The sequence below is a fragment of the Mesoplodon mirus genome (assembly GCF_964341445.2).
Source record: "Mesoplodon mirus genome assembly, chromosome: 2".
NCBI classification, from domain to species: domain Eukaryota; kingdom Metazoa; phylum Chordata; class Mammalia; order Artiodactyla; family Ziphiidae; genus Mesoplodon; species Mesoplodon mirus.
Genome location: NC_138977.1, coordinates 186107831 through 186179919, shown reverse-complemented (window position 1 = coordinate 186179919; position 72089 = coordinate 186107831).

The following is a 72089-nucleotide window of genomic DNA, read 5'->3' as shown; positions in this document are numbered from 1 at the left end:
ACCCTTTCCATCATTTCATTGTTCACCAGTTACGCACATAGCTTATTCAGCACCAAGACATTGTATGTTCTCAAGTCAATGGCCCGCATGAAGAAATAACCATTAGTAGCCATATAAGAGGGGAGAAAGTAACTTACCTCATTTCAACAATAAAACTGTCTTTTAAATAGGCCACAGTTTTCTCAGAAATATTTTTTAAGAAAGGTCCTAAATATTAACAAACCAAATCCAACAACACAAAAAAGGATCATACACCATGATCAAGTTGGATTTATTCCAAAATCACAAGGATAGTTCAACATATGCAAAATCAGTGTTATATACCACATCAACAAAAGACAAGAACCACATGATCATCTTAATAGATGCAGAAAAAGCATTTGATAAAATTCAACTTTCATTCATGATAAAAACTCTCACCAAACTGGGTAGAGAGGAAACATATCTCAACATAATAAAAGACATTTCTGACAAACCAACAGCCAACATAATACTCAATGGTGAAAAGCTGAGAGCCTTCCCACTAAATTCTGGAACAAGATAAAGTTGGACACTCTCACCACTTCTATTCAACATAGTATTGGAAGTCCTAGCCACAGCAATCAGACAAGAAATAAAAGGTATCCAACTTGGAAGGGAAGAGGTAAAAGTATCATTATATGGAGATGACATGATACTCTATAGAAAACCCTAAAGAGCCCACACAAAAACTATTAGAATTGATAAATGAATTCAGCAAGGTAGCAAGATACAAGATTAACATATAGAAATCTGTTGCATCTCTTAACACTAAAAATGACATATCAGAAAGTAAAAAAAAAAAAATCCATTTTAAAATTGCATCAAAAATAAAATAAAATACTTAGGAATAAACCTGTTCAAGAAGGTATAAGACTTATACACTGAGAAATTGATAAAGGAAACTGAAGATGATTCAAAGAAATGGAAAGATATCCTATGCTCTTGGATTGGAAGAACTAATATTGTTAAAATGGTCATACTACCCAAAGCAATCTACAGATTTAATGCAATCCCTATTAAATTACCCATGACATTTTTCACAAAACTAGAACAAATAATCCTAAATTTTATATGGATCCACAAAAGACCCAAAACTGCAAAAGTAATCCTGAAGAAAATGAACAAAGCTGGAAGCATGACACTCCCAAGACTTCAAACAATACTACAAAGCTACAGTAATCAAAACAGTGTGGTAATGGCACAAAAGAGGTGTATGGATCAATGGAACAGAACATAAAGCCCAGAAATAAACCCAAACACCTACAGTCCATTAATCTTCAACAAAGGAGGCAAGAATATACAATGGAGAAAAAACAGTCCCTTCAGCGAGTGGTGTTGGAAAACCTGGACAGCCACATGTAAATCAATGAAGTTAGAACACTTCCTTACTCCATACACAAAAATAAACTCAAATTGGCTTAAAGAGATAAATATAAGACATGACATTTTAAAACTCCTAGAAGAGAACATAGGCAAAACATTCTCTGACATAAATTATAGCAATGTTTTCTTAGATCAGTCTCCCAGAGCAATAGAAATAAAATCTAAAATTAACAAATGAGACCTAGTCAAACTTAAAAGCTTCTGCACAGAAAAGGAAACCATAACCAAAATGAAAAGACAACTTACAGAATGAGAGAAAATATTTGCAAATGATGCGACCAACAGGGATTAATTTCCAAAATATAAAAACAGCTCAAATATTGTAAATCAACTATACTGCAATAAAAAAGGAAATATCAAAAACAAAATTCTCTGGCTGCTAGAACAGTGCCTGACACACAGTAAGTGTTCTCTCTCTCTCTCTCTCTCTCTCTCTCTCTCTCTCTCTCTCTATATATATATATATATATATATATATATATATATATATATACATATTTTTTTTAAACTTAAGTGTACATTGATTGGTCCTATATATGGTTATTGTGATTTCATAATTGGTCATAAAGTTAAGAGATTCATTAGGGAAGATGTAAAATTTTCCTCAGAGAAAACTATGATAGGCAAAGGTTTGGTGAATTTTGAAGTCATCTGGAAAAATTTCTGGGGATTTGGATATTATGTTGTATAACTTTCTCTCTTACTAAATAGTTATTTTGGGGACTTTAATGTCTATGACTCCTAGTTTTAATATCTGCAAATGTCCTTGATTTTCCATATTACTCATTGTTATTTAGATCTGCTGACATAATAGATTGGCACTTTGCACAATAAAAAAAGATATGCAAATAAAAAAACAGCTCATACAACTAAATATAAAAATAAATAAATAACCCAATCAAAAAATGGGCAGAAGACCTAAATAAACACTTCTCCAAAGAAGACATGCAAATGGCCGACAGGCACATGAAAAGATGCTCAACACTGCTAAATATTAGAGAAATACAAATCAAAACTACAATGAGGTATCACCTCACATGGGTCAGAATGGCAATCATCAAAATATTTATAAATAATAAATGCTGGAGAGGGTATGGAGAAAAGGGAACCCTCCTACACTGTTGGTAGGAATGTAAATTGGTGCACCCACTATAGAAAACAGTATGGAGGTTCCTTAAAAAATGAAAAATAGAGTTACCATATGATCCTGCAATCCCACTCCTGGGTATATATCCAGAAAAGACAAAAACTCTAATTCGAAAAGATACATGCACCCCAATGTTCATAGCAGCACTATTTACAATAGCCAAGACATGGAGGCAACCTAAATGTCCATCAACAGATGAATGGATAAAGAAGATGTGGGGTGTGTGTGTGTGTGTGTGTGTGTGTATAATGGAGTATTACTCAACCATAAAAAAGAATGAAATATGGTCATTTGCAGCAACATGGGTGGACCTAGAGATTATCATACTAAGTGAAGTCAGACAGACAAAGACAAATATTATATGATATCACATATATGCAGTATCTTAAAAAATAATACAAATAAAATTATTTACAAAACAGAAATAGACTCACAGACATAGAAAACAAATTTATGGTTACCAAAAGGGAAAGGGGTTGGGGAGAGATAAATTAAGAGTATGGGATTAACAGATACACACTACTATATATAAAAAAGATAAACAACAAGGGTTCACTGTACAGCACAGGGAACCGTATTCAATATCTTATAATAACCTATAATGGAGAAGAACATGACAAAGAATATATATATTCTTTTGATGATACAGATAAACATATATATCTGAATCACTTTGCTGTACATCTGAAACTAACACAATATTGTAAATCAATTATGCTTCAATTAAAAAAATTTTTTTAATAAACAAAGGTCCTGAAAGAAAACAGTTGAGTAGGGAAAACTGCAGCATGAAAAACAGCTCTAAGAAAAAGTAAAATAATGTGTCAGTTCCCCTTCCCCACTAGTTTATTGGATTCTCTCCTTCAGTCCATATATTCTTTCTCCCAAGCTCCCCCCACCAAAAAGGCTCCTTATTACTTAAAATATAACCTTATTAATATGACAAACAAAATCCTCCAGCAAATGTCCTGACTACCTTCCTAGAGCCAGTTTTCTTGAGAAACACAAATTATTAGTCTAGTGGAGAAAAAAATGGGTGAACAAAAATTTTTTTAGCTCCCCTACCACAATGATAACATGACATTAAACCTGCTTGCCCTTTAATGTTCCACTCCTTACATCTTGAAATCACTCTACTACCATGTCCATGAGGAAAGACTACCATCTTTTAGGAGTCTCTATATTCAATATCTCTTCTAGAAATTAGTTCTCAACTCTCTAACCACTGTTTTCTCCAGTCCAATGTTTGTGTCCCCCAAAATTCATGTTAAATCCTAACACCTGGAACAAGAAGAATATGTTCTCTCACCACTTTAACTTAACCCAGAGAGGCTTACCTACTGCAATAATGCAAGAAGAACAAATAAAAGTTATAAGAATGGAAGAAAAAAAATGTGATGGTATTTGGAGGTGGGGCCTTTGGGAAGTGATTAGATCAAGAAGGCAGAGCTCTCATGAATGGGATTAGTCACGTTAAAAGAGACCAAGGAGGGGCTTCCCTGGTGGCGCAGTGGTTGAGAATCTGCCTGCTAATGCAGGGGACACGGGTTCGAGCCCTGGTCTGGGAAGATCCCACATGCCACGGAGCATCTAGGCCCGTGAGCCATGGCCACTGAGCCTGAGCTCTAGAGCCCGTGAGCCACAACTTCTGAGCCTGTGCATCCGAAGCCTGTGCTCCACAACAGGAGAGGCCACGATAGTGAGAGGCCTGCGCATCGTGATGAAGAGTGGCCCCCGCTTGCCACAACTAGAGAAAGCCCTCGCACAGAAACGAAGACCCAGGACAGCGCAAAATAAATAAATAAATTTAAAAAAAAAAAAAAAGAGACCAAGGAGAGCGTTCCCTCTCCTTCTGCAATGTGAGAGCATAGCAAAAAGATGGCTGTCCATGAAGCAGGAAGCAGGCCCTCACCAGGGAATCTACAGTTACCTTGATCTTGGACTTCTCAGTCTCCAGAACTATAAGGAATAAATTTCTGTTCTTCATAAGCCACCTAGTCTATGGCATTTTGTTACAGCAGGCCTGAACAGTCTAGGATATCCAGTGACAATAGAACCACTCATTTGTGAATCTTCAATCATAGTGCTTGTATTATTTTACTGCAATAATAAATTTATTCTGTTATATCTCCAACTAGATTATATACTCTTGAGGAAAAGTTTGTCTTACTCATTTTTCTATCCTAGAGTTTCACACATTATCTGGCATAGAGTTCCATAATTGTAGAATGAATTATACAAAAGGAAATGTAATGAAATGGTAATAATGAGCAAATAAATTTTCAACTTTTAAAAATATATTTTTTTAATCCATAAAGCTAAAAATACTTCCGAGGTCCTCTAGCTCTACACTTTTGTGTTACACATAAGAAATTTGAAGCCAAGAGAATTTACATGATTTGCTAATGGACTACCTAATTTTGGGATCTATTGCCATTAACTTTTATATCACCCTTTCAATTTGTCATTACATGTGGAAAATCATTAAAATGCTGTGGAAATGAAAATCCTTTGTCGCCTTTTTTAGAAATAAATATCTTCTCATCAAAAATAGTTTTTTGAGAGCTTACTAAGAGCAAGGTATTGAACTAATTCCTGAGAAGTAAATGAGAAAGTGTAATCCATTGTCCCTGAGCTTAGGGGAATTGTCATTACTGTAGCTGAATGAAAATTCCACTTTGACTTATATCTCTTTTCAGCCATTAAAATAGAACTAAAGAAGGCAACTTGGGTATTTCTTCTCATGACATCTTCGAATTGATTTCATCATGTTTACGTCTAATAAATGACATGGCTATTTATCATTGCATATTACAGAGAAAGGAAGGAAAGGAGGAGGGAAGGGAGTGAGGGAGGGAAGAAGGAAGGAAAGTAGGAAAAGGAAGAGAAAGAGTTCTTTTCTCCAAGTCTTAAAACAAAGACCTGGCATAAAAATTTTAATTTGGGGTGATTTTTCCTTGTTTTAATCTGTTAATTTTATATTATTTAATTTTATTATTCCCTTATCTCAACTTATTTATTTTTCTTTCAGAGCTAATGGGTGATTCTACCAACGCTATTAAAATCTGTGTACTTTTCCCCCTATTTAAAATTTTACAGTAAATATAATTACTTACTCTTATTGATGCTCACTGCTCTGTTGAAATAGCTCATTTATATGCATTTCCTCAAATGCTTTTCTTGCCTGAGATTTGGGGAACAACAACTAAGTTATATTAGTTTAAATCAACAGGTATTACTAAAACAATAACTACAGAATATATTGATGACAACCTTTCCTAAGAAACATAAGAACTATTTATGGCAACTAATCATCTCAGAGAGATAAGTCACTGGCTTCCATAACTTGAAAATTATAGAGGAAAGGGGATATAAAAGTAGTAGAATGGACTTGGAGAAGATCACTTAGTATACATGGTTAAAGTGAGAAGACTTTTTTTTCTTTTATACAGCAGGTTCTTATTAGTCATCAATTTTATACACATCAGTGTATATATGTCAATCCCAATCACCCAATTCATCACACCGCCACCCCACCGCTTTCTCCACTTGGTGTCCATACGTTTTTTCTCTACATCTGTGTTCAATTTCTGCCCTGAAAACCAGTTCATCTGTACCATTTTTCTAGGTTCCACATATATGTGTTAATATATGACATTTGTTTTTCTCTTTATGACTTACTTCACTCTGTATGACAGTCTCTAGATCCATCCACATCTAAATGAATGACCTAATTTCACTCCTTTTTATGGCTGAGTAATATTCCATTGTATATATGTACCACATCTTCTTTATCCATTCATCTGTTGATGGGCATTTAGGTTGCTTCCATGACTTGGCTATTGTAAATAGTACTGCAATGAACATTGAGATGCATGTGTCTTTTTAAATTATGGTTTTCTCTGGGTATATGCCCAGTAGTGGGGTTGCTGGATCATATGGTAATTCTATTTTTAGTTTTTTAAGGAACCTCCATACTGTTCTCCACAGTGGCTGTATCAATTTACATTCCCACCAACAGTGCAAGAGGGTTCCCTTTTCTCCACATCCTCTCCAGCATTTGTCATTTGTAGATTTTCTGATGAGGCCCATTCTAACTGGTGTGAGGTGATACCTCATTGTAGTTTTGATTTGCATTTCTCTAATAATTAGTGATGTTGAGAAGCTTTTCCTGTGCTTCTTGGCCATGTGTATGTCTTCTTTGGAGAAATGTCTATTTAGGTCTTCTGCCCATTTTTGGATTGAGTTGCTTGTTTTTTTAATATTGAGCTGCATGAGCTGTTTATATATTTTGGACATTAATCCTTTGTCCGTTGATTTGTTTGCAAATATTTTTCCCATTCTAAGGGTTGTCTTTTCATCTTGTTTATGGTTTCCTCTGCTGTGCAAAAGCTTTGAAGTTTCATTAGGTCCCATTTGTTTATTTTTGTTTTTATTCCATTCCTCTAGGAGGTGGATCAAAAAAGATCTTGCTGTGATTTATGTAAAAGTGTTCTTCCTATGTTTTCCTCTAAGAGTTTTATAGTGTCTGGTCTTACATTTAGGTATCGAATCCATTTTGAGTTTACTTTTGTGTATGGTGTTAGGGAGTGTTCTAATTTCATTCTTTTTTTTTTTTTTTTTTTTTTTTTGTGGTACATGGGCCTCTCACTGTTGTGGCCTCTCCCGCTGCAGAGCACAGACTCTGGATGCGCAGGCTCAGCGGCCATGGCTCACGGGCCCAGCCGCTTTGTGGCATGTGGGATCTTCCCAGACCGGGGCACGAACCTGCGTCCCCTGCATCGGCAGGCGGACTCTCAACCACTGTGCCACCAGGGAAGCCCCTAATTTCATTCTTTTACATGTAGCTGTCCAGTTCTCCCAGCACAACTTATTGAAGAGACTGTCTTTTCTCCATTGTATCTCCTTGCCTCCTTTGTCATAGATTAGTTGACCATAGGTATGTGGGTTTATCTCTGGGCTTTCTATCTTGTTCCATTGATCTATGTTTCTGTTTTTGTGCCAGTACCATATTGTATGTATTACTGTAGCTTTATAGTATAGTTTGAAGTCAGCGAGTCTGATTCCTCCAGCTCCGTTTTTTTCCCTCAAGACTGCTTTGGTTATTTGGGGTCTTTTGTGTCTCCATACAAACTTTAAGATTTTTTGTTCTAGTTCTGTAAAAAATGCCATTGGTACTTTGATAGGGATTGCACTGAATCTGTAGAGTGCTTTGGGTAGTATAGTCATTTTCACAATATTGATTCTTCCAATCCAAGAACATGGTATATCTTTCCAACTGTTTGTATCATCTTTCATTTCTTTCATCAGTGTCTTATAGTTTTCTTCATACAGGTCTTTTTTCTCCCTAGGTAGGTTTATTCCTAGGTATTTTATTCTTTTTGTTGCAATGGTAAATGGGAGTGTTTCCTTCATTTCTCTTTCAGATTTTTCAACATTAGTGTATAGGAATGCAAGAGATTTCTGTGATTTAATTTTGTATGCTTCAACTTTACCAAATTCATTGATTAGCTCTAGTAGTTTTCTGGTGGCATCTTTAGGATTCTCTATGTATAGGTTCATGTCATCTGCAAAGAGTGACAGTTTTACTTCTCCTTTTCCAATTTGTATTCCTTTTATTTATTTTCCTTCTCTGATTGCCATGGCTAGGACTTCCAAAACTATGTTGAATAATAATGGCAAGGGTGGACATCCTTGTCTTGTTCCTGATCTTAGAGGAAATGCTTTCAGTTTTTCAGCATTGAGAATGATGTTTGCTGTCAGTTAGTCATATATGGCCTTTATTATGTTGAGGTAGGTTCCCTCTATGCCTACTTTCTGGAGAGTTTTTATCATAAATCAGTGTTGAACTTTGTCAAAAGCTTTATCTGCATCTATTGAGATGATCATATGGTTTTTATTCTTCAATTTGTTAATATGGTATATCACATTGATTGATTTGCATATATTGAAGAATCCTTTCATCCCTGGGATAAATCCCACTTGGTCATGGTGTATGATCCTTTTAATGTGTTGTTGGATTCTGTTTGATAGTATTTTGTTGAGGATTTTTGCATCTATATTCATCAGTGATATTGGTCTGTAATTTTCTTTTTTTGTAGTATCTTTGTCTGGTTTTGGTATCAGAGTGATGGTGGCCTCACAGAATGAGTTTGGGAGCGTTCCTTCCTCTGCAATTTTTTGGAAGAGTTTGAGAGGGATGGGTGTTAGCTCTTTTCTAAATGTTTGATAGAATTCACCTGTGAAGCCATCTGGTCCTGGACTTTTGTTTGTTGGAAGATTTTTAAAACAGTTTCAATTTCATTACTTATGATTGGTCTGTTATATTTTCTATTTCTTCCTGGTTCAGTCTTGGAAGGTTATACCTTTCTAAGAATTTGTCCATTTCTTCCAGGTTGTCCATTTTATTGGCATAGAGTTGCTTGTAGTACTCTCTTAGGATGCTTTGTATTTCTGCGGTGTCTGTTGTAACTCTTCCTTTTTCATTTCTCATTTTGTTGATTTTTGTCCTCTCCCTCTTTTTCTTGATGAGTCTGGCTAATGCTTTATCAATTTTGTTTATCTTCTCAAAGAACCAGCTTTTAGTTTTATTGAGCTTTGCTACTGTTTTCTTTGTTTCTATTTCATTTATTTCTGCTCTGATCTTTATGATTTCTTTCCTTCTGCTAACTTTGGGTTTTGTTTGTCCTTTCTCTAGCTTCTTTAGGTGTAAGGTTAGATCATTTGAGATTTTTCTCGTTTCTTGAAGTAGGCTTGTATAGCTATAAACTTACCTCTTAGACCTGCTTTTGCTGCATCTCAGAGGTTTTGGATCATTGTGTCTTCATTGTCATTTTTCTCTAGGTATTTTTTGCTTTCCTCTTTGATTTCTTCAGTGATCTCTTGTTTATTTAGTAACGTATTGTTTAAGCTCCATGTGTTTGACGTCTTTTCCCTGTTATTCATTTCTAATCTCATAGCATTGTGGTCAGAAAAGATGCTTGATATGATTTCAATTTTCTTAAATTTACTGAGGCTTGATTTTGTGACCCAAGATGTGCTCTATTCTGGAGAATGTTCCATGTGCACTTGAGAAGAAAGTGTAATCTGCTGTTTTTGGATGCAATGTCCTATAAATATCAATTAAACCTCTCTGGTCTATTGTGTCATTTAAAGCTTCTGTTTCCTTATTTATTTTCATTTTGGATGATCTGTCCATTGGTGTAAGTGAGGTGTTAAAGTCCCCCACTATTACTGTGTTACTGTCGATTTCCTCTTTTATAGCTGTTAGCAGTAGCCTTATGTATTGAGGTGCTCCTATGTTGGGTGCATATATATTTATAGTTGTAATGTCTTCTTCTTGGTTTGATGCCTTGATCATTATGTAGTGTCCTTCCTTGTCTCTTGTAACATTCTTTATTTTAAACTCTATTTAATCTGATATGAGTATTGCTACTCCAGATTTCTTTTGATTTCCTTGCATAGAATATCTTTTTCCATTCCCTCCCTTTCAGTCTGAATGTGTCCCTAGTTTTGAAGTGGGTCTCTTGTAGACAGCATATATATGGGTGTTGTTTTTGTATCCATTCAGCAAGCCTGTGTCTTTTGGTTGGAGCATTTAATCCATTCACGTTTAGGGTTGTTATCGATATGTATGTTCCTATTACCATTTTCTCAATTGTTTTGGGTTTGTTTTTGTAGGCCCTTTTCTTCTCTTGTGTTTCCTACTTAGAGAAGCTCCTTTCACATTTGTTGTAGAGCTGGTTTGGTGGTTTTGAATTCTCTTAGCTTTTGCTTGACTGTAAAGCTTTTGATTTCTCCATCCAATTTGAACCATAACCTCACTGGGTAGAGTAATCTTGGTTGTAGGTTCTACCCTTTCATCACTTTAAGTATATCATGCCACTCCCTTCTGGCTTGTAGAGTTTCTGCTGAAAAATCAGCTGTTAACCTTACAGGAGTTCCCTTGTATGTTATTTGTTGTTTTTCCCTTGCTGCTTTCAATAATTTATCTGTGTCTTTATTTTTTGCCAATTTGATTATTATGTTTCTCAGCATGTTTTTCCTTGGGTTTATCCTGTATGGGACTGTCTGCATTTCTTGGACTTGGGTGGATATTTCCTTTCCCATGTTAGCGAAGTTTTTGACTATAATCTCTTCAAATATTTTCTCAGTTCCTTTTTCTCTCTTCTCCTTCTGGCAACCCTATAAAGCGAATGTTGTTGCATTTAATGTTGTCCCAGAGGTCTCTTAGTCTGTCTTCATTTCTTTTCATTCTTTTTTCTTTATTCTCTTCCACAGCAGTGAATTCCACCATTCTGTCTTCCATATTATTTATCCGTTCTTCTGCCTCAGTTATTCTGCTATTGATTCCTTCTAGTGTAGTTTTCATTACAGTTATTGTATTGTTCATCTCTGTTTGTTTGTTCTTTTATTCTTCTGGGTCTTTGTTAAGCATTTTTGCATCTTCTTGATCTTAGCCTCCATTCTTTTTCCGAGGTCCTGGATCATCTTCACTATCAGTATTCTGAATTCTTTTTCTGAGAGGTTGCCTATTGCCACTTCATTTAGTTGTTTTTCTGGGGTTTTATCTTGTTCATTCATCTGGTACATAGCCCTCTGCCTTTTCATCTTGTTTATCTTTTTGCGAATGTGGTTTTTGTGCCACAGGCTGCAGCACTGTAGTTCTTCTTGCTTCTGCTGTCTGCCTTCTGGTGGATGAGGCTATCTAAGAGACTTATGCAAGTTTCCTGATGGGAGGGACTGGTGGTGGGTAGAGCTGACTGTTGCTCTGGTGGGCAGAGCTCAGTAAAACTTTAATCCACTTGACTGTTGATGGGTGGGGCTGGGTTCCCTCCCTGTTGGTTGTTTGGCCTGAGGCAACCCAACACTGGAGCCTACCTGGGCTCTTTGGTGGGGCTACTGGCAGACTCTGGGTGGGCTTACGTCAAGGAGCACTTCCCACAACTTCTGCTGCCAGTGTCCTTGTCCCCACTGTGAGCCACAGCCATGCCCCACCTCTGCAGGAGACCCTCCAACACTAGCATGTAGGTCTGGTTCAGTCTCCCCTGGGCTCACTCTTTCTACCCCTGGGTCCCAATGTGCACACTACTTTGTGTGTGCCCTCCAAGAGTGGAGTCTCTGTTTCCCCCAGTTCTGTCAGAGTCCTGCAATCAAATCCCAGTAGCCTTCAAAGTCTGATTCTCTAGGAATTCCTCCTCCCATTACCAGACCCCCAGGTTGGGAAGCCTGACATGGAACTCAGAACCTTCACTCCAGTGGGTGAACTTCTATCATTTAAGTGTTCTCCATTCTCTGAGTTACCCACCTAGCAGTTATGGGATTGGGTTTTACTGTGATTGTGCCCCTCCTACCATCTCATTGTGGATTCTCCTTTGTCTTTGGATGTGGGGTATCTTTTTTTGGTGAGTTCCAGTGTCTTCCTGTTGATGATTGCCCAGCAGCTAGTTGTGATTCTGGTGTTCTCACAAGAGGGAGTGAGAGCATGTCCTTCTACACTGCCATCTTGGTTCCAATCTGAGAAGACATTTATAGATCTGTGTCTTCTGAAATTACTACATTAAAGTGCATTAAAATGCCATAATATTTTTTGCATTTTAGTGTGAAACATGAGAATGATTAAAATGAGAACTTTTAAACCATGTTCTCTTGAAATTACAAACATTTATTGTATTCAAAATAGGCCCTTTCTTTACCATATATTATGCACAAAATTAGTCCTTATGGAAATACTGAATGCCTGTGAACCACTGTCATCCTTTCTAACGGTATTCAAAACAGTTTAAAAGTTCCTTGGTCACAAAACATAGTTAAGAAACGTATAAGGTAATAAAAGAGGTACAACTAATGTCAATGAGAAATGGCACACTATTATTGTTCTGTATTATTCTCAAGTTTCCTCTTTCAAAACTGAAAGAACAACATTTTGGGAGGGAGGACACCAGTATGTGAAACAATAATGTTGCTGAATAATGTACTTCATTGACAGAAGCCTGTTACCATGGTAACACAACCACCTGAGACAGTGTTTGTTGTTTTGCTCTTTTGTCCATGAAACTACTTAAGATAAAATATGATGTTAAAATAAACAAACTAAGAAGATTATTTCCTAGAATCAGAGTTATGTATAATAGGTAATAACAGCATTTTTTACTTCATATTTTAAAAACTGTGTAAAAACATTACATTGACCCTGTGTGATCTTGGAGAAATAGCTTAAATGTTAGCAATTCATCTGCTCCAATTCTACGTGGGCACCAACTTTCTACAGGCATGAAACAGGTCAAGAAAACTGCCCAGAGAACATGATGCTCTTTTCAAAAGTGGTCAAGGAGCATGGAAAACAAAGTACATCCATAAGGGCAAAGCAAAGAGGTGCGGAGAGTAATGAACGGATGAGCTACTCCCAAGTAGCAGAACTGGGTCTCATCAAGAAACAGCCTCTGGACCCAGAGTAGGAAGACCTAGCAGCTGGATGTCATGATTACTAATGGACAAATGTCTGCTATACGGTTTTCATTTTCCCCTTTTTTAAGTGAATATGCCTCTTGTGATTACACTGCCCCAAACTAACTCATCCATCGGGTGTTATGTCATATTGATGAAGTTGTTCATAAGTCTCTGGATTAGGAAAAACACATTCTGATTTAAAGTACACCATAAAATACTCAACACTTAGCCTGATGCTCTGACTAGATGAGATTTTGTGGGGCCTTTGAAGGGAATGAATGTGTTTTGCACTTAGGAGGTGCATAATTTTGAACAGAGGAGAGACTATGGTAGATTGATGACATTAGTGTCATCAATTAACATCATCTCTATATCCATGCCCTTTTTCTATTCCCTTCCCTTTATGACTCTGAGATCAGCCTAAGACTTGTTTTGGCCAATAAGATGTTATCAAACATATCATAATCAGAGAATTGAAAAGTACATGAGCATTTCCAACTTGCTATTTTACACAGTAGTACTTGTTCTCTCTTAGTGTCTGCAATCACCACAAGAACAAGCAAGCCTGACAGAGGTATACAAGAGGGAAAATGCTGAGGTCGTTCTGGACAATCCGGCAGCCGGCAGACCCGAAAACATGTGAGAGAATATTGCCAAGACCAGTTAATCTCAGTCCAAATCAGCAGAAATATCAAGCTAACTAATATGTAAATTTGTGAGGGATAAAAATAGTAGTTGTTTTAAACAACTAAACCTTGGGGTAGTTTGTTAAATAGCCATAAGTAACTGATACATCTTCACAGGCATGATCTGGGACTAAGGGTCCAGATTCTGTGGTTGACCAAGATTATTTGTTAGACTTTAGCCAGTTTCTGTGGAGCTTTGTCAATCAATTCTTTTCTAGGAAGTTGCCCTTTAGGGAAACTGCTGACGGGCATATTAACCCTAACCTCTTAGTCCACTACCCTGATCACAAAATGTGTCCTGTAAGCAAAATACCACATTCAGTTATCTATCTCCTAAGAGCTATGAATTTGAAATGAAGTTGCCAAAGGAGAAACTAAACGTTTGTCAGCAGTGCCTGACAACTTTCCTCAGTATGCAGATCATTTCTCCTGAGAAATATGGGGTAAGACCATTTTTATGGACAGCCTAAAAAGCATACATTATCTAGTATGGAAAGTGTTGATAAGGCTGCCATTCACAGAAGCAGCATGAAGGTTGAGAAAAGTCTTTTGAGGACCTTTTAGATTTCTCTCAAGTATCCTCCAATGATCTGTATCATTCTGGAAGAAGAAAGTGCCAAATAATTTTTTCCAAAACCTTGCAATCTAAATCCACTGTTGGCAATCACTTTCATTTGCCAATACTACTACATGGTATATAGATCAAGTTTACTATGAAGTTTCACAAGAAGAGTAGGTATGTTAGCAGATGATGAAAGTATTCTCTCTCCCCTCACCCTTGTTGGCAGATCAGAGACAGATGAACAGAGAAAGACAGCAGCAAAGAATTTGGAATGACCTTAGCGGCAATTCTGGAGAAATCCAAGTACAAGACAGTGTGTACCTATTTCCAGCCTCCAATGAATGCAGTGTTCCCCTCTTACTAGGCAAGGATCTTCTTTGGAATATATCCATACGCTCTGTCCCATACCAAAAGAAGTCATCTTGATATGGACCAGTGATTTCCCTGTTACAATCACATTAATCGACCTTCATGTTCCTGATTGTAATACACTCATTTGTACTCATACCACAGTCAGAAAAGTCAGTATGGTACTTACATGGCATAATGTTTGGACCTGGAAATAAATTATCATATAAAACAAGACAAAGATAATGGGTATATCCCTAATGGGTTTATTCCATCTAGGGGGTCACCAAAAGTGCTTCTCATTACAGTAGGGCCTTTAGTCTTCATCTACTTCTCAGCACAGAGTGCAGCCCAATATCTGTCACAATAGGGGTGAAGCCAAGGTTCTGCTATGCCATATTACCATTATTTCTTAGCCACTAATCACAGCAGAGGATGGGCTTGTAATTTCCTAACCATGTAACTTAAAATCCTACGGACAAACTGTGAGGTGCCTTTTGCCAAGTCTGATTTCCAGCCAAGTCTGAATTCTTGGCACTGACCTAGAACGCAATAAGCATTCACACACTTACTTACTACTACTACTCCTGTCTCCATGAAATTTCACTGACAAATGCTGTTCCAGCACATTTAGTGTGTGTGTGCTCTCTTACCATTTCCCTTCATTTGTATGAGAATTATCAAGGCAAGATGTATATCTTGTCAGGCATCCACCATGGCTTTCTAGAAGTGGATTGAGAGTCCAGAGAACAATGACCAACTTTAAAGGAAGAAAAGTCCATTGGTACAAATTGGCCAGTCTTTAACATATGTGGTCACTGGATGCTCCCAAGAACCAGCCCAACTTATTCTCTAAAAACAGGAGACTCACAGCAGTAAGATCACCTGAAATATAATTCCTTGGTTGTGATTAACTACTGAAGGAAGTCCTACTGAAAAACTTGTACATGCAAGTGTTTCTGTGTGCACATGTACATACACACACACACACACACACCAGCATAGAGAGTGTTCATCCAATGATGACTAAAGGATGGGTACAATCAAACTGACTACTTTGTACCTAACATACTAACTGGAAGTCAGGGACAAGAAGGGATCCCCCAAATTATACAACTACCCTATGAGATTAGGATAATACAGTCATGACTCGGAAAACATAGTCTCTATGGTTTCATTATCTCACCACCTCTGCATTACCCTAAGTTATCCCACAATCCAAATGCTAAAAGAAAGGCAATGTCTCTCCAATGACAGACTCCCCTGCACATGAGTAGAGAAGGGTAACTCTTCTTACCACCCATACATACATCATCCAACAAACCAATGAAAGGACCTTCAATGCCCAAGAAACCCAACAACAGACATGCCTTCATGGGATTGATAACTTTTCTTTGTCCTTTACCACCTGCATAGTGAGAAAACAGACCAATCAAAACCAGATGTTTTCTTCCTTTTATTTCTTTCAATCTCTCAACATCTCTCTCTCTTCCTTGCTCTCCCTCCCACCCTCCCTCCCTCTCTCTTTTTTTCTCCTTCCTTCCTTCCCTCTCCTCCTCCCACACCTTTCAATTTTCTCCTCCTGAATGTGCTATATTCCAAATTGATAGGGGGTGTGTGGTTCTTGGCCTTCCATATTTGAGGTTTCTTCAAATGTCTGGTAATCTTTGGTTGCCTACTTTTATGGGAGTGGGTCAGTTAAAAATAGATCAGAGTTTCTGTGTCCATGGGTGGGATGTATTGATTGTGAGCTTTTCTGAAATATTCTGATTCACTGGGGAACCCCCATCTCAGTACTGAGTATTGTTAAGTCTTTTCATCTTGGGATGATGAGATACTCCCATGCAAAATTATTTTATTATCCTATCTGGATGATATAAGCTTTGCTTCCAGTTTTCTATAACTCAAATAAGTAAGGACATATGGTCTCCATATTCACTATATAAACTTTCACTGTATCACCACTTTCAATATGTAACCTGTACCTTCTATTTTGGTTTCTGTCCTTCAGTCTAGAGACTTTCTTTTTATGCTCTTCAGATAAATCTCAATAATAAATTGTGAGAACTCTGCCAAGATACGAGATGGCAGTCACTCAGGTTTCAGAGTAGTGAGAAGATATGGGTCCAAATGCTTTGTAAATAGACCTTAAACAATCCTTCTGTTATTAGCTCTACCTTCATCTATCTCTTACAGAGGTCCTGAATTCTACCAATTCCTGGGCCTTTGGGGGATTCTATGAGGTTCACAATTTGACTTCACTGATTGCCAGGTTAGGATTCAACTTTCTTGGACGTGCTAAATCAATCAAACCCATCACCTTCTTTCTCAATATCCAAATTTTTAGTGCTATTTTCTCTTCTCATGCTCTCTTTGTCATTGTCAAAATAAGCATCTTTAAAATCCTTTTCTCTCACTTGAGTGGGGTTTCGTGAGGGAAAAGGCATTAATGTGTCTGTTCAAACCACCATTTTAAACCAAAAATCTCAACTCTACTTTTCTTAGAAAAAAGTCCCACCACATTGGCAAAAATGTTCAGCGTCTTAAGCTCAGAGAAATGGTGTGGTTGCAGTCACACATTTCCCACAGTGCCAAGCTGGGACATCAAGAAATATAATCGTTTCAAAGATGCTCCTGCAAATCTCCCACAGAAATGCTATTCATTGGATCTATCTGCTAATCTGTAATGTTTCCCAGAAGCCCTAGTAAATGCAGAGTCTGTAGATCTTTTTATACCAGAAAGAGCACAGAGGGGAAAAGCTTCAATTACGGGAACAGTGATTAAATCCTGTGCCATACAAGATCACTATCTTAAAAATTGAAATTATGAGGCACCAGCTGTTGGCTCTAACTTTATTTCTCATAAATTCAAAAGTGTACATTAATATCCCTGCAATATAAAATGCTACAAGATACAGGACAGTACTGTCAGTGAATATATATGCAAACATTTTGAACATTTTTCATTCAATGCTAATAGTCACTTCCCATGAAGTACACTGACATGTTTCTTAAGTAACTTTATGTTGTGACCAATATGAATGTCTTAAAGTTATACATTTTAGGTGAATTTTAAATATTTTTAGTAGGATTTCTTACCACAGGATTGAAAAGTGAAACTGGGTTCTAGCTGTGTGATCTTTAAAATCCTGTTCAATTCCATCACATAGCAGTTATTTCAATGAAAAAATTTTTTTTCAAACCTTTTTCTGTAGCATTTAAACCAACATCTGTTTGAGCTTTCTAAAATCTCACTTTAAATTGATTCTTCTGATTTCTTGAAAACAGCAAACCACACTTTTCCAATGTCCAGTTCACAGGGGTCAGACCTCAAAATTATAAGTTTTTTCAGCTGCCAATAAGCATTAAGTCAGCAGAAGCCAAGTAATAAAGGTCAAGTATTAGAGGTATTAGTTTATTGAGTACTGTTTTCTGATAGGATCTATACTGGATCTACTATTTATGAAAATAGTAAATAACAAAAGTAAAAAGTATGTAAACACAACTTTCCCACAGTTTTAAGAAACTAAATGCAGTTGCTTTAGGACAAAATCTTCACAAACTGAAAACATCATCACATGAAAGATACTGTAATTATTCTTTATTAAGGTGGAATTACAATACAAGAATATGAACTACAACTATAAGAAATAAAGAACACACTTCAGTAGGATTCTATTAATTATCTTTAATGATTACAATAAATGTGATTCCACTTAAATTATAGGTAAATAAAATATTAGCAATTTGTATCTATAAATACTGTGATATTCTGATAAAGTCGTATGATATACAAGTTTAAAAAAAAGACTTTGCAAAAGTTTAACATCAATCTTACTGACTCTACCCCTGATCTAGATATTAATTATCACATATTCTATTTTGATCTGTTCTTTACTTTGAGTCTTTATTAGGGTTTTAATGTTGACATTTACTAAGGTTATCTTGAATGTGCACACAAGGGGTTCTGAATCAAAGACAGATTACTATTATTCACTTTAAAAGTAAATAATGACTGTGTATTTCCCAAAGCCCCAATTATTACCCCTAGGGCAATGAAAGCCAGGTCAGATATCCTACACATACCAATTTCAAAGTCTATATTACAGATGAGGAATGGAGAAAATTGGATTTTATCTGCTTATCTACAGGAGAAAGAAACACCACCTCCTCCTCCCTTCTTGAAGAAGGGAGAAAAACCTTTGCTTTTTGGATACTGGATGAAAAAGATCCTGAGATCTCACTATAAACTTTTGGGATGTAAATACATACTTCCAAGGACCAGATAAGCCCACTGTCTCTGCTTTTCTGATCTAGAGATGTCTCCAAAGTCCTGAGCCTTATCTTCCTTTGAAAAGTAAGCATATACTCTAGAGTTAGGAAAACTTGTCTGGAGTTCTCATACTATCTCTATAGTTGTAAATTAATTCCCCAATCTTGCTCTTAGACCAGCATCCCAAGATTTCAGCAAAATTTATCCAAAATGCCCTGACTCCACAGAAATGCAAAATATTTCCTCTGTATCCCACACTCTTGCTAGATCCAATTACTGGCACTATGAACTTTCTGTGAAGATTACCTCTAGGGTTTCCCATATAAGTGATAAACAGGCAGATATTACCCTTAGAAAATCCAGATATTATGTTTGATATATTTAGTCCATATCATTAACAAAAAGTTATTTTTAACCTTATAAGCAAAAGTAAATCATCTTATCTAATTTATCTTACAGGAGTTCCAGACTTCCAGACTTAACAAAAGAAATTTGTAAAGTAATGAATAATGTACTTAAGAGACCTTTTTAAACTTCCATCAACAGGTTTCCCTCACTTAACTCTGAATCAGCTAATTTCTTCCTTTTACATGAATTTGACAGTAATATGCCTTCTTTTTTCCACTTTTCTTATTACATTTAACTTATTTCTGAATTTGTCATAACTATGACACTTTCAAAACAGCTAACATTCTCTCTTTAATTAAGACTTGGGAAGATGGCGGAAGAGTAAGACGCGGAGATCACCTTCCTCCCCACAGATACACCAGAAATACAGCTACACATGGAAAAACTCCTACAGAACACCTACTGAACACTGACAGAAGACCTCAGACCTCCCAAAAGGCAAGAAACTCCCCACGTAAATGGGTAGGGCAAAGTGGAGAGATTCCCGCACAGAGGATCGGTGCCGACCGGCACTCACCAGCCCGAGAGGCTTGTCTGCTCGCCCGCTGGGGCCGGCGGTGGTGGAAGCTGAGGCTCGGGCTTCAGTCAGAGCGCAGGGAGAGGACTGGGGCTGGCGGCGAGAACTCAGCCTGAAGGGGGCTAATGCACTGCAGCTAGGCGGGAGGGAGTCCGGGAAAACGCGAGCTGCCGAAGAGGCAAGAGACTTTTTCTTCCCTCTTGGTTTCCTGGTGCGCGAGGAGAGAGGATTAAGAGCACTGCTTAAAGGAGCTCCACAGATGGGCGCAAGCCGCAGCTGAAAGCGTGGAGCCCAGAGACAGGCGTGAGACACTGGGGCTGCTGCTGCCACCGCCAAGAGGCCTGTGTGCGAGTGCAGGTCACTGTCCACACCCCCTTTCTGGGGAGTCTGTGCAGCCCATCACTGCCGGGGCCCCAGGATCCAGGGACGGCTTCCCTGGGAGAACGCACGGCGTGCCTCAGGATGGTGCAACGTCACACCGGCCTCTGCCGCTGCAGGCTCATCCCACATTCCGTGCCCCTCCCTCCCCCCTGGCGTGAGTGAGCCAGAGTCCCCGAAGAGGCTGCTCCTTTAACCCTATCCTGGCTGAGCGAAGAACACACACCCTCCGGCGACCTACACACAGAGGCGGGGCCAAATCCAAAGCTGAGACCCGGGAGCTGTGAGAACAAAGGAGAGAAAGGGAAATCTCTCCCAGCAGCCTCAGAAGCAGCGGATTAAAGTTCCACAATCAACTTGATGTACCCTGCATCTGTGGAATACATGAAGAGACAACAAATCATCCCAAATTGAGGAGACAGGAGTCAGTGCTGTGCCTCTGAGGTGGGAGAACCAACTTCAGGACACTGGTCCACAAGAGACTTCCCAGCTCCACATAATATCAAACGGCGAAAATCTTCCTGAGTTATCCATCTCAACACCAGCACCCAGCTTCACTCAACGACCAGCAAGCTACAGTGCTGGTCACCCTATGCCAAACAATGAGCAAGACAGGAACATGCCACCCATTAGCAGAGAGGCTGCCTAAAATCATAAAAAGTCCTCAGACACCCCAAAACACACCACCAGATGTGGACCTGCTCAACAGAAATATAAGATCCAGCCTCATCCACCATAACAAAGGCACTAGTCCCCTCCACCAGGAAGCCTACACAACCCACTAAACCAACCTTAGCCACTGGGGACAGACACCAAAAACAATGGGAACTACGAATCTGCAGCCTGCAAAAAGGAGACCCCAAACACAGTAACATAAGCAAAATGAGAAGACAGAAAAGCACACAGCAGGTGAAGGAGCAAGATAAAAACCCACCAGACCTAACAAATGAAGAGGTAATAGGCAGTCTACCTAAAAAAGAATTCAAAATAATGATAGTAAAGATGATCCAAGATTCTATTTTCAAGATCCAAAATCTTGGAAATAGAATAGACAAAATGCAAGAAACAGTTAACAAGGACCTAGAAGAACTAAAGATGAATCAAGCATCAATTAAAAACACAATAAATGAAATGAAAAATACTCTAGATGGGATCAATAGCAGAATAACTGAGGCAGAAGAACGGATAAGTGAGGTGGAAGATAAAATAGTGGAAATAACTGCTGCAGAGCAAAATAAAGAAAAAAGAATGAAAAGAACAGAGGACAGTCTCAGAGACGTCTGGGACATTAAATGCACCAACATTTGAATTATAGGGGTTCCAGAAGAAGAAGAGAAAAAGAAAGGGACTGAGAAAACATTTGAAGAGATTATAGTGGAAAACTTCCCTAATATGGGAAAGGAAATAGTTAATCAAGTCCAGGAGACACAGAGAGTCCCATACAGAATAAATCCAAGGAGAAATACGCCAAGACACATATTAATCAAACTCTCAAAAATTAAACACAAAGAAATCATATTAAAAGCAACAAGGGAAAAACAACAAATAACACACAAAGGAATCCCCATCAGGATAACAACTGATCTCTCAGCAGAAACTCTCCAAGCCAGAAGGGAGGGGCAGGACATAATTAAAGTGATGAAGGAGAAAAACCTGCAACCAAGATTACTCTACCCAGCAAGGATCTCATTCAGATTTGATGGAGAAATTAAAACGTTTACAGACAAGCAAAAGCTGAGAGAGTTCAGCACCACCAAACCAGCTTTACAACAAATGTTAAAGGAACTTCTCTAGGCAAGAAACACAACAGAAGGAATATACCTACAATAATGAAGTCAAAGCAATTAAGAAAATGGGAATAGGAACATACATATCGATAATTACCTTAAATGTAAATGGACTAAATGCTCCCACCAAAAGACACAGAGTGGCTGAATGGATACAAAAACAAGACCCATATATATGCTGTCTACAAGACACCCACTTCAGACCTAGAGACACATACATACTGAACGTAAGGGGACAGAAAAAGATATTCCATGCAAATGGAAATCAAATGAAAACTGGAGTAGCAATTCTCATATCAGACAAAATAGACTTTAAAATAAAGACTACTAGAAGAGACAAAGAAGGACACTACATAATGATCAAGGGATCGATCCAAGAAGAAGACACAACAATTGTAAATATTTATGCACCGAACATAGGAGCACCTCAATATATAAGGCAAATACTAACAGCCATAAAAGGAGAAATCGACAGTAACACACTCATAGTAGGGGACTTTAACACCCCACTTTCACCAATGGACAGATCATCCAAAATGAAAATAAATAAGGAAACACAAGCTTTAAATGATACATTAAACAAGATGGACTTAATTGATATTTATAGGACATTCCATCCAAAAACAAGAGAATACACATTTTTCTCAAGTGCTCATGGAACATTCTCCAGGATAGATCATATCTTGGGTCACAAATCAAGCCTTGGTAAATTTAAGAAAATTGAAATTGTATCAAGTATCTTTTCCGACCACAATGCTATGAGACTAGACATCAATTACAGGAAAAGATCTGTAAAAAATACAAACACATGGAGGCTAAACAATACACTACTTAATAACAAAGTGATCACTGAAGAAATCAAAGAGGAAATCAAAAAATACCTAGAAACAAATGACAGTGGAGACACAACGACCCAAAACTTATGGGATGCAGCAAAAGAAATTCTAAGGGGGAAGTTCATAGCAATACAATCCTACCTTAAGAAACAGGAAACAACTTGAATAAGCAACCTAACCTTGCACCTAAAGCAATTAGAGAAAGAAGAACAAAAACATCCCAAAGTTAGCAGAAGGAAAGAAATCATAAAAATCAGATCAGAAATAAATGAAAAAGAAATGAAGGATATGATAGCAAAGATCAATAAAATTAAAAGCTGGTTCTTTGAGAAGATAAATAAAATTGATAAATCATTAGCCAGACTCATCAAGAAAAAAAGGGAGAAGACTCAAATCAATAGAATTAAAAATGAAAAAGGAGAAGTAACAACTGACACTGCAGAAATACAAAAGATCATGAGAGATTACTACAAGCAACTCTATGCCAATAAAATGGACAAACAGGAAGAAATGGACAAATTCTTAGAAATGCACAACCTGCCAAGACTGAATCAGGAAGAAATAGAAAATATGAACAAACCAATCACAAGCACTGAAATTGAAACTGTGATAAAAAATCTTCCAACAAACAAAAGCCCAGGACCAGATGGCTTCACAGGCGAATTCTATCAAGCATTTAGAGAAGAGCTAACACCTATCCTTCTCAAACTCTTCCAAAATATAGCAGAGGGAGGAACATTCCCAAACTCATTCTACGAGGCCACCATCACCTTGATACCAAAACCAGACAAGGATGTCACAAAGAAAGAAAACTACAGGCCAATATCACTGATGAACATAGATGCAAACATCCTCAACAAAATACTAGCAAACAGAATCCAACAGCACATTAAAGGGATCATACATCATGATCAAGTGGGGTTTATTCCAGGAATGCAAGGATTCTTCAATATATGCAAATCAATCAATGTGATACACCATATTAACAAACTGAAGGAGAAAAACCATATGATCATCTCAATAGATGCAGAGAAATCTTTCGACAAAATTCAACACCCATTTATGATAAAATCCCTGCAGAAAGTAGGTATAGAGGGAACTTTCCTCAACATAATAAAGGCCATATATGACAAACCCACAGCCAGCATCGTCCTCAATGGTGAAAAACTGAAACCATTTCCACTAAGATCAGGAATAAGACAAGATTGCCCAATCTCACAACTCTTATCCAACCTAGTTTTGGAAGTTTTAGCCACAGCAATCAGAGAAGAAAAGGAAATAAAAGGAATCCAAATCAGAAAAGAAGAAGTAAAGCTGTCACTGTTTGCAGATGACATGATACTATACATAGAGAACCCTAAAGATGCTACCAGAAAACTACTAGAGCTAATCAATGAATTTGGTAAAGTAGCAGGATACAAAATTAATGCACAGAAATCTCTGGCATTCCTATATACTAATGATGAAAAATCCGAAAGTGAAATCAAGGAAACACTCCCATTTACCATTATAACAAAAAGAATAAAATATCTAGGAATAAACCTACCTAAGGAGACAAAAGACCTGTATGCAGAAAATTATAAGACACTGATGAAAGAAATTAAAGATGATACAAATAGACGGAGAGATGTACCATGTTCTTGGATTGGAAGAATCAATATTGTGAAAATGACTCTACTACCCAAAGCAATCTACAGATTCAATGCAATCCCTATCAAACTACCACAGGCATTTTTCACAGAACTAGAACAAAAAAATTCACAATTTGTATGGAAACACAAAAGGCCCCAAATAGCCAAAGCAATCTTGAGAATGAAAAATGGAGCTGGAGGAATCAGGCTCCCTGACTTTAGACTATACTACAAAGCTACAGTAATCATGACAGTATGGTACTGGCACAAAAACAGAAATATAGATCAATGGAACAGGATAGAGAGCTCAGAGATAAACCCACACACATATGGTCGCCTTATCTTTGATAAAGGAGGCAGGAATGTACAGTGGAGAAAGGACAGCCTCTTCAATAAGTGGTGCTGGGAAAACTGGACAGGGACACGTAAAAGTATGAGATTAAATCATTCCCTAACACCATACACAAAAATAAGCTCAAAATGGATTAAAGACCTAAATGTAAGGCCAGACACTATCAAACTCTTAGAAGAAAACATAGACAGAACACTCTATGACATAAATCACAGCAAGATCCTTTTGGACCCACCTCCTAGAGAAATGGAAATAAAGACAAAAATAAACACATGGGACCCAATGAAACTTAAAAGCTTTTGCTCAGCAAAGGAAACCATAAACAAGACCAAAAGACAACCCTCAGAATGGGAGAAAATATTTGCAAATGAAGCAACTGACAAAAGATTAATCTCCAAAATTTATAAGCAGCTCATGCAGCTCAATAGCAAAAAAACAAACAACCCAATCCAAAAATGGGCAGAAGACCTAAATAGACATTTCTCCACAGAAGATATACAGACTGCCAACAAACACATGAAAGGATGCTCAACATCTTTACTCATTAGAGAAAGGCAAATCAAAACTAAAATGAGATATCATCTCACACCAGTTAGAATGACCATCATCAAGAAATCTAGAAACAATAAATGCTGGAGAGGGTGTGGAAAAAAGGGAACACTCTTGCACTGCTGGTGGGAATGTGAATTGGTACAGCCACTATGGAGAAAGGTATGGAGGTTCCTTAAAAAACTACAAATAGAACTACCATATGACCCAGCAATCCCACTACTGGGCATATACCCTGAGAAAACCATAATTCAAAAATGGTCATGTACCAAAATGTTCATAGCAGCCCTATTTACCATAGCCAGGAGATGGAAACAACCTAAGTGTCCATAATCAGATGAATGGATAAAGAAGATGTGGCACATATATACAATGGAATATTACTCAGCCATAAAAAGAAATGAAATTGAGCTATTTGTAATGAGGTGGATGGACCTAGAGTCTGTCATACAGAGTGAAGTAAGTCAGAAGGAGAAAGACAAATACTGTATGCTGACACATATATATGGAATTTAAGGAAAAAAAAAGAACATAGGGGTAAGACAGGAATAAAGACACAGACCTACTAGAGAATGGACTTGAGGATATGGGGAGGGGGAATGGTAAGCTGTGACAAAGAGAAAGAGAGGCATGGACATATATATACTACCAAACGTAAGGTAGATAGCTAGTGGGAAGCAGCCGCATAGCACAGGGAGATCAGCTCTGTGCTTTGTGACCGCCTGGAGGGGTGGGATAGGGAGGGTGGGAGGGAGACACAAAAGGGAGGGGATATGGGAACATATGTATATGTATAACTGATTAAATTTGTTATAAAGCAGAAAAAAATGTAAAAAAAAAAGATTTGAAGGATTATTCTTGCTCTTTGTAGCAATTCATTTCATTATCTTTTTCAAATTTCTGTGTCTAAAAACTGTATTTCCTAAGCTTCATACAACCAAATTTGCATTTAAATACAATTCATTTTGCAGAAAAAGCCTTTTAAAAAGGTTTTTAAAAGCCTTTTAAAAAAGGTTTTTTCCTAATTTATTTTAATCCAACAATGTGTCAGTTGTCTACTAATATAAATTCATCAACATTATCAATAAATGTAGATTTTCAAGCATTAGCAGCCATCCTTAAGACTGGAGTCTTTCAGGGAGTCTTAATTCCTAATTCTCTGGTAACTAACTTTGTTTTTGTTTTTATTTCTTCCAAAATGTATTTATATTTACTCTTCAAGTATTATAACATTCCTTGTTCACAAGGCTGTATTTCACATGTCACATGAGTGAAAAGTAATTTCCAAAAACATTACTTCCCATAAAATTTCATAACAGGTATGTGCTGATCATTATTTAGAAAACATAAAATTTTACATTTTTCCCCAGTTAAGCTTGCCTGCAATGATCTTACACTAATAGTTAGTAGTAACTGAACTCACCAAAAATATGTCTTGGTTACTCAAGTTCAGGCAAACTGCATGTACTTTTAAACATCTGGATGTTGGTTTATTCCAGTCACTATAGACTCTACCTTGTATACGCTGACAGCACCAGCATATCCATACACAGTCCCTTTATGCTCAGTGTCCTTAAAACCTCTTGATTCTCTCTCATTTGTCTCTGCTCTTGTTTTTCTAGAACTCTAACACCAATAAAAGCTGTTGTACTGGCACTGTAAATTTGTTCAGATTTTTATTAGGTATTATCTTGTCAAGTATGCTAATAAAATCTGCAGCTTTATGATCAGCAGCAACTTTTATGCAACAAATTTCCAGGTAATTTACACCATGAAGCTTCTGAAATTTCTGCAGTCAGTATTTTGAGTATTTGTACTCACATTCAACATTCAGTCTTTATTGTCTATTCAAGTTTGTTTTGTGACCCGTACAGCAGTCAGTAGTTCAGATTCACTTCATAGTTGTTGAGTCTACTCATTCAACACACGACTGGAATCTTAATTGTTTTGATTTTGTTTTGATTTTTCCATAGGATCAGTTTTTTCCCTTTTTATATTAGTTTTCAGTTACCATTATCAGTGAGAAACTTCATCAACTGTTTTTCTAGTTCCTTAAGAGATAGGAAGTCATATTTCCCATATAGTATTCTGTAGTTAGACACTTCAGTTAGATATTCTATTTATAAAAGTCTTCCAAAAGACTTGAAATGATCACACTTGGGCAATAACACTATTTTATGCATTACCGATTATAACAAATGTTTCCTTTACTCTTTTTCACTGAAACACATGGTGGGAGCAGTAGGAGCACTAACACTTGCTTACTTGTTTACACTTCCCCACTGCAATCAAACTCAGTCACCAAAAACAAAAAGAAAGAAAGAAAGGTAATAAGATATCTGTGAACAGCAAAGAAAGAAATATAATTGTACATTCCAGTCCAATTATGTTGCCCACCTAATTTTAGTACCAAACATATGAGGGAAAAAAATGTACTATAGAGCTTTTCAGAGCTGTGGATTGTCTCCGTTTATTTATGAGGTAAGCATTATAATTATTATCTCCACTTTACAGAAGAATAAACCCATATAGAAAATTAAGCAAATTCCCATTGTCATGCATATAATATAGGCAGCAGAAACAAGCTTCTAACTCAGGCAGTCTGGACCCACAGAACTTATTCTTAACCTTTGCACTGGACTGACATCATCCCTCTAACCATTTGAACTTCTCTGTTTTCTCTTGTTGTTTCTTTATCATGTTCATTAAGTGGCTCATTTGTGGCCCAAGAAATTGACACTATTACTTTTCACTATACTCATGAAAGTGATTTTAGATATACCTATATATATATATATATATATATATTCAAGATATATATTCAAGATATATATATACATTCTATATATATATATTCAATATATATATTATATATATATATATATATATATATATATATAATATATATATATATATTCAAGACAGTACTGACAGATTACCGAGTATTTGTCATTTAGCCCGAAGAACACTCTGTTTGGACTTCAATTTCACTTAGGTACATAGATATATAAGTTCGATTCCCAAAGTTTTATATGCATGAAAGTATAAACACACTAGTTATAATAACATTGATACAAAGCAGTCCCATAATTAAAGCTTAGAATGGGAAAATAGGAAGGTTTTCTATTGCATGTTCTAAAAATCAAAAGGGAAAAGTAATATACTTGGGCTACAGCATAAGCATGCAATTTAGGTTCTACTTTTGTATAGCTGACAAGAACTTTCTGTGCCATTCCATTTCTTTCTACCCATAATTCTAATATACAAACAAATCTACATTCAAAAAACATATAAAATACTGTGCATACTTAGCCACCCAGTAACTCTCACCGATTTTAAATGTAATGCTTATGTATTTAGACTCTCTAAACATTTGGATTTCTAAGTCTTGTTTAAGAGTTTGTTGGGGGCTTCCCTGGTGGCGCAGTGGTTGAGAGTCCGCCTGCCGATGCAGGGGACACGGGTTCGTGCCCCGGTCCGGGAAGATCCCACATGCCCTGGAGCGGCTGGGCCCGTGAGCCATGGCCGCTGAGCCTGCGCACCCGGAGCCTGTGCTCCACAATGGGAGAGGCCACAACAGTGAGAGGCCCGCATACCGCAAAAAAAAAAAAAAAAAAAAAAAAAGAGTTTGTTGGTATGTTATTGATGGAAACATACTGTTTAAACTTCATACTCATGTATTTTACATATATGTTTTAGAAGATATTGCTTTCAACTACCATCAGTGAAAACCTTTTCCTACTGCAGAATGCCAGCATATAGATTGTTATGAAAAAACATGTTATGATGGAAAGTGCATTGAAATAGCATTGGGTTCTCACATTTGTATCCCTGATACTGCCACCAACTGGCTCTGTCAGCATTCTCCCTGAGTAACTTGGATAATAATACATGTAATTAATTTCATTTTATTAAAAAGAAAATGTGTTTGTAAAAAATGATAAGGCATGTGTTATGGTTCATAAATAACCCTCAACATTTAGAGAATATATAAAAGCATAAATTAAATAATTTTTAACAAAACAGAAGCCCCAGATAATCAATAGAAAATACAGTATAACATTTTTGTATACCTGTCTTAGTCTGCTCAGGCTGCCATAACAAAATACCATAGAAAGTATGCTTAAACAAAAGGAATTTATTTCTCACAGCTAGAGACTGAGAAGTATAAGACCAAAATGCTGGCTGATTAGGTTCCCTGGTGAGGGCTGTTTTTCTGGCTTACAGATGGTCACCTTCTCACTATGTCCTAACATGGCAGAAAGAGAGAGAGAGAGAGAGAAAGAGAGAGAGAGAGAGAAAGAGAGAGAGAGAGAGAGAGAGAGAGAGAGGAAGCAAGCTCTCTGATATCTCTCTTTTAAGCATACTAACCCCACCATGATATCCCCACCCTCTTGATCTCACCTCAACGTAATTACCTCCCAAAGGCCTAATCTCCAAGTATCATCACATTGGGGGTTAGGACTTCAACACATGAATTTTGGGGAACACACTTCTGTCCCTAGCATTCTGTCTCTGGCTGCCCCCACCCCAAAACTTCATGTGCTTCTCACATGCAAAACACATTCATTCCATCTGAACATCTGCAAAAGTTTTAACTCACTCCAGTATCAACTCTAAAGTCCAAAGTCCCATCTAAATAAAATCTGAGTCATATAAAATCAGTGTGACTTGAGGTATGATTTTCCCTGAGGCAAAATTTTTCTCCAGCTATAAACCTGTGATATCAGACAAGTTATGTGCTTCCTAAATACAATGGTGGGACAGGCATAAGACAGATATTTTATTCTAAAAGGGGGAAATAAAAAAGAAGGAAGGAATAACAGGTCCCAGGCAAGTCCAAAACCTAGGAAAGCAAATTCCATTAGATTTTAAGACTTGAGAATAATCCTCTTTGGTTCTATGCTCTGCCTTCCAGACCCACTGGGGCAGGGTTTGTACCCCAAAACTCTGCTAGGCAGGGGTCAAGCTCCCAAGCCTCGAGGTGGCCCCACCATGAAACTGAGGCAGTACCCCTCTACCCACACTTTGGTACCTAGGAGGTAGCCCCAGTGATCTCTGAACTGCCTTTTGAGTCATTTTCCCCTTGTCTTGAACAATACCACACTTTCACAGCTGTGTAGCTGTAGTATCTAAGAAGCCTGACAATCTTCCCTCATTTCATACTGTCTCCATCCACTTCAGTTCAAACTAACATTTCTGCTCACATAATCCCTTAATCTATTTATCAAGTGATAATCCCTTAGTGTTTTCTTCTAGACAGACTTTCTATTTTTTGCAATATGAACAGAATGAATATTTTCCAAAATATTTAGTTCTGGTTCCTTTTTGCTTAAAAATTCCTACTTCAACTAATTTCTTTCCTCTCACATTTTACTATAAGCAGTTAGGAGGAGCCAAACCATTCCTGCAAGGCTTTGCTTAGAAATCTCTTCAGCTAAATAACCAACTTCAACTTCCACAAAAAACTAGAACTAGAACTTGAACACAATTTGGCCAAGTTTGTTGCCAACTTAAGATAACTTAAGATAACCTTTCCTCATAGCATATTCCTCATAAACTTTCCAATAACACATTCCTCGTTTCTGAGATCTTACCAGAATCACCCTTAATAGCCATATTTCTAGCATGAACCTCAAAACTCTTCATTATCCAGTTCCAAAGTCACTCCCACATGTTTAGGTATCTGTTACAGCACCATCCCCACTTCTCAGTACTAAAATCTTTCTTCATCTTCTCGGTCTGCTGTAACAAAATACCATAGACAGGAAGGCTTAAACAAGAGGAATTTATTTCTCATAGTTCTGGAGGCTGGGAAGCCCAAGATCAAGGTGCTGGCCAATTCAGTTTCCCAGTGAGGGCTCTCTTTCTGGTTTGCTGATGGCTTTCTTCTTGCTGTGTCCTCACGTGGCAGAGAGACCTCTCTGAGGTCTTTTCTTATAAAGGCACTAACCCCATCCTGATGGCCCCACCCTCATGACCTCACCTAGACCTAATTTTATCTCAAAGGCCTCTTTCCAAATACCATCACTTTGAGGGAAAATTCATTCCATAGCAACGTCCATCCAGTCTTTATATGTTTTAAAACTTAATTTCACTTCATTAGCAACTTACATTTGCATTTGATTTTACACAGTACAGAGGTATAAAATTTCTAGAAAGTCAATCATGTTCCTCAACCCCTTTAATCCCACACCTCTCAGGTAACTAAAGTTGATAGGCTGAGGTGTTTTTTTATTCCATAGTTTTCCTATGTTTTTACAAACATATAAAATTATGTATACACTTACACAGAACTTTTAAAAAATGGAATATTTTACATATTTTTCTAAAACAGGCCCATTTTCTGTACATGTAGCTCTTCCTCATTCTTTTTAATAGATGAATTGTAATCCTTAGTGTGGATATAGTGAAATTTCTCAATCTTTCTCCATTTAATAGAATTTCAAATTGTTTTCAATGTGTTGCTACTGAAAGTCCTCATACACAATTAAAAAAATTTATGCACATATGTTTGCATTATAAGAGTATTTTAAACAAGTGAATATGCTTTATTCTTGTACTTTCATGTACTTAATCTTTTACCCAGTGATCAAGAGGCATATATCTCTGAAGTATAGGGTAACAGAATTGTTCAAACAAGAATGAATGGAGAGAGAATTAATATTCAGTTCTGATATCCAATATAAAACCTTTGAATCCTCATCAGGCAACAGACTTGACATTTAATTCCACTATATCCTCTCTTTACAGAGACAGAGGATTCTATTAGAGTATATTATCATATCCCCAGAATCTAAAGATGGAGAATATGAAATATAGAGATGGAAAGCTCTCCTCTTATGTCTCTTCTTTATTATAGAGAGAAGAGGGAAAAAAGAGGAAGAATAAGGTCAGATTCCAGAGCCCTTTTTCATCCTGGGGCTGAACTTCCAGGCATGTGGGCAGGCAGGGAGATTTATTCTCTAATTTACAGATAGGTATGGGATGAGCTAAAACATTGGGTCTAATGACACACTTGACTGGATTTAGCAGGGGAATCCTGCAAGCTTATAGGAAAGCCCCAAGTGTGGTCATTCCCCACCAAGGTGCTGGCACAACAGCCATAATAGAATGAGTGAAATGGAAGCACCATTCCTAATTCTCAATGGCCATACAGAGTAAGAGACTTGGAAGTGACCAAGTGTATCAGTAAATAATCTCGAAGGTATGGAGAGTCCTATGAGCTCTCAGAAGCCTGGAGTTAGTATAAAGAAGCCACTTTAAGATGAGAATCAATGCCTGAACCCCCCAAATGCCCTTTAATGAATGAATGGATAAATAAGCTGTGGTTCACATTTTAGCCCCTAAAGTTCTAATACTCTTCTCTGAATCACGTCTCTTACATCATCACCACGTTGTTAACACAATCTATGCTTACCCACTCTGCAGTAGCTGAAACTCCTTCTCTCTGCCTCTGTATTCTATTAAGACCACATCAATAGCAACATTCAGTGAATTAGCAAGAATCACTTTCATCCCTCACTCCAGTCCGCACAATATTTTACATGGCTGTGATTGAATGGCTCTGGCTGCCACTTCTTCCCACAGGATACAACTGATAGGCCTGACACTGACATTTTCCCTGCTTTTCCAGCTGTCTGACAGTGATAACACAGCAGCCTCATATCTGAACATAGAGCCACAAATCCACTCACTGGTGCTTGCTTCAGGAGGGGAAAAATCGCTTTACATCCCAAAGCCCAATAAAATCAGTTTCTCTTTCTTAATATAAAAGCTTTTTATTTATTGCTAGTAACCAGCAAGCATTGGGTTCTTGCTGGTTGAGACAGTTAACGTTTAGCATCCACACTTATTACACCAACAAAATTAAAGTACATTTTTAAAAGCATCAATTGCCAATTACCAAGACCTAACATATTAAAATAAAATGTCCTCTTAAAAAAGCATTGCCAGATAATCACAGTGTAACCTGCCTTCAGCACTGTATTGTCAAAGGTGCTCAAGTTCAATATGGTGATGTATTTAATTAGAAACAAATTATTTTTTCCAGAAGCTGGGCCAAAGATATATTACTAATTTTTCTCAACTGGAATTTTTGTACTTTCTAATTTCTCCCTTTATTTCTAAATTAAAAATTACTCAGGAAAAAAAGTTTATACTTTCTTTAAAATGAAATATCAGCATATTTTAAGGCTTAGGGATTATTGAATCAGTATTAAAATACTGAATACATAGAATATTGGATTGTATTTATAGGCCAATAAATAGCCAGAAATTGTCTGAACTATTGGTTTATTCCCAGTTGCTAACATAGGGGAAAATTTAATCCAAAACTCAGTAAATGTGAGGGTTTTTTGTTAAATCTTGTTTTCTAAATAAATAATTTCCTGAAAATCAAATTGATTATTTGAATGAACAAAGCTTAAGTTCTTACAATTTTTTAAATGCCAGTATTTGTAAAGGGAGTGTTAAAGCCACAAAATACATTACAGACAACTATAACAAATACTGTTTTTAATACCGGTCTGAGGCTCAGACCTCCTCTTCCCTATATTGCTTGTTATTTTTCCCTGGTTGCTGCTTGAGACACAGTGGAAACCTTTGCTTAAGAACCAGAGTCTCCTTTAATGAAGGAATCATAATATCTAAACCACCTTTTCTTTCAGAGTTCTGTGTTGCAGAATTTCTCTGAGAGCTTAAAACAGTCCAAAATGGGACCATTAGGCAAGAAAGGACAGTGATGCCTCCTCCATGCACTCCCACAGAGCAGGAAGCATCAGGACCCAGGGGTCTGTTAGAGGCTCAATATGTGCCTGGGACCGCAAAGCTCTCTTCTCCACCCTGGCACAGCTGGCAAGCTCAGGGCTGTCGGAAAAAAAATGTTTCCATTCAATTGTATACAATACACTGGTATACAATTTATAGGAAGTCAGCAGTGCCCCTGCCCCATTTGATCCTACACCTCTCAAAGCCACTGATACCAGACACTGCCTCCAGTGGTATGACGTGGATTCTTTTCAGCAGCAGTTTCACCTGACAGCAACACAGCTCTCCTGTTTTCTTCCTTCCAGTTTTCTCCAATGAAGGACACTTAAGTTGCATCAATATTATCTCACAGGTGATCTCTGAGAAGCTCTCACAGTAGGGTTGAGGGTGGGTAAAAGGGATTCCTGCTTATTTTCTACCTGTCAGCAGCAAGTGTCCAGCTAAGGGCTTGGCCAGGGATCCTTTTAGAAGCAAATAGTCATAAGGTGGCAGGCCTGAGGGCCTACACCAATGGAGTATTCGGAAGTGAAATACTGGAGTCAGGAGAGTATGGATGAGTATTTCTCTGGATGGCCTACTCCTAATAGGAAGAGGATGTTCTCCCAGAGTGAAGTTAAAAGTATGGAGTCATTGATTAGATCATTAAAACAAACAGTATCTTATTTCTATCCCAAGGCGGTACATGGGACATAAGGTTAGGATACCACCTCTGAACTCTACTTCCATCCCATAATAAAGATACTAGATAAATCTCTTGGCAGACAATTCACTGAAGAACAAATAGATGAACTAATTTTTTTAAAAATGCAAGTATACTAAAGTGAAAAAGAATATAGAGGCGGAATCAGAAAGACAAAGTTTAAAGCCCAGCTTTACTGACCACTCACGATGAGACTTGGGCAACTCAAGCTCCCTATAGCACAGGTCCTTGGTCAATAAAATTTGAATGTGAGTGACTACCTTGAAAAGTTTTTATAATGTTTAAATGAGATATTCAAGCTCTTAAAAATATATATATATTAGTCTTATCTCTTTTTCCAATCATACTGTGCCTTAAAATAATCAGCACACCATTTTGTTACATTGCGTAGTGACACAAAGCTATAGTCAGTAAGGAAAAGCAAAACAATGCTGATAGTACATTTATAATACCACTTAATAGAAGATGCTTAACAATCACCCAATAAATTTTAACAACAAAGTTGGAGCCAAAATTACTTGGATACACCTTCCACATTTACGAATTAAAAACATTACCTCTTTCCTTGGTCAAAATTCAATCACAATCTGAAGCAACACTGAACAGATTGAACTTTTTCATGATAAAAGCACTCAGAGCATTGAGCTGATGAGCTGCAAATCTTACAAAATGCCATTAAAACCAAAACTCATGTAAAATCAAGAAGTCATCCACACAACCACCACCAGTACCACCACAACAGAAGCCAGAGTAACGTTCAGGGAGGAAACTAAAATTTGCCCTCAGAGTTGGGCGGACCCAGAGGAAAATGTATCATATACTCAGTGACATGCAGAAAAATCTGTGCCTTCTTCACTTAGCAAGGAAGAGGGAGCTTAATTAAGCTTAATTCTTAATCCTACCAGTTCTAACAAATGCTGAGAAACATGGAGAGGTATCACGATTATTACTAGGAGAGAGTCCAACCTGAAATCAGGCTCCCCAATCACACTCATATATGGACACACAGATTATCATGCCAAGTTGAGACAGGAGAAGTGTCTACTGTCTTACCTGTTGGCTTTATATGTGGTTGTATGGGAAAAAGATAGTTAGAAAAGAACAAAGAACAATCTGACAAATAACTGCTGTATTCTGCTTCTGGAAAGTATTCATAATAAATAAGGGGATAAAGGAACTAGAAGTTTGCACTTATGGCCTTATGTAGTTGGTATTTTTGTTTGTTGTTTGGTCAGTTGTAATTCAATATCTGAGGTGAAATTGACATAGCCAACAAAAAATAAAGTCAAGAACATAAGAGACATATAAGATAAATAGGGTCTGAGAAGCTAATGTAAAACATGGTGACTAGAGTTGATAACACTGGATTATATAAGTGAAATTTACAAAGAGTATAATTTAAATACTGTCACCAAAAAGAAAAAGATAAGTATGTGAGGTGATAGTGGAAATCCTTTCACAATGCACAGGTATATCAAAAAAGTACAATGTACACTTCAAATATCTTACAATTTTATTTGTCAATTATACCTCAATAAAGCTGGGAAAGAAAAAGAACACAGAAGACTGAAATTAACACAGCTGGAGATTGGTGAAGGAGAGAATGTTTTATAGATACAGATACACAGATACAGATATATATAGAGATATCCCACAAATGTGCTTACTTTTTTCTACTGTAGATGCTTGATCATCACCCCCATCCCATATTCAGCTAAAGAATCCCGACACATTTAGCCCCTAAATTTGTATTTGCAGTTTTCAAAAGGTATTGCTTTATTATAGTTCTCTTTAAAAGAGTGATTTAAAACATTAATAGTGAAAAATGAGAGATAAAATTAAAAATGATAATGTCCCTCTATAATAAAGCTACTTGCCTTTTTCATGAATCTTATAATTCCCATGTTTTGTCCTTTTCATCCCTGGCTTATCATTTAGCAATGACAGTCAAAATAAAACCTGTAAAACTAAATTTTCCACTAAGCAGTATATTGTAAAAATGATTTACCTTCTAGAATTTTCAGACATGACTGTTCTATGAAAACTGTTTTGCCAAGGTATTCCGGTCTTTAATTTATTCACTATTACACAGTATTCAGCAACTAGTAAAATGCCTAGTACAGAATTTTCTTCAATAAATGAATGAATGGAGGGATGGATGGGGGTCTCACAACATTAAGCGAACTACATTTTCTAGGTCTGGACTCCCACTTACAGGATTGTGAGAACTCTCCTCCCAATAGGGGCCTCTCACACATGTCCATGTTGCTTTGCCTTCCTTCCAGTTATAATGGAAGAATTGTTGATGCTCTTACCTAAGACCAACCTCTACCCCCGTGCCTTAGAACCCATCCCCTCTGACCTTACTCTCCTGCATCAAAAGGTTTCCCTTCTTGACTGGATTATTCCTATCAGTATAATAGCTTAATGTAATCTTTCTCATCTAAATGAATGAATGATGAATCAATCTACTTTTTTTTAAATGTCACTGCCCCCATTTCTTTGCATAGCAAAATTCTTAGTGTGATTTCTTACTGATTGAGAACTATGATGTATCCATCCCTATTGTCTTCCCCCGCTTTCCCACTCCTTCTGAAACTACTGCTTGGGTTCCTTAACTCTAGGAGTAGGGAGGCTATCACCTGTCACTCCTAAGCTGTGAAAGGTTCTACACCTCCTTCTCTCTCCATGCTCAGTGTATAGTGCTCTGGCATCCATAGAGCCATGATGCACTTCTCCTGAAGTTAACTCTTTGGGTCACCAGGCTCTTGGGCAACAGACCTGTTGTAGGTGGCCGGTCACCTGCTCTTAACACTGGGCTCTCCTCCCACTACCCATCCTTCTTTCTTTTCAATGAGCTCCAGCAGTCTCCTCCCTGAAATGAGAAATATCCCCTTCACAATACACTTTGCTCAAACAGTACTATCATATGCTCCAAATGGAGCATATTTTAAATGGCTGAATTGTATGCTATGTGTATTATAATCTCAATAAAGCCATTTTATACACATACACATGCATATATAAATGCATTCCTGCATATGTATGTGTATACATATATACTCTTCTGTATTTATAACTTAGTCATTCAAATGCAGATGCTGTGGGATCCAGAACCAATTTCAATGCCCCCTCATTGTGTTAACTGAAGAGAAGAATTTCAGGAGCAAGAAAATGAACCTGGGTCATGAGGAAAAGCTACAGGCTTAAAAGGAGTTCATCCTCCAAATAAATCAAAGCAGTCACTATCCAGGGCAAGACATAATAACGATCTGTTCTCCCAGGCAGTTGCAAGGCCCCCCCTGCTCTGCAAACGGGATAATGATGCTGCCACTGAGAATTCATTTGTGCGCTGATGTGAAAGCCTCTATGTAGATGTAAAGTATCACTATGTTATTACGTGTGGCCCACAGGTCTCATCATTGATATGTACAGTATCAAATGTAGTTTTTCCCCATTTTGCTGCTGAATGAAAATTGGAAAAGCAATATGCTGTTGTTATAACTGTTAATCCATTTGGAGTTTGTAACATTTCATCCTAAGTCGATTTACATATCTAAATGTGTAACTGATGTTTGATACTGCATTGTCTTTGTATTTTAAGGTGAACTCACAAGTGAAAAAATTAAACAGACAGTATTTTGATCTTTCTGTTTCATATCATGACTTTCTCAGGGAATGTAAGCCATGTTATTTCCTTAGTTTTACAATCGTAGAATATCACCCTCACCTGCTAATACCTGCCAACTATGCTTAATGGACTGTATGTCAGCTGTTGAAATTATGACACTCCTCCAAGTTCATGTTCCATTCTTCTCTAATTCATATATCCCAGGCCTGACCCTATTCCTTTAACCCAGCCTGGCCCATTCCCACAGCTTGAGACCGAAAACACATGCCCTGTGACCCCTCATTTTGTAATCAATCTTCTTCCAGATTCAATCTTCCTTTATGTTCCTGCTTTTTATTTCCAGTTGTTTTGTGGTGGTTGTAAAGTTTTTCCCTTCTCCTGTTCTTTAGACTTGTCAACTGATCTTGGTTTTCCCAGATTGATTGACGGTGTTCTCTAAAATATCCTTCTTCTGACATTTTCACTCCTGGCTGCTGCAAGTAATTTTACTCACATAAATTCAGGTATTAAAACATAAAAAACTCTAGAACTATTCTCCATAGACAGATTCCTTTACAATGAGAGGAAGAAAGGAGAACCCAAACAAAACTTTGTCATTTGCCAAGACTTTTCTCTGTTAATTCTGCAAAAGCAAGTCTACCATATTAATCTGTGCCAGATTTATTTGACCAGTGTTAGCATGGTCCTAGCACAACACTGGCTCTCCAACTGACTGCCCTGCATAAAACCTACCCCGGAGCCTACAGAAGTTCAAGCCCAAGTTCTTTAACATGACTTACAAGTGGTTTTACCTTTGCAGGATCACCCTGAGTTCCTTAGGCTCCACCCTGTCTATTTGTTGGTACATGAACACTACATATTTTCATATTTCTGTGCCTTTTTTGGGGTACTTGCAGAGAAAAACCGAACACATTGATTGAATGCTCTAGGTTTGAGACACCGTGTTTAGTGCTGGAGATAAGAAGATCCCTAGGACCAAAATCCTATTCTCAAGTAGCAGCTTAGGAGGCAGAGTAAAGTGAGTAATGTTGAGCTATACTGAAGGGTAACTCTGAAAAGGCAAGGTCTTCCAAATAAAACAGACAGATCAGGAAATGGCCAAAAGAGCTGAAAGGCAAGAAAAAACTTCTCTCTCTTCACCTAGCCAGCGATGTACAAAATGAGACTAAAAAATATATTTCAACTCATAATTTCTTCAACTGAGGAGAATTTATGCTATCTAAGAATCTTCTTTTGGTTAGAATAACTATATTCAGCCTACTTTTAACTTTTCTAACTAAATAGATAATAATCTTTATATTTTGAGTAATCAAATCAATATTTTAGAGAGAAATTTTTATAAAGCCTTTTTATTTTAAGAAAACATAAAGTGCCATTTTTTTATCATGATTACTCAACTATAAGAAAAAAATCTGATTCAAGGGTTTTGATTCCTAATCTACTGGTAACTCTATCATATCAACCTGCCTGCACAGGCCAAAGTTGAGATTCCTACCTTGTGGGTCAAGATATTTGGTATATGAGTTTACTGTTAATCTACCTGTATAACACCCCAAATCCCTTTAATCGTTTCTTTGCTAATCTAAAACTACTCACCCAATTAAGTATTTCACACTTGATTCATATTCAGCTGTCATTTGCTTAGCACTAATTCTCTAGTTCATGAAAGAAATAGAGTTCAATCTATGAACTATTATATACACACCCAGAACAAAATCAGTCATTTCTAATTCTGGATTGAGAATCCTCCGGTGTTGTCAGCCAAGTATTGTCCCTTGTCCTGTCTGTATTTCTATAATATTTGTAAGAAGCTACATGGCCCCACCTCCACTCACATTTGAAGGGTTCTTGGGAATGGCACCTGACTAAAGTTGAGTCAATCAGGTCTTTTGCCAAGGTTTTGCTAATTAGAAATGAGTAAAAGGACTCAGTGCGGGTAGAAGCTGTGAGGAGGTTTGATGCTCAAGAACTCCTGATACAGGATTTCCTACCATGTGGATGAAGCTGGCCTGCAGGGTGATAAAGTGAATGGAACATACATGGAAAAACAAAGCTGTGAGTAGAGTGAGAGTCCTGGCCCACGCTGCACCTAGTTTCATGGGCACCTAAGGCTTAATTGTATCACTACACTTCCCAGTGGCAAAAGCCAACAATTTCCCATTTTTTTAATTTGATTTCCTCTATTTTCAACCATGAGAGTTGTGACTAATAATCTTTCAAAACACTTCAAAGATGACTGTCTTCATTGTCACATAAACCTGAAAGTTAGCATATAAGTCTAAGAACTTCATCAACTTTATATAGAGAGGCATTCCTCTTTTTATTGTGCTTCACTTTATTGCATTTCACAGATACTGCTTGTTTGTTTGTTTTTACAAATTGAAGGTTTATGGCAACTATTTAAGCATCAAGCAAGTCTCTTGGTGCCATTTTTCCAACATCTGATCATTCCATGTCTCTGTCTCACATTTTGGTAATTCTCACATTATTTCAAACTTTTTCATTATTATTATCTTTGTTATGGTGATCTTTGATCAGTGATCTTATCTGTAACTATTGTAATTATTTTAGGGTGCCATAAACCATGCCCAGATAAAATAGCGAACTTAATTGATAAACGTTGTGTGTGTTCTAACTACTCTATCCCCCTGCCATTTCCCATCTCCCTCCCTCCCTTCAGGCTTCCCTATTCCCTGAGACACAGCAATATTGAAATTAGACCACTTAGTAATTTCTCAATGGCCTCTAGGTTTTCAAGTGAAAAAAAGAGTCACACATCTCTCACTTTAAATCAAAAGCTGGAAAAAATTAAGCTTAGTGAGGAAAGCATATTAAAAGGCTAGATAGGCCAAAATCTAGACCTCTTGCACCAGTTAACCAAGTTGTGAATGCAAAGCAAAACTTCCTGAAGGAAATTAAAAGTGCTAATCCTGGGACTTCCCTGGCGGCACAGTGGTTAAGAATCCACCTGCCAATGCAGGGGACATGGGTTCAATCCCTGCTCTGGGAAGATCCCACATGCCACGGAGCAACTAAGTCCATGTGCCACAACTACTGAGCCTGTGGCTCTAAAACCTGTGAGCCACATCTACTGAAGCTTGCATGCCTAAAACCTGTGCTCTGCAACAAGAGAAGCCCCCGTACCTCAACGAAGAGTAGCTCCCGCTCACCACAACTAGAGAGAAAGCCCGTGTGCAGCAACAAAGACCCAATGCAGCCAAGAAAAAAAAAATGTGCTAATCCAGTGAACACATGAATGATAAAAAAGCAAAACAGCCTTATTACTGTGGTCTGGACAGGAGATCAAACCAGCCATAACATTCCCTTAAGCCAAAGCTTAATCCAAAGTAAGGCCCTAACTCTCTTCAATTCTATGAAGGCTGAGAGAGGTGAGGAAGCTGTAGAAGAAAGTTTGAAAATAGCAGAGGTTGATTCATGAGTTTTAAGGAACGATGCTATCTCTATAATATTAAAGTGCAAGGTGAAGCAGCAAGTGCTGATGTAGAAGCTACAGCAAGTTATCCAGAAGATCTAGCTAAGTTGATTAATGAAGGTGGCTACCTTAAACAACAGATTTTCAATGTAGACAAAATGGCTTTATATTGGAAGAAGATGCCATCTAGGACTTTCACAGCTAGAGAGCAGAAGTGAATGCCTGGCTTCAAAGCTTCAAATGACAGGCTGACTCTCATGTTAGGGGCTAATCCAGCTGGTGACTTGATGTTGAAGCCAATGGTCATTTACCATTCTGAAAATCTTAGGGCCCTTAAGAATTATGCTAAATCTACTCTGCCTGTGCTCTATAAATGCAACAACGAAGCCAGGTGACAGCACAACTGTTGACAACAGTTTCCTGAATATTTTAAACCCTTTGTTGAGACCTACTGTTCAGAAAAAAAAAAAAAAAGAAAAGATTCCTTTCAAAAATGTACTGCTCATTGACAATGTACCTGGTCACCCAAAAGCTCTGATGAAGATGTACAATGAAATTCATGATGATTTCATGCCTGCTAACACAACACCCATTCTTCAGACCATTGATCAGGGAGTCATTTCAACTCTCAAGTCTTATTATCTAAGACATACAATTTGTCAGGCTATAGCTGCCATAGATAGTAACTCCTCTAATGAATCTGGGCAAAGTCAATTGAAAACCTTCTAGAAAGGATTCACCATTCTACAACAGATGCCATTAAGAACACTCATGATCCATGGGAAGAGGTCAATATATCAATATTAACAGGAGTTGGAAGAAGTTGATTCCAACCCTGATGGATGACTTTGAGGGGTTCAAGACTTCAGAGGAGTAAGTAATTGCAAATATGGTAGAAAGAGCAAGAGAACTAGAATCAGAAGAGCAGCCTGTAGATGTGACTGAATTACTAAAATCGCATGATGAAACTTTAAGAGAAGAGTAGTTGCTTCTTATGAATGAGTAAAGAAAGTGGGTTCTTGAGATGGTATCTACTCCTGATGAAGCTGCTGTAAAGACTGTTGAATGACAACAAAGAATTTACAATATTATATAAACTTACTTGATAAAACAGTGACAGGGTTTGAGAGGACCGGCTCCCATTTTTTTTTTTTTTAGTTCTACAGTGGGTAAAATGCTATCAAACAGCATTGCATGCTACAAAGAAATAGTTCATGAAAGGAAGAGTCAATCAATGCAGCAAACTTCACTGTTGTCTTATTTTTTAAAAAATGCTGCAGCCAACCCAGCTTTCAGCAACCACCACCCTGATCAGTCAGCAGTGGTCAACATGTAGGCAAGACCCTCCACGAGCAAAAATATTACAACTTGCTGAAGATTCAGATGATGGTTAGCTACTGCACACTTAACAGACTACAGTAGAGTATAAACATAACTGCTATATGACAGAAAGTGTGGCCAAGATGGCAGAGTTGGAAGACTCTACCCAACGGCCAAAATTACAACTATTTACAGTGCAACTATTGATGAGAAAGACCAGACGACTGGCAGAAAAGATCTACAGCTAAATATATAAAGAAGAAACCACAAGATGGGTAAGAGGAGCGGAATCATGGTATAGTCAAGACTCACATGCCCAGGGGGGTGACCCACAAATGGGAAGATAATTAAAATTGCAGAGGTTCTCTCCAAGGACGGAGGGGTCCAAGCCCCAAATCAGGCTCTTCAGCCTGGGGGTCTTGCTCTGGGAAGACAAGCCCCAAGAACATTTGGCTTTGAAAGTCAGTGGGGCTTATTTTCAAGAGAGCCAGCGGGCTGTGGGAAAGAGAGAATCCACTTTTAAAGGGCACACACAAAATCTCACATGCTGTAGGACCTAGGGCAGAAGCAATAATTTGAAAGGAGCCTGCTGATCTTGGAGAGCCTCCTGAAGGCAGGAGACAACTGGAACTCACCCTGGGAGCACAGACACTGGTGGCAGCCATTCTGGGGAGCTCATTCTACCACAAGGACATTGGTGCTGACAAATGCTATTTTGGAATCTTCTCTCTAGCTTATTAGCACCTGGACCCAATCCCACCCACTAACCTGTCAGAACCAGTAATGGGACACTGCAGGCCAAGCAACTAGCCAGGCAGGGACACTGCCCCACCCACCAGTAGGCCAGCTATCTTAATAGCCCTTGAGCCCAAATCCAACCCAGAACACTGCACTATAACGACAGAGGGCACAGAACCCAGCCGCACACACTAGTGTGCCGGCACTAGCCCCGAGATTCCCAGGCCCTGCAGTCAAAGACCCTGGGCTGTGGTTCCACCCACTAGTGGGCTGGCACCAGCCCTGGGACAAGCCTCACCCATCGTGGGCAAATACGCCAACTCTACGACCCCCAGGGTATTGCAGCCAGAGACCCGAGGGGCAGGTTCTGCCCACTCGTGAGCCAGCACTAGACTCAGGACCTCCTCGGCCCCAGCCCTGACAACCAGAACACCAGCACCAGCTCTGCGACACCCTGGGCCCCTCAGCCAGCTACCTCGGGATCTAACCCTTCCCACAAGAGGGTTAATACAAGCTTCGGGACACCCCAGACCTCACAGCCAGCTGTGGCAGGAACTGGCCCCACCTGCCAGCAAGCTGACACTAGATCTGACACCCCAGTCCTGCAACTACTTACCCTAGAACCAAGCTAAACCCACCAGCGGGCCAGTGGGATTCTGCAGCCAGCCACCTTGTGACCCTGCCCTGCCCACCAGCACCAGGCAGCCTCCACACAAAGCAGGTCTTAGCAACTAACCAGACCAGGGGCCAACAGTGCCTACCATATCACCCATAGTAGTCTACCCACCACAACAGGAGGATTCACGCAGCCCACATAGGCGGCTCCTCTAGAACATAAAGCTCTGGTGACCAGAAGGGATTGCACTGCTAGGATGCATAGTACATCTACAAAAGGCCACTTCTCCAAGGTTAGGAATTGTAACCAACTTACCAAATACATAGAAATAAAAACAGCTAATTAGGCAAAATGAGGTGACAGAGAAAAATGTTCCAAACAAAGAAATAAGATAAAATCCAAGAAGAACTAACTGAAGTAGAGATAAGCATCTACCCAATAAAGAGTTCAAGGTAATAATTGTAAGATCTCCAAAGAACTTGGGAGAAAACTGGATGAACAGAGTTAGAAGTTAGAAGCTTTTAACAAAGAGTTAGAAAACACAGAGAAGAACCAAATGGAGATGAGAAATACAATAACTGAAATGTAAAATACAGTAGAAAGAATCAACAGTAGATTAGCTGATACAGAGAAAAAGATCAGTGAGCTGGAAGACACAGTACTGGAAATCACTGAAGGTGAGCAACAACAAAAACAACAAAAGAAACGAAGGTGGTTTAAGTGACCTCTAGGACAACATCAAGTGTACTAACATCCATATTATAGGGGTCTTAGAGCAGAAGAGAGAGAGAAAGAGGCAGACAACATATTTGAAGACAATAGCTGAAAATTGCCCTAACCTGGGAAAGGAAACAGACATCTTGGTCCAGGAATCACAGAGAGTCCCAAACAAGATAAACCCAAAAAGGGCCATACTAAGACATGTTGTAATTTAAATGGAAAAGGTAAATATAAAGAGAGAATATTAAAAGCAGCCAGGGAAAATCAACAAGTTGTGTACAAGGGAATTTCCATAAGGAGTTTACAGCAGAAAACTGAACTTTTCAGCTGACATTTCAGCAGCAACTCTGTAGGCCAGGAGGGAGTGGCATGATATATTTAAAGTGATAAAAGGAAAAAGCCTACAGCCAGAATACTCTACGCAGCAAGGCTTTCATCCAGAATTTATGGAAAGATCAAAAGTTTTACAGACAAGCAAAACTTGAAACAGTTCAATACCAACAACCAGCTTTAAAAGAAATGTTAAAGGAACTCTGCATGAAAAAGAAAAGGCCACAACTAGAAATACAAAGGAAAAATTTTCATTGGTAAAGGCAAATGTACAGTAAAGGTAGTAAATCACCCATGTATGAATGAAGGCAGTCAAAATGTACAGACTGCTGGTTATAAGATAAATAAGTACTAGGGATGTGATGTACAACATGATAAATATAATTAACACTGTTGTATGTTATGTATGAAAGTCATTAAGAGAGTAAAAAAAGAGTTCTCATCACAAGCAAACTTTTTTCTATTTCTTTAATTTTGTATCTATATGAGATAATGGATGTTCACTAAATTTGTTGTGATAATCATTTCATGTTGTATATAAGTCAAAAAATTCTGCCGTACAAATTAAACTTATACAGTGTTATATATGTTAAAAAAAAACTGGAAGAAAAAAACTTTTGTATGCACTGGGAAACCAAAATCTTGTGATTCACTTTATTGCAATATTTGCTTTATTGTGGTAGTCTGAAACCAAACTCACAGTATCTCCAAGATATACCTGTATATATAAATAAAAGATTTATTTTAAGAAATTGGCTCACATAACTGAAGAGGCCAGAAAGTCTGAAATTCTTAGGGCAGGCCAGGAAGCTGGAAAGTCAAGATATGATGCTACAGCTTTGAGGCAGAACTGCTGTCCAGGTAACCTCACTCTTTGCTCCTAAAGCCTTCAAATGTTTGGTTGAGGCCCACTCACATTATGGAGGGTAATCTGCTTTACTTTTAGTCAACTGATTATAGCTGTCAACTGTATCTCCGACATTAGTGTTGACTTAAACCACCATGCACTATAGCCTAGAAAGGCCGACACATAAGACTATCACACAGTCCTAACTCTACAAATACACAAATAATTGGATGACAACCTCTAAGTACTTTATAAGCCATTTTTGCTCTCTAATTTGGGGAAACAAAATATGTCCATAGAGTGAATATTCCAGAACTTTAAACTCAGCCTCAGGATTTTTTTTTTTTTTTTTTTTGTGGTATGCGGGCCTCTCACTTTTGTGGCCTCTCCCATTGTGGAGCACAGGCTCCAGACGCACAGGCTCAGTGGCCATGGCTCACGGGTCCAGCCGCTCCGTGGCATGTGGGATCTTCCCGGACCGGGGCACGAACCCGTGTCCCCTGCATCGGCAGGCGGACGGACTCTCAACCACTGCGCCACCAGGGAAGCCCCTAGCCTCAGGATTTTGAAGCCAGTAATAAAGCACTCAGATAGTATTCTTGCAGTGTATAATTCAGTAGAAAATCCTGAAGTGAATTACAGCCCTGCACATTAGGACCATCAGTTAGTATTCTGGATATAAATATCAAGTATTTACTCAATAATAGGTAAAAGCTTTTGTGTAAAACTGTGCATGTAATGTTTTGCTATTGAGCATTATACATAAAAGCATGAATATTCCAGATAAAATAACAATATGTTAAGTGAGCATCTGACAAAATAAAAATTTTAGCGAGTAGATATTTATTTACTTCATCCAGCTGCCCTTCCTAGGCCACGTTGGAAAACAACATGTGATAAGTACTGGAGTATCACATGGGACAATTCATTCATGCTCTCTAATATATAGCAATTCATCATGCATTTAACATTTCCTTTCTTTAAAAATTCTCCTTTCATGCTAATGGGCCAAATACTTTAATGTGTTTTTATTTACATGTAGTTTTACATAAGCAAAACAGTTTTCTTTACACACAGTTACTTGACCCATGGAGTAGACGGTTCAGTAGATTGATTTTTGGATCAATAATTCAGCATAATAATCTTCAAATAGTGTAGCAAGAAAAAAAAAATATCAGACTAGGAGTCAGGATATGGGTGTGCTTCTTTAGGCCTTGGGCAAAATACTTTATCTAAAAGTAGGTGAAGATTTGAAAAAAGAAAAACTGGGTTTAAGGTCATCCTTTTAATCTTGCTAGCTATGCAATCTATGGAAATTTAAAAACTAAAAATTTTCCACTGTAAAACTGAGATAGCTGTAACCACCTTACATAGTTGCTATAAATATGAAATATGAAAGACACTTAGCACAATGCCTGACACAGACAAGAATATAATAAATGCACACTGATTTTATTATCCTCTCTGGGTTTTAGTTTTTTTCATTGTGATAATTTATAGAATTGGGCTAAATGACTCCCTAGGTGTAATCCTCTCCCAAATTTGTTCTAATTACCAATGATAAATTAGTTTGCACTTTGAACAGTTCCACACAGTTTTCTATTTGCCCTGTCCTCTCTTCAGAGAAGGCTTGGGATCACGACCTACCTATAACATTTACCTTGTTTCTGGCATTTTCATTAGAATATCGTGCTATGGGAGATATTTAGTTTTTATTTATGATAGCGGACAGCTCTCTTAACTGAATTTGTCTCTGGCCACATGAAAAAAATGTCTTTGTAGTTAATTGCTTTGGAACATTAATATGTCCGGATCCAGCTATTCCCGATTTTAACCAATGGCTTATGCTCTCAAAATCTTAGTGATTTTCATTTAATCACCACGGTCTCTTTACAGATAGGAAAGCAGAAGCCAAAGTCCACCATTTAGTCTTTCAAATCAAGGGTGAATGAGTCTGGCTTTTTGAAAATGACAAACGTGTACCACAGTTACCAGGGTGATTCTCCGGTCTTGGTTAACAGAAATTGGGAAAGCTGAGCTAAGCAAGTCATTGCAACCTGACTCCAAATAACTTTCTAAAAATAATTCTGCATCTAATTCCAATGTGCAAAATAAATAAATAAATAAAAGTCACAGACTGTTTGTTCTTAAAGAGTCCTTTCAATAATCAAGTCCAACTTCCTCTAGCCCATTTTCTGAAATCCAGATGACTGCTGAGATCTCTTTGACCTCGCAATGTAAGAATGATAGGATGTACCCTCATTTCTTACCCTGTGGAAGACCAGTACCTTCCCAGAGCCTCTCTCTAGGCCCACAGCCTGTGTTCTCCTGGTCACTCCTGGCTTTCTGTTCATGCACATGTTGTCCTGAAGCTGTACCATGTCAAAACAGTCATAAAACTTAGTCACTGTTCCAAATTTCAGCAACTACCAAGAAAAGCAAAGTAGGTATATGGAAATAGAAATAAAGAGACAGTGATATTTTAAAATAATGACTTGTGATTTGAGGGATATTTGTGAGCATTTAGTGGGAAGGAGGATGTCTGGTAGGTTCTCCTTCCACTGACCTTGATGGCAGAGAAGTTTTAGGGGGAGGAGTTTTATACTTATTTACTGCATGCCAGCTTTTTTCTCATGGTTTGCCTTTCTGAGTTATTGCACAGCTTGTGCTATCCAATAGTCACTTCCCTTACTTAAGTGTAGGGAAGAGGCAATCTCCAGATTCTGAATATTCTAGGACAATCTTTTCCAGAGTTTATTTCTCAGGATGAGCTAACAGACAATATTTCTCTACTGTAATGAAAGCTTGTATAACGTGGTGCTTGGTTGAACTGAACATTGATCTTTACATATACAGTGCAGCGTTTCAGTCTGCTTGTACACACTTTCAGTCCTTTCCATCTTATATACCCTGTTGTCTCTTCTCTCATTCCCCTCCCCCACCCATCCGTTTCCATGTCTCCAAATCATACTAATTTCTCAAAGTCCAGCTGAACTGTCATTCACTCCCAGAAAGACTTCAGCATCCCTAGTCAGAAATAAACTCTTCCATTTATAAAGTCACAGAGCACTTATTTCTTTTCTTTGATATGTCACTTTTTTACCTTGTTATATCTGGACTGAATGAACTGACACCCCGTGGGACCTATTTGTGGAACAAGAGAAAAAATTTGCTAATTTCTGAGATTTTGCTTTGCTGAGTAGAGTATGCTGGCTGCACAAAAACTAATCGTCCTGGAATAGGAAAGGAATTTGGAGACACTCCACAGATAGAAAGAAAATTGAAAGTGAGGACCTGGCATTTATATGGCTAAAGACAGAAACTTGAGACAGGACAAATGGCTAGCTAGTGAATTGACAGTGTGCCGTGTAAACTTCTTATCCATCTCCTAAAAGAAACTTTAGTAAAATTTACATTAATTACCAACACCTTTGGAATTATTTTATGGTGAGAGGAAGGACAGAAGCAGCAAAAAGCAAAATCAAACTTTAAGATGGGCAAGAAGTAAAAACCCAGGCTGCCAGCCATGCTGAGATTACATGTATTATTGGTACATGTTTCCCATTTAAACTGTCAACTTCTAGAGGCATGGGTACTTTCTGAAGGAACTTTAAGGTTTCTCACATTTCCTAACATGATCTTTAGTGCATAATATAATGCTGAACATATTTCGGGTTCTTCCATGACCTAGATATTATAAATATAAGCATGCATCGTATGAAACATACAATACTTCTAAGGAACAAAGACTGTTTAAGTCAGTCACTCAAGTTACATAGATTATAAGTGGCAGTGAAAGGATTTGGACCCAGGCAACCTGACACCAGAGCTTACACACTTAGCCACCAAGCCCCTAGTGTGTAAGCAGCTACTGAATGAATGAAATGAATAAGTATTCAATGCTTATTAAATACCTGCTGATGAGTTGACATTTAGGGTTCATTCCTGGCCTTTTGAGGTAAAATCATTGGGAAAGATTAGGTCTTCTCTTCAAAACACTTTCATGGTAGAGACAGCGTGTTGGCCAGAAAGATTCATAGTTCTGACTGAGGTCCTAACATTTATCTTCCCTGATGGAATTTCTACTGTAGCCTCAACATATAGACCATGTGTATACTCAGGTTGCCATCAAAAAGAGTGCTTAATAAGCAGTGAAAATGGATAATGATGTAATGTCTAGCGTACATCAGAAGTCTAGAGCAAATCTACAGAATCCATGAATACTAGCAGAACCAGCCAAGTGAATAAGTTGACTATTTGACGCAGAGACAGAACAGTAGGGTAAGGGATAAACATTGAGGTATTAGTGATTGGTATAAGTTATCCATCTCTCTCCATCCTTTTTTTTTTTCCCCCAGTTTTCAACCATTTAACTACTTCTAAAAAAATAAAGGATCACAGAAGAATATACCCAGAGACTAAATAAATTAATCAAATCAAGAGTATGATAACTCAAATAAGAAGGAAACCAAAAAAAAAATTAATTGAAAACAAGGAAAATTTTGGTCTGGGTTTGAAAACAATATTAATCAAAAGGGAAAAAAACCTTAGCTAAAATTAAGGCTTATTATTTTCTCTAATTAGATCATTTGGTCAATAAGGATATTCCAAAAATAAAGGAAAAAACACATCTTATTTGGACCTGCTTTAGAAAGGTATACATAAAGTTTAAAATGCAGCTTATTAATAAGATACTGAGAACATAAAGAAAGAGAAATATTTTAAGATCATGGAAACATAAATGAAAAGGTAGACACTAAGAAAATTTGAACTCATTCAATTCTACCTCCAAGTGTTATAGCTCTTAGTCTTCCATTCTAATATTTTTTCTATACTTGTGTAAAATGTAGAAATGATTATATTTTAAATATTTATATTTAAAATATTATATTTTAAATAAATAGCTTTTATTTTATTTAAGTCCAAACTAGTAACAGATTCCATATAATGTTTTCCACAGATATTAAGGCCATATTTTCAGAGTTATGACTATTTTTTCTTTTTAGTTCTAAAAGGAGTCAGAAAAGTTTAGAGAAGATTTTATTAAGTAATAACTGGCATAGTATTCTCATTTACATTTCCTGAAAATGAGATCAGAAATTCTTATTAAGGATTAGCTTACTCAAAATAACACTACGAGGCAACTGTAAAAGCTGGAGCTATTGGGAGAATGTTAAGCATGAGGAACCCCCAGAGGAACCAGGCTTTCCAGAACAATGCTCTTTACCTAGAAAACCCTGCCTTACTTTGTAGAGCAACAGGAACTTATTATCCCCTAGTCATTCATATTCTGAGAGCTGCTTAAATCCAGGTGTTAAGGCTATCAGCTATTGCTCTGGGATCCAGTAAAGAACCACCTGTTGGTTGGGGCCCTGGGAGAAACCCATTGCCTAAACCTGGTCCTTCATAACTTGAGAAGAATAAACCTGTTTTACCTGTGTATTGATACTGTAACCTCCTACATGGCTCGAACATCTAGACACTGACAGTCAACCTGTTACAAAAACCACATCCCTACTCATGCCCCTTCCCCAGAGTAGATCTTGTAAAAACTAACCCCAGATTACCAGGTAGACTACAAATTTGCCCATATGTAAAAATGTAGTTTAAATCCTGGTCTTTCCATACTTGAAACAACCCAACAATGTGACCCAGACGTAGTTTGTGATCCAATGGGACAATTATTATTTTAACTGCATTGTAACAAAATAACTACTCTGGACATCATTCTATAAGTGACAGCAGCAGATCAGACAAGGTCAGTAGATAAGCAGCGCCTTTGTGGTGTTCCTGGGTTAAGTATGAGAAGAACCTGCATGATCCTTATTAAAATCCAGTTTCCTGAGTTCCAGTTCAGGTCTATTGAATCAGTCTCTAAATACCTTGTCATGATTCATTCATAAATGTCTCACATTTGTAACCTCAGTTTAGGCAGGACAGAGCATATTTTAAGGTAACTTGGATGAGGAAATAAAGTTCTTTTACTTAAACTATTTAAATCAATATTCAGAGTAAAGTGAAAGAATGCTTCATATGCCCACAGGCTAAGCTATACCTCAATTATAGATATTAATTCATCTAAAGAAATATGTATACCTCGAAGAGGATAATCTGCTTACAAAGAAAAGTTAAAAGAAGTAAACATGGTCAATTTGTGCTAAAAGTATAATTTTCAAAAAACTTAAAAATGTGACTCTCATACATTATTTAACTAATTATATGTTGACAACTCTCCAATCCATATTTGTATCTACATTGTGAACACTTTATAAGCTCTACTTTCACAAATAAAACTTACTCCTAATCATATCCATTGGCTTTCCACTAATACCTCACACTTGGGTCCAAAACTCAAAACTTCAGACTGCTGCAAATCAGATTTTCCTAATTTTAATATAATCTCAATTAATAAAAGCACTATAAACCTTGTGACACAAGTCAGAGACTGAGATCTTTATCACTTTATCTTAAATGAACCAAAACACTAAAGCATGCTATTTTCACCTCCTAAACACTGGTTTCCAGTGTAACCACTCTCACCTTTCTTACCTGGACTGCAGCACAATCTAATAATTTATACCCCAGAATATTGTTTTAGGCAAACTAATGTCCTCCACACTGAAGCCGAAGTGATTAATACAAAATGTGGGTGTCTCCGCATCACTCTCCTGTTTAAATCCTTCAAAGACACTTTATTCCCTTTAGAATAAAATCCAAAATGCTTAACAAGCCATACAATGTCCTCAAGTAAGTGACTCTGCTTCTCTATACTCATGGCCAAGACTCATGACTCACAACTTAAGTAATGAAAAAGTAAAAGGATTTCTTAAGGATCATGTGTTTATTATTAAAATACAAGGATCACACATAATGTAACAAATTTATCATTGTGATATAAATTAAGCTCTTATTTTTCTGCTATATTATTTAAATTTTTATAAGTATTTTTACTTCAAAAGGAGTATTTTTCATAAAGTTATCTACCTAACATACTTTCTCTTGATAGTCATACTGAAAATATCTTTATCTTCATAACTGTTTGAAAGTTATAAATATTTATTACTCATAGAAATCTTTCACAGTCAATTATTGCAGGATTATATTACTGCAATGATAAAATAAAATTTTACTCTAACACACAGAGCATTGCTATGTAAAAAGGACACTAGGAGATTTTCAGTCCAATGTATATTGGTTACTTGCTTACATTTGAAGTGAATTCTCAGATTAACAATAAGTCCCAATGACACAACTTGGACACATTACTGAAAATGTTATGCTGATTGAGTCTCATGCTAAACTACCTGATTATCTATCGTCCATCATTTGCAAGACCAGCAATGTCAGAAATATCTTTGAAGTGGTCATTCAGGAATTCAGTCTTCCTAAGTCTGAGGCCAAAACTGAAGCCAAATCTTAGATTTTGGCTAAGTACTAAGGCCACACTTTGATTCTTAGTGAATATTTTACTCAGCATCATTTCTAGCAATGTTTCAGTTAAAAAGACATTCGTATTCTCTGTCCCCGTGGAATTTATGATGCGGTGGAGCAGAGAAAAGAATGGTGGTTGCCAGGAGCTAGGAGGAGGGGGAGATCACGTGATGTAGGTCAAAGGGTAAAATATTTTGGATATTAGCCCCTTATCAGATATATGGTTTGTGAATATTTTCTCCCATTCTGTAGGTTGCCTTTTCAATGTATCATCTCCTTGGCTGTACAGAAGCCCTTTAGTTTAATGTAGTCCCACTTGTTTATTTTGTTGCCTGTACTTAGTGTCTTAACACATTGATTTTTACAGCTCTCCTTCTATATGAGTACAGCCCAACCACCATCACTCCCCATCCCCACCATTACTAATGTGAAAGAAAAATCAAAATGGGGTCAGTATTGCTAAGAGAGCTCTCTAAAACACAGCTGGGAGGCCACTGAAGAAAGGTGACTTATGTATGTTTCAGCCTGGATGGAATCTGACCTTTTGACCACTTACTGTCCTAACATAGGCATCTAGAACATCTGCCAGAACTCAAGATATTTATCAGACATGAAACCTGAAACAACTCACGACAGCCAAACTTAAGGACAAATATTTACTTTCTCATGTCAGAATACAGCCTTGTGGCTTTCACCTTTATAGACCCCTAATCTCTTTCCCTTCCCCAGAATACTTGTTCAGTTGTACCGAATCTGTGTCTCCCTGTAATTCTTTTTTTTTTTTTTTTTTTTTTTTTTTTTTTGCGGTATGCGGGCCTCTCACTGTTGTGGCCTCTCCCGCTGCGGAGCACAGGCTCCGGACGCGCAGGCCCAGCGGCCATGGCTCACGGGCCCAGCCGCTCCGCGGCATATGGGATCCTCCGAGACCGGGGCACGAACCCGTATCCCCTGCATCGGCAGGTGGACTCCCAACCACTGCGCCACCAGGGAGGCCCTCCCTGTAATTCTTAAGACTCCAAATAGAGCTCTTTGTTCTTTGCAGCCTGGATACTGATTACTGTTCCACAGTAAACAAGACTTTAGAAATCACCTCATTCACCTCAATTCTCTCCATACCACACAATTTGCAAAGGTGGGAAATAAAGCCTAGAGGAGACAATTGATATTTTCCAACATCCCATACTGAAGGAGGTACCCCATCAGAGGTAGGGTGGGCTTGTTATTCACCCCTAAGTCAGGACTCTACCAGTGAGTCTGAAATTAAAGTCGGCTATTGCATGCACACTAAAAATGAAAAAAAATTCTGAAAGATTTCAGAAGCCCAGCAGAGAATTAGATTAGTTAAATTTACATTCAAATGAAAGTAATGGGGATTTTCTGAATGCTTTCATCATTTCCTCACCAATTTAAGGGTTGATACAGATGCAAAGTGCTAGATAATTAGGAGTTAACTTGTAGCCCCAAATTGTGACCAAAATATCAAAGTAATTCACTGAAGGAGATTGTCTTTAAAAGGTAAGGCAAATGGAAATTCCAACCATTACAACATGCCTAAATAACCTAATTGCATAGCAACCATCTTGATGAGAATTCTGATTAAAATAATGAACTAGAACCCACCCATGTTTGGCATAGGGAGGCAGTACAATTACTTGTGAAATGTGTAGGCAGGTGATTCATTCTGCCTGGCTTCAACTCTTAGTTTCATAACTTAATAGCTGGGTAACCTTGCAAATATTGCCCATGAAACATCTAGAACCTAGAACCAAACAGTGCTAAATGCTAAATAAATATTAGCCATTATTAGTACACACTTTAACGGATTTTATCCGAAACACCGTTGGAGGAATATAATTAAAATCATAACCTCTTCCCAACCCAGAAAATCTCTCCACAAAGGTAGAAGAGAATGAAAACAATTTTTTAATTGAATAAGCATCAAACCGTGATGTGATGCACATCAAAGGCAATCCACTAAGAGACTGCAAAGGTAGAAAGAAATCCCACCCTTTCATACAGCCAAGTAGATACAACCTATTACATCCTTGATCTCAAGATAAACTCTAACTGGTCCCCAGGTAAGAATACTTGACAGTACCACTTATCTCACATAGTTCATCATACATAAATTCACCTGGTAATTGGGGTGATCATTTGTGTTCGCTAATTGGCTTCATTGATAGGAAAAATAAACTTCTCATATTTTTAGGACAGGAGACAGTTTTATAACTTAGAGGTAGGTACCCACCAAAGTGGGGAGCCTACCCTCCCACAGAAGCTGAGAGATAGGGCACTATCTTCTATGATGATTACACTTCAAAGGGATGGCTCCCAGGTCCTTGGGAAAGACAGTCCTGGATTGTAAAGCTTTAAGGAACTTATTTAGCTTTAAAAAGGTTGATATATATTTCAAAGAGACAAAAGCCTTACAACTTTTCTAAAGAAAATGTTCTAGGAAAAGGGAGAGAGTGGGGAGTCTCTTCCCTTATTTTCAACTGGAAGAATTAAGCCTCTTACTTTTAATTTGTATTTACCCCCATAATCTCAATACATGTAAGGAAACCTAACTTTCTTATTTAAAAATTTAAACTGAAGTTCTACAAGATTCTCCTTTTTAAACATTTTATTAAATGTATTTGCTTAATTTTTTCAAAAAAGTAAAACTGTTTCTGAACCCAATAATAACTAGGCCCAATTGCCATTCTAAATGTCACATATTATTTAATTCAATTCAACTGTAGAATAACTACAATTTCTGTTGTGCTGCTCCCTATAGATACATATCCTAAGTGGTGTATGTTTCCCTTATTTTTCATGAGAGCTCTTTTCATCATGGGAGCACACTGCCCTGACAATGCCAAGGGCCTTGTAGAATGAGCAGATAAGGAGGTAAGGGAGTGAGCAGTCACTGTCTTCCTTTCCACATTCATGAAGCGTATTCATCAAATACATGTTTCATATGATTTCAAAATCAACAAAGGAGAGAAGCTAGTTTCTTTTGACAAATCTACCAAGGCTATTAGTTTCTCTCTACTCTTTGACCTGTCCACTTATGTCTATTAGTAGGCTCACAACTATATGCACATAAAGACTCACACATGCAAGCTCCTAGATCTAGAACTGTGCCTAAAATATATGGGAAACTACCAGCATTCACAATTTTAAGGGTGCCAAAAAGTAAGGAAAAGTAAGTCATCTCTACTAGAGTTCATTATTTTAAAACAGAAGAGACTAAAGTTTTTTAAAACAAATTATGGAAAAGGCATTCATAATCTCCTCTTCCCCTCCTTTCTTCAACTGGCCTGATTAGGCTATAGTTATATGATTTGATTTAGTCATGAACACAACTAGAACGTGACATTTGGTAAGAAGAATATCATAAGCAAATAGAATAAACTGACACCAATGTGGTATAATTTGTAAAGTATACTGAGAATGCCTTCTCTCGTCTCAGCCTAGCAATTTGCCTGAAATTCTACCATTAGACCTCTATTCTTTTAAGTTTCTATGAATACCAATTAAAATTTATAGACCTCCCAAAATGATAGCGTAAGACCACATTCAAGGTCATATAGTTCTTAAGAAAACTAGTATCATAAGATATTTACAGCCATAAGAGCAAGCTGAGAAGCAATAATATAGGGGGACTTTTGAGAGGCAAATACACTCCAAAGTTAATTTCTGACACATAGGATTTATTTCTAAAGAATAGTGCCAGGAAATCCTCAATGAGACATGTCAGGTATCTAGCACATATGAGGGAGGTGCTTCCAGGATGATTCCCGAAAAGGGAGACAAAACAGTGGCCATAACCCAACTTTGCCATCTACATCATTTTGCCTTTACAGATAAGGTAATTAAGAGGAATGTACGAGACATATATGTGGCCCTTGTCCTTTCAGCAGTCATACGGTCAGAAGAGTGGGCTCTGAAAACCCTAAAATAGAAGTGTGCAGAGGAAATCATTTTTGCCATAACAATAAAGTATTATTACTGCATTTATCCTCTAAACAAAATGCCTTAAAAGATCACATTATGTCTTCCTTAGAAGATATTTTAACTACCTTTTGAAACATTTAAGATCTAAAGGAAGTCATGTCTGCTTTAAGGGCCCAGAAAGACGTATGTACCAAAAAAAATGAAGGAAAAAAAGATATTTACTTTAAAGGGACTATATTGTTGAGTTTCATTTTGAAGGGGGAATTATAAAAATATGTTTTCAAAAAGGTAAAATCATGACTCTCATACAAATATAAAATGAACATTTGTTAATGATTTTATTTAGCTCATAATCAATAAAGGAAACAATAAGGTATAAAACCTTCTTTCATAGGAGAAGCCAATGGACAGTGGATTTACTAATGGATACACAAATAACCTTTTCTGCAGCATTTGAAGCAGGGAATATACTGCACCTCCACTAAACAAAATTCAGTTATATTTCAATGGACAAGAATTATTTATATTGCTATCAATTTTCCAAAATATATAGAATTGTAAAATAGTTCAGTCAAAGATTATGAAAGGCAGACTCCCAAAGAATCAGAAAATCCAGATGGGTACACTAGATAAGACATTGAAAAGACTCAGTTATCTGTTTGCCCATTTCCAAGACTTTCACAATTTTTCCTGAGATAAGACGTGTCTCATCGGGCTTGGCCACAGTCACTGAGGCTTTGGAAAAAGTGGCACAGTCTCTTTTAATGGGTGGCATTAGTCTAATAATCTTTAACTTTTCAGTTCCCCAGTGCCACTTTGCTTAGTAGAGATCAGAGGACTTAAGTTCCAGAAGCTTCATTTCTGCGACAGACTATGGAAACTGATTTTAAGGGAAAACAACTTTAGTAAGATTAAAAGACAATAAAAGAAGTATATTCCATTATCAAGTTTGAATCACTGGTCATTTTTCACACATGTAATTTATTAGAGAAACATGAACTTACACTTATCTCTGAGTTACATTAAAATAGAAATTATCTTAAAATAGCATGTTATTCTGTTACTTATGTGAAAACTCAGTCTGGATATAAAAACTGCACAGTTGTCCAAATACAAACTCAGAAATACAAGAAAACAAAACAAGAGCAAATTAAATACTATTTTCAAGTGATGTTGCCCCATTATTCAGTATTTCCTTATTTTAAATAAAATTTTTATTATTTGAACCATTGCCAAAAGAATCCAAAGATGATTATCCATCCTTCTTTGATTAAATAAAGAGTTCTCTTAACCTTATTTCATTTATTCAAAGACATTTAAGTCCATTCCCCCCATGAGACAAATACCCTCTTGAGAATTAGGGCACACAGAATGGCCTAAGCATTTTCCTTCTATTCCTCATTCTAGTCATGGATAGACTTAAATGGAAAGAAGGGATTCCTAGCTTTGAATTTATGAAACTGAGTTTCCTTTCCTAAAAAAGCTTTCATCTGATACAGTCAGGATAAAGACTCAGCTGGCTCTTCTCCATACCATCGAGTAGGAGACAGGAACACTTCAACAGAAAGGATATCTCAGTAATGTGGGAGAGGCTTTGTGGCCAAAATCCTAACCCCTCAAAAGAGTTTTTGTCTTGGTTTCTCAGTTCTAAAATTACTATCATTTGTTCCCTTCATCCTCTAGGTTTTTCCATTGTGAAAGAGTTTTTAGAACAAGTTCCTAATTCCTTGATTATGTGCTTTAGCCCCTGCCTATGTCTTGTATCCCATTTCATACCACTCTCCCCTTTACTCATATACTATAGCTGCATCAACATCTTTTTGTCTTCAGTCATACCAGAGCAAGCTAATTCCTTCTCAGGCCTTTGCACACACTTTCCCCTTAGTCTTCATTTCATGTAGCTGGCTCCTTCTCTGTTTGCAGGGTTTAGCTCAAATCTTATTTTCTTCAGAGAAGCCTTCTCTGACTTTCTCACCTAAAGCACTAATTCCATGCTAATTACTTATAAAGATATAGAAGAAAGAGTAATTCATTATAGAAATAATCAAAACCTCAAAATATATTAATATTTTTTTACTTGATTATGACCTGTTTACCCCAAACAGGATGTAACCTCCTTGAATTCAGAGGGCTTATATGACAGGTTCAATGATGTGACCCCAGAATCCTAAGTCAGCCCTGGCTCATGGCACGCTCTCATCGAATGTTTTCTAAATTACTGAGTAAATGAAATAACCCAGTCTAAATGTACGTCCCGTGTTCACCACCTACTATCGGCTGTGTGATCGCAAGCAAGCAACAGAAACTCTCTGTACACCAGTTTCTTCACCAAAAAGATAAAGACACTACAGCTACCTTAGAATGTTATTTTGATGAAATGAGGTAATGTTAGCAAGAATTCTAGCTAATAGTTTCTAGTATTACAATTAGTGCTTATGATATTATAGTAATAGTTAAAATGGTTCACATGAAACTAAACTAATCAAAGTTGTCAAAATTATAAAACATTCCCCCAACAACAAATGGAAACTGCAAAAGGCATACTCCTCTTCCTAATTCTAAGTCACTATCAGACTTCAGTACTGGGAATAACAAATTTGCCCAAATACAGACCCCTCTTCCATCAGGAGATGCCCAAGGTTAATTTCTTATGCTTACTTCTTTCTCAGGTACATTCTGGACAAAGGGTTTACTAGAAAAGTTACTTTCAATCTAGCATATGTCTTATTTCCTTTATCAGTTCTTTATTAATTCAATGGCTCTAGCTATAATTACCATTGTCCACTACCTTCATATTTAGTACATACTTGCAATGCCACTTTCTCAATCTTTGTCACTGAGAGAATTAGAGAAATCTGCTTATTAAAATTACGGGGAATGTTAGGTAACAAAATACTTGGATTCTATGTTTAGCTCAATTTTTTTTTATAAGCTATGGGAACTTGGGTAGGGTGCTTATTCTCTCTGAGCCTCAGATTCTTTACATGTAAAATAAGGTTATTTTAACTTATCTCAAACAGCTATCCTGTGAAAATATGATGCAAACTATAAAGAACTATACAATTGTAAGTTATTTTTGTTTTTGTCATTGCTACTATCATTCTTATAAAGCTATGGAACTATCTCAACTAGCTCTTTTCCTTGAAGACACTTAATATTAAATGAATAGAGAAACTAAAGCTAAGAGTTATCAATATTCAAAATGACATTTTAATACTATAAAATCAAATATATTCAATATGTTCCTGAGAATTTTTTTAAATGAAACGTTCATGAACGTGTAGGTAACAGCTTTAGAACAGGACCTTCATTTCCTATCTCCATGGAAAAAGTCACAGAAATCTTAAGAAATGTTGCCACTCTACTCCACCCTACTTCCCACTCTCCACTCAAGCAATTAATGAGGAAAAAGCTACTTGGAAGAGTTCCTCACCACTTGGTCTATGTTCTAAGTTTGGCAACAGCCTTTGTGTTATCTTGCATAGTTAACATTCTTGGCACTTATTTTTAAAATTTGAAGTTATAGAATCACTCAATAGCAAATCATAGCTAAAATAAAAGACAAGCTCTGAAATGATAATCAGATATGAAAATAAAGGACACTGCAAAATATATGTGTTTCATGGTACTGTGGATATTGATACATTGTAGCCATTTTGTGCAAAAATAAAATCATTTATCTATTCCCCTATGTGGATGAATGCATGTTCATTTCTCTTGACATCATCATGTTACACATCTAATATTATATCCAGTTGGAAGAGACTCTGAACCTGTGCAGCCCAAGTGCCAAGGGTGAATGCAGAAGAAAAAAAAAAAATACCAGATAATTTCTCTCCTGTCTTGCTGAACAGATAATCTGAAATTTTCACAATCGAAAATTCTAGTTTGAACTCCTTATTGAGAAAGACGTCTAAAAAAGCAAATTCCCTGGGAGGGGTAATATGGAGGCTTTCATTGAAATACTATTGTCTATTTTTTACTACTACTATGAGATTTTTTCTTGAGAATAAGTTGGGTTAGATGACTTTGAAGAGAAAACAAGGTGGAGAAAGACAGTTGGAAGAAAGGTCCTAGAGATAGAAATGGAATGGAGAACAAATATTGGAATATCAATGACAAACATCACCTAATTTATCTTTTTTTCTTTCTGTATCCAGTCTTGCTTTGGCTTTTTTCTTCTTAAATTTTCCTCCCAAATCCTTTTAATGGAGTATTCAAATTTATGCATAATGCTTATAGAATATAGTAGATAAATCTGTTCCTCAAAAAATCAAAAGAATAATCCTATTAATTCATGATTTATGAGCTCAACTGTGAGTCCAAAGTATAGACTGCACACAGAAATACTGGGCTAAGAGATGAAGTTTTTGATTATTAACATCTTATACAACCACAGTACAATGATCAAAATCAAAAAATTAATATTGATACAGACTATTATCTAATCTACAGACCTTATTAAAATTTTGCCAATTATCCCACTACTGTCATTTTTCATGTCCAGGATCCAATCCAGGACCATGCATTGAATACAATTTTCATGCTTCCTTAGTCTCCTTTGATCTAAAATAATTCCCATCTGCCTGTCTTTCAAAATATTGACACTTCTGAGGAAATGGGGCTATTTTGTGGAATCTCTCTGTTTAGGTTTGTCTGATATTTCCTCATGATTAAGTTCAGGTTAATCAGTTTTGGCAAAAATAACACAGAAGTGATGTTAACTTCTCATATCAGAAGGCTCATAACACTGGTTTGTCTCACTTCTGAAGATGTGAGCTCGGGTGGTGTCTGTTAGGCTCTTCACTAAATAGGATACTTTGTGCCTTTTTAATTAATAAATATTAGTATCTTATAATACTTTGAGAACATGCAATTATCTTGTTTCTGACCATCCTTTCATGTACTACATGTAGTACTATTACTGATTCTTATAAGAAACCATTATTACTGTGGTATTTGTCAAATGGTAATTTGTTATTTTTCTATTATTATTATGCCTTCTACATTCTACAAAGACATTTCCTTCAGCCCCATGTGTTTATTTAATTATGTATTTAAATTAATATGGACTCATGGATTATCATTTCATTCTATAGGTTATAAAGCATTATCAATATTATTTATTTTGTGCTTAAATTGCTTAACATTGAAAGGCAGTTCAGGTTGGCTCCTATGTTCTTTTGAGTTGCCCCCTTCATTTTTTGCACATCTCATTTTTTTAGGGCAAAATATCCAGGTTCAACTTATACTTTCTCTGCCATAGCTCTGAAACCAGACATTTCTCTAGGCAACTTCGGGTCCTGGTAGAAGGAAAGGAATGAAATTTATTGGAGAATGGAATTTAGAAAACAAGTTATGGACTCTAGATGTACTTATTGGTACTGAGGTTTTATTACTTCTAGGTCCTCTCAGAGCTAGGAAACAAACATATATATATATATATATATATATATATATATATATATATATATATATATATATCACTGGTAACTGCAATTCTAAGCCAACTCCACAGAATTCATTCTAACCATTCTCTTTTCCTTGTAATTTTCATTTCTTTTTTTCTCATTTTACAGGTGATGAAACCAAGGCCTTGTGAGATTATTCACTATCACATGGCCAGTAGTGATAAAGTCAGGAATCAAACCCAAGTTTTTTTGGGTTTTTTTTTGCTTCAAAGCTCAAGCTCTTAACCACTAGACTTTACTGCAACTCTAAGAATACAAGCAGAAACACATCTCATGTGCACCCTGTCTCTTAATCATTTTCTAGAATTCAATTAAAGGCTTTAGGATCTCAACTCAAATCAGATAGAAAATTTGCCCAGTAGAAAACAAAAAGTCCTTGTTCCAGGTCTGGTTTTATAATTGCAGAGAACAAGCAAGTTTGTTCACCTTCAACAACCTACATCAGTTTGTTCTTTAAAGTGTGTCTAAATGTAATAGAGCCACAATGCTACTGCAGTGAAAACACAAAACATATTAGATACACTAATGTTCTTCTTGACTTCAAACAACAGGAGTTTGCATAGAATGGAACTACCCACTTGAAAGAGAAATCTGTAGTCTTACATTTGAGCTCTTCATGATCCAAGCTTCTCTTTCCTTTCAGTATTTCAGAAAACCATCTCCAGCCAAAGAGTAAAAAGCCATCAACTTATTCCTGCTAATCTGAGTCCCTTGACCTTAAACTCTTAAACTGTACCACTTTTATTTTTTTTCTTGTCTCAGTCTTTATTCCTGGAATCATTTGAAGGTTTATAAATTAGGAAATAATATCCATTTAAACATTTTGAAATGCTTTCAGAATGTGGCTTAACAATTCAAAAAATGTTTTGCCAATTGAAGATGATAATTTTGATAGAGAAAAATATTTAAATCACACTTATTTACTCCAAATGTATGTGCATATATATAGTACAATATACATATCTCAATGATACATCAAATATGGAATAATTAATAACTCATGTAATTGAGGTAGCAATCCCAAATTAATTCCAGATAAAAACTTATTTGAGCAGCAGTAATTTCTCAAGTTACTCCTTTTACCTACATTATGATTGAATCTGATATGATTCCTTTCCTTTATTTGAGAAAAAAAATTTTTCTGGCTTCCAAAAATTGGTAGATATTAAAAAATACTTATTATTCATTATTCAATCTGTCCAAGATGTAGTTTAAATTAAAAATAAAGTCATCAAAATAGATACCAGAAATGTAAAAGACTGTTATGAAGAGATAATTTTGACAAGTGTTAAAAATCTAACACCTTATAAATGCCTCACAAAGAAATAGCAACTCAGAACATTTCCACTTTGAAGGAAGTAGGTATAATTATACTTATTAAGAGTCATAGTTATTTTTGTCAAAAATTGTTAAAATTGACAAGAAAAATGATACATATGTCCTCAAAGATTCAAATGTTCTTACATTCAGTAGTAACATGATTCTTATGAAACTTGTAAAAGAGCTGTTCTCAACAGATAAATAAACTTCTATTTATTATATAATTAATATATTCCATGTATTTGCTGGAGTACAAAACAGGATCAGAGCTGACACAATATGCATGATAAATAATTAAAATTCTATATCCCACTGATTGAGCAAAGTCCATTTCTCCTTCAGTCATGATGAGTAAAAGAACTCCAAGTGTGCCAGAAAGTTAGACTGATCAAATGTTGCTGACTTTGTTGCTGGAACAAGAATTCCAGAAGTCTGGTACAAACATGCAACATAGAAAGCATGTTCCAAAAACCTGGACACCCAGGAGTTGGAAGGTAGAACATGTTTACTGCAGTATTACTTTGATAGCTGGGGCTCTTTCAATATTTATTTAAAATTCTGGAGAACATGTAGATATCAATGAGGCCAGCTTATTCAGTTTTAGATACAGGCAGCCCTTTCCTCTCAATGACGTGATAGCTGGGTAAGGGAGGATTCCTGCATCCATTAAATGTTGAGCCAGAACCAGCTCTCATCTCACTGCAGGGAGAGGACTCTGGTTGTTGGTTAGTTCCTAGCCCTTTCAGTATTTGCTAGAGGACCAGAAATCAGAAGACTACATCAATACCAACTCACCTTTGCTGCAAGTAGCAGACATACAGAGGTTTGGGGGCATTACTCACATCCCGCTTCCACCCACCAAGGCTGAGTAGCTGCTTAGCCTGATTCCACAGCCCAGAATGGAAAGTCTTCCTCACTTTACCAGGATTAGCTTCTAAGATGGTTTTCTTCATGGGAAAAGCCCACTTTGATACACAAAAAAATGGAAGTTTCTATACCTTTAGTTTGTACCCAAGCCACTAAGATTAGAGGGTTACATTGAGTGGACTCTTAACATGCGCTAGCCTTAGAGAAGACTGTTTCACATCTAAGTCTCAGTTTCACCAACTGCAAAATGGCAATAATTCTTGTTTTCATTACCTCCAAAGATTGTCTTATGTGATAACATTCAATTCTCAAAACAAAGAGTTATAAAAATCAAGATTGAAAGAATTATAGCATTTAATTACCTTTACACTCTTTTCATCTAATATGATAAATATTAGTTTTTTAATTACCAAAAAATTCTGTTCATTTGGTAAACTGTGTTTAAAATGAGCTGGGAGTGGAAATTTTATCTACATATCCCCTAGTAATTGTAAGTGACAAAGCCCACAAAGAGGGCAGATTTAAGGTATGTAAAAGTTATGGCACATCTTCCATTATAGGTATTAGGCCTGTACTTCTCTCATCACACTCATCTCTGTTTTTCACAATGCTGTGTTTCATTTTTCTCCCTTATTTCTTGTTTATTTTTTGCTGCTCCAAGTAGTACACAACATATTGCTTAGCCACACCAAGATTTAAAAATGTATCTGCTCACTGAAAGATTACAATTTACCTTATATTATAGATTTTGCTTCCTATCTCATGTATTCCCAATTTATAAACCAAAGTCACAGAACATGTCCAAATACACATATTCATTTTTTTAGTGAAGAAGGAAAAATATATCCTACAAAATTTGTTTAAAATCTTATGCAACAATGCAATAACTTTCATGTGGGATTGAAGATTATTTACAAGCAATTGGTCCCAAGGTAAAATAAATAGTGTGTATGGATCCAGTTATAAACATTAAATGTTCAGAATAAAAAATATTCCATGTAAGTAAGGTTAAAATTAGAGGTAATCTTGGGAGGAGATTATGTACAGTCATATTTAATTAGAGATGGGGAAATTCTTGGGCATTGGCTGGCATTGCCAGGCATGGACAAGGTCAGCAAGAAGTCACTGACTAGAGCAGCTCCTAAAGTGGCAAGCCTTCCATCTTCAGGAGACCAGCTGATGCCCAGAGGACACATAGAAAAGCAGGAAAATGAGACTGCAGGCCACCAACAGCCTGTTTAGGCCGTTAAAGAAGTGAACTTCAAAGATATGACTTGAATATCATGCAGGAGACTGGGAAAACCCTGAACAGAGGCATGAAGCTGGAGAAGCACAAATACTGCATCTCTCTGGACTAACTCCACACCAAAGACCTGAGTATCTCCCCACCAGCCCAGCATCACCTTCAAAACCAGACATGATCTCCCAATTAGAGAGGCACCAAAAACCAAGGAAGGGATGTTTGAAGGAAGTGGCATTCATTAAAATGAAAACCGTACAACATGATGGGATGTGCAGAAACAAGGAATTTAAGAAAAAGAGTGTTTGATTACCAGTTCTCCAGATATAGTTTTATGAACATGACTTGAATATTTATATTTGAATTATAATTCCATTTTTGGTAGTCATCAGAAGAGCAATGACAGTGAAAATACATGTGAACATAATTAATTTGGAATACCGACCTTAACCATTTTACAAGAACTCAAAAAGAAGTTAAATAATACATTTATGCTGATAGTATTCAATATTTTGACCATGATGATCCTTAAAAAATACATATATACAATACATATATAAAATATATGTATACTTAAAGATATATATTTTTAAGGAGAAATACTCATTAAATATAAGGAATATAGATATGTTTTATATGCTATTTTTATATGGCATTAAAAACCATTTAATGTATTTTCTTTTTGTACTTATAAGAACTTTAGTTGATATACATGAAGTAGAAATGTCAGTCTACAGTGGATGTAAAAGTTAGCTATTTGCTTCTGAATAAGTCACCAAATAAATTTGAATACATTTTCAAAGAAAGTATCCTACCAATAATTATTACTATTGAGAGATTTATGAGAAAATTAATTTCCATGAATCTTTCCCCTTTTTAGAACCCTTTTAAAATGTTTCCCAAAATAATATCAATTATACCTATTCCTTTAAAACTCCCAACATTGACAAGAGATGCTCACTGTAATAGAGTCAAATGTCATTATACTATGATTAATCTTTAAGAAATCTTAAAATTTCTTTCTTAATAGGTTAAAGAGAAATCAAACAGATTTTTTTTCCATCTGAGCACAAGATAATCGAGTTTTATTCTGGGTTCTAGAAACCATTTAACAGGTATTCCTCCCCCCCAAAAAATAAAGAAAATAAATAAATAACTGCTTATAATTTATTATGAAGTACCATGGGCTCGTAAAATAAACTTAATGCAAAAGCTGATAAAAATCCTGCTAAAGAAGAAAAGTTGCTTTTACAAACAACATTCTCTAGAAATGGCTATTTTTCAAAAAGAAATAGACTTCTAACCAATCTCTGTGCTATCAAGTCAAGTTTTATTGCCTTGATCTCAGGGATGATTCAAAGAAATATTTATTAAGAGGCCTTCAAGATGGCAGAGGAGTAAGCCATGGAGGTCACCTTCCTCCCCACAAATACATCAGAAATACATCTACATGTGGAACAACTCCTACAGAACACCTACTGAACACTGGCAGAAGACCTCAGACCTCCCAAAAGGCAAGAAACTCTCCACGTACCTGGGTAGAGCAAAAGAAAAAAGAAAAAACAGAGACAGAAGAATAGGGATGGGACCTGCACCTGTGAGAGGGAGCTGTGAAGGAGGTAAAGTTTCCACACACTAGGAAGCCCCTTCATTAGTGGAGACAAGGGGTGGCGGGGGAAAAGCTTCAGAGCCACGGAGGAGGGGGTAGCAACAGGGTTACAGAAGACAAAGAAGAGAGATTCCCTCACAGAGGATCGGTGCCGACTACCACTCACTAGCCTGAGAGGCTTGTCTGCCCACTCGCCGGGGCTGGTGGGGGCTGGGAACTAAGGCTCGGGCTTCGGAAGTCAGATCCCAGGGAGAGGACTGGTGTTGGCTGCGTGAACACAGCCTGGAGGGGGCTAGTGCACCAGAGCTAGCCGGGAGGGAGTCAGGGAGAAAGTCTGGAACTGCCTAAGAAGCAAGAGACCATTGTTTCAGGGTGAGCGAGGAGAGGGGACTCAGAGCACCACCTAAACGAGCTCCAGAGCCTGGCGCGAGCTGCAGCTATCAGCAGAGACAACAGAGACGGGCATGAAATGCTAAAGCTGCTGCTGCAGCCACCAAGAAGCCTGTGTGCAAGCACAGGTCACTATCCACACCTCCCCTCTCAGGAGGCAGTGCAGCCCACCACTGTCAGGGTCCCATGATCCAGGGACAGCTTCCCTGGGAGAACGCACAGTATGCCTCAGGCTGCCGCAACGTCATGTCGACCTCTGCCACGGGCAGGCTTCCCCGCATTCCATAACCCTCCCTCCCCCGCAGCCTAAGTGAGCCAGAGCCCCTAATCAGCTGCTACTTTAACCCCGTTCTGTCTGAGCAAAGAACAGATGCCCTCAGGCAACCTACACGCAGAAGCGGGGCCAAATCCAAAGCTGAACCCCAGGAGCTGTGTGAATAAAGAAGAGAAAGGGAAATTTCTCCCAGCAGCCTCGGGAACAGTGGATTAAATCTACACAATCAACTTGATGTACCCTGCATCTCTGGAATATCTGACAATGAACCATTCTAAAATTGAGGCAGTGGGCTTTGGGGGCAACTGTAGACGGGTTTGCTTCCTGCATCTAATTTGTTTTGGGTTTTATGTTTATCTTAGTTTAGTATTTAGAGTTTATTATCATTGGTAGATTTGTTTATTGATTTGGTTACTCTCTTCCTGTTTTTTTTTTTATAAATACATACTTATATATTTTTCCTTTTTCTCTTTTTGTGAGACTGTATGTGCATGCTTCTTTGTGTGATTTTGTCTGTACAGCATTCATTTACCATTTGTCCTAGAGTTCTGTCTTTTTTTTTTTTTTTTTTTTTTTTTAGTATAGTTTTAGTGCTGGTTATCATAGGTAGATTTGATTTTTGGTTTGGTTGCTCTCTTCATTCTTTCTTTTTTTTCCTTTTTTTTAAATTACATTTCAACTTATTTTTTTTATTTTTAAGAACTTTTTTATTTTTTATTTTAATAATTTTCTTTTCTTTTCTTTCTTTCTTTCTTTCTTTTTTTTCTCCCTTTTCTTCTGAGCCAACTGGCTGACAGGGTCATAGTGATCTGTCCGGGTGTCAGGCCTGTGCCTCTGAGGTGGGAGAGCCAAGTACAGGACACTGGTCCACCAGAGGCCTCCTGGCTCCATGTAATATCAAAGGGTGAAAGCTCTCCCAGAGATCTCCATCTCAACTCTAAGACCCAGCTCCACTCAACGAACAGCAAGCTACAGTGCTGGACACCCTATGCCAAACAACTAGCAAGACAGGAACACAACGCCACCCATTACCAGAGAAGCTGCCTAAAATCATAAGGTCACACACACCCCAATACAGACAACCAGATGTGATCCAGCCCACCAGAAAAACAAGATCCAGCATCATCCACCAGAACACAAGCACTAGTGGCCTCCAGCAGGAGGCCTCCACAACCCACTCAACTAACCTCACCCACTGGGGGCAGACACCAAAAACAACAGGAACTACGAACCTGCAGCCTGCGAAAAGGAGACCCTAAACACAGTAAGTTAAGCAAAATGAGAAGACAAGGAAACACACAGCAGATGAAGGAGCAAGGTAAAAACCCACCAGAACAAACAAATGAAGAGAAAATAGACAGTTTACCTGAAAAAGAATTCAAAGTAATGATGGTAAAGATGATCCAAGAACTTGAAAATAGAATGGAGAAAATACAAGAAATGCTTAACAAGGACATAGAAGAACTAAAGAGCAAACAAACAGTGATGAACAACACAATAAATGAAACTGAAAATTCTCTAGAAGGAATCAATAGCAGAATAACTGAGGCAGAAGAATGGATAAGTGACCTGGAAGATAAAATAGTGGAAATAACTACTGCAGAGCAGAATAAAGAAAAAAGAATGAAAAGAATTGAGGACACTCTCTGAGACTACTGGGACAACATTAAATGCACCAACATTCGAATTATAGGGGTCACAGAAGAAGAGAAAAAGAAAGTGACTGAGAAAATATTTGAAGAGATTATAGTTGAAAACTTCCTTAATATGGTAAAGGAAATAGTCAAGTCCAGGAAGCACAGAGAATCCCATACAGGATAAATTCAAGGAGAAACATGCCAAGACACATATTAATCAAACTATCAAAAATTAAAAACAAAGAAAAAATATTAAAAGCAGCAAGGGAAAAACAACAAATAACATACAAGGGAATTCCATAAGGTTAACAGCTGGTCTTTAAGCAGAAATTCTGCAAGCCAGAAGGGAGTGGCAGGACATACTTAAACTGCTGAAAGGGAAAAACCTACAACAAAGATTGCTCTACCTAGCAAGGATCTCATTCAGATTTGACACAGAAATTAAAACCTTTACAGACAAACAATAGTTAAGAGAATTCAGCACCACCAAGCCAGCTTTACAACAAAAGAAAAGGAACTTCTCTAGGCAGGAAACACAAGAGAAGGAAAACACCTACAAAAACAAACCTAAAACAATTCAGAAAATGGTAATAGGAACACACATATCGATAACTACCTTAAATGTAAATGGATTAAATGCTCCAACCAAAAGAAACAGACTGGCTGAATGGTTACAAAAACAGGACCCATATATATGCTGTCTATGAGAGACCCACTTCAGACCTAGGGACACACACAGACTGAAAGTGAGGGGATGGAAAAAGATATTCCATGCAAATGGAAATCAAAAGAAAGCTGGAGTAGCCATTCTCATGTCAGACAAAATAGACTTTAAAACAAAGACTATTAAAAGAGACAAAGAAGGACACTACATAACAATAAAGGGATCGATCCAAGAAGAAGATATAACAATTGTAAATATTTATGCACCCAACATAGGAGCACCTCAATACATAAGACAAATGCTAACAGCCATAAAAGGGGAAATCGACAGTAACACAATCATAGTAGGGGACATTAACATCCCACTTTCACCAAGGGACCAATCATCCAAAATGAAAATAAATAAGAAAACACAAGCTTTAAATGATTCATTAAACAAGATGAACTTAATTGATATTTATAGGACATTTCATCCAAAAACAACAGAATACACTTTCTTCTCAAGTGCTCATGGAACATTCTCCAGGATAGATAATATCCTGGGTCACAAATCAAGCCTTGGTAAATTTAAGAAAATTGAAATTGTATCAAGTATCTTTTCTGACCACAAGGCTATGAGACTAGATATCAATTACATGACAAAATCTGTAAAAAATACAAACATATGGAGACTAAACAATACACTACTAAATAACCAAGAGATCTCTGAAGAAAACAAAGAGGAAATCAAAAAATACCTAGAAACAAATGACAATGAAAACATGACGACCCAAGAACTATGGGATGCAACAAAAGCAGTTCTAAGAGGGAAGTCTAT